This window comes from Sturnira hondurensis, unplaced genomic scaffold (genome assembly GCF_014824575.4).
Source record: "Sturnira hondurensis isolate 20B ecotype Veracruz unplaced genomic scaffold, ASM1482457v3 Scaffold0008640, whole genome shotgun sequence".
NCBI classification, from domain to species: Eukaryota; Metazoa; Chordata; class Mammalia; order Chiroptera; family Phyllostomidae; genus Sturnira; species Sturnira hondurensis.
In genome coordinates this window covers 6,315,966-6,388,054 of record NW_028081271.1, presented here as the reverse complement: position 1 = coordinate 6,388,054, position 72,089 = coordinate 6,315,966, and the positions used below count along the sequence as shown (strand labels likewise).

Here is a 72,089-nt window from a genome sequence, read left to right as displayed (position 1 = left end):
GTAAAGTGACGTGCAGTGAGCATCTCAGTGTCATACCTGGGCTAGATGCCTGGACCCACTGGCCTTGGCTACCAGCCAGTCACTTTACAACGAGGCCAGGCTTCCTGCTGAACCCCCAGCTTCTCAACACGCTCACAGTGTTCATCTACCCGGGCACCTACACAAGTGCACAGAGCAGAGGTGGTGGAACTGGACATGGAGCTCAGGGCTGTGTGACTCTAGAACTATTTATCTATCACATAGATGCTTGATTTTATAACTAATCTTCGAACACACTGACATTGCTCAGGAATGTAAGGTGTGGAGGGTTTTTTTAAGGTAACAGGCATATTTAGTTTGCCTTTCCAATTAGATGTTAAAATTATTTTGCCCCTATTTTGATAACTTGAGTTTTAATATAAATAAATAAAAGCAGAGTACGCCCAGTGCCAATTTAAATTCGTAGGCTTAGGTTCTGGGAATTTTCCATATACTTCAAGTTACAACTGATTTATCAGGAAAGCAATATTTTAGGTAAGTCTCCCAGGGCGGTAAGATTCCATGACCTCAGGGAATCCTGGGTAGAATTTGCCATTTCTTGTCTTAATGTATATTAAATAGTGGAAAGAAATAGGTATTAATAACTCTGAAGAAAGACATAATTCATGAGGAATGTTCTGTGGTCACCTTGGCAGAATCTACCTGGTTCCCTAAAATCCTGGTACAGAATGTTTAGTATCTCTTTAGGGAGGAAAATGCAAAGGAGGCCATTTTCTTTAGGTTGGCGGCTTGCTAATCTGAACAGTATGTACTTTTCGTGACGTATTGGTTTCTGGCAGTTCTTAGTTTACCTGTTAGGGTCATGGTGTCTGATGAGTGATGCTCCGTAAGAAACCAGATGCCTCATCACAAAAATTCTCATTGTCACAAGGCAAGTTGGGAAAATCACTCTCTGCAATGCCCATTTGGTCTAAACCCTGACTCTGCCTTCTGTCCAGCCTGGTCCTTTGTGCCATCAGGCCTTGCTTCCTGGGCAGCTGCCCAGGGCTTCCGATGCAGCGCCAGTCTGGGGTTTGACTCTGTGGTTTTGCTACTCTGAAGAGCCACTGAACAACAAACTTTCATGGCTTCCTTGAGTGCCCTCTGAGCTGCGACCTGACTTCAAAGGGCAGCAAGTTCAGCATCTTGAGGCTGGGGCGAGGGCTATGAGGAAAGAGGCTAAAAAGAGGAAGACAGCCGGCACGCAAGAGAACAGGCAAGGGATGTAGGACTCAGAGAGAAGCCATCCATTTGTACTCGAACAGATGGCCATTGGTAAATGCCCAGAAGCAGTGATCTAAGGAATGAATTGAGTCTGTTCTGTGGTCCAACTAGAGGTTTCTAACATACGTCCTCTCAAAGCAGGGGTACTTCCTAGGACACAGCTGCGAAGCTGCTGGGAAAGCAATGAGGAGGAAATGTATGAAGACAGGCCCTGTGTTCATTGGGTTCCCCAATGAAAAACCTGGTTTAAATGCAAGCGTTTTAGGTGATGAATCCCCGGGGGCAGCATAGAAGGTGGGCGAAGTGGGATTTGCAAGGCCAGAAGCCGAGAGTGCGTGTTGTCCGGCAGCTGCGATGATGGGTGACTGAAGGGCCATCGCAGCAGGGGGATTTTACTGCTCACCTCTTCTCACTTTGGGAAACAGTGCACGGGATAACATTGGCCTCACAGGTTCCAGTTGTTTGGATGTTGAAGAAAGTTAGACGATGCGTTTCAGGGTGGCATCTGGAAATGAGGGACCAAGCTCGGACTATGAAGTTCTAGAATGTGTGGAATCCACAGCAGATTCAAGTTTGAATGATAGTTAACAAGCGCCGAGCACTGTGCCACCTTGGACAGAACTTTTTTATGTTCCCATAAAGTAAATATGAAGGCACTGACGCCTTGTGGAGTACGATGCGGCTGGTAGAAAGGAGAGCTTGGATTGTGCTCAGGGTTCCTAACTCACGATAGAATGAGAGGCAGAAGAGAGATCAGGAAGAACGGGGCTTTGGAGCTCTCCATGCGTGAGTGTGAGTGCTCTATTGATGGTGTAAAGGTGACACCCACATCTCCGCAACCGTCAATGAGAGCAACCGAGCAGAGCCATGCCAGCCGGGTCACGGAACACATGTGTGTGCCCGCAGGTTACTCTGCCACGGGACTAGCTCCCTAGCTACTCTGGGCTTCAGTTTCTTGAAGAATCTGTAAAATGGATGTGTAATGTCTACTTTAAAACCCAAAATGCTCTGCCCAAAGTCCGAACACACACATTTGATGCCCCAACACTTTGGCTGATCTTCAAATCAGTTTGTTCCTCTTGCAAATGTCAGCAATGAAGAGCGAACTTCAAATACGTTTACTTCTATGTACCTAACGTTAGAGGCTAGCGTGGCGAGACATAACTTCCACCACAACTTTGTGAAGCATACACTTAAAAACTAACATTTTCCTGTTGGAGTTTTTCTTTCAGGTGCCATGATAATCATAAGATTATGGCTAGCTTATTGTATAGTTTTTTTCATTCATTGTTAGTCCATTATTAAAATAGTGCTTAAGCAGCTGTTATATGCCAGACACTAACTAGGCCAGCCCTGGGAGGGTGGGGTGAACAGGCTGGTCCTTACGCTCCCAGATCTTAAGAGCCTGGTTGTGGAGTCAGACGCTAACAAGAACTTCAGCAAGAAATATTACAGTACTTTATGTGTGGTCCTAACCAAAAATAATGGATCTGAAAGATAACTAATGTTGCATAATAAAAACATGAAATAAACCATCTCTGAGTGGGCTCATTTGTTCTAGACAGATGTTCTGAGTGCTTGGTGAATTGAAGGACAGGTTTCAAGGACTGTTTCAGAAAAACAACCATGTTTAGTCTGAAAATCCACAGCAAGAGCTGCCATTGATTCAGCCTGAACTCAATTCAATCGAACTCCGCTCAGTTCCGCTCGATGGAACGTAACAAACCTTCCTCGAGTATTGTATTGGTGTGGAAGGAAATGGTTCTTTCTCCTGGTGCCTAAACATGCCCTCCCCTCCCCCAGGACCTAGTAAGCTTTAGACCTGATTTCTAGGTTCCACCCCCAAAATGAGAGCTCAAAGGTAGCCCAGCAACATGCCTCCGGAGGCCAGCAGGAGTGACCTGTAGAGTTTTGTGGGATTCTTTTCTTCTTTTCTGGTTTTCATGCATCGAGGGGACAAGTGACCCATCCATCTGACAGTAATTAGTGTTTTACCTTCTCGGCTTTTCTAGAACACACAGCGACCATTGCTAACTCCATGCAGATCTTCTGCTTTAAATTGGAATTTCTAAAAATGATCGGAATTTTCTGCGTTTTTCACTTTTTAAAGAATGCCCATGTTTCCTTTCTTTTAACTTCAGCCCGGCTTCACTTTAAAAGCTAATGTGGGGGCGGGGCGCGGAATGACTTGCTCTCAGTTTGCGGATGAACACAGCGCCAGAAAAGCCGCAGACGAGGAGACTCGGGGTTCCGAGTCGAGTGGGACCCCAATTAGTCGGTGCTAATTGAAATTTCCACCCATTCGGGAATATTTTCTGCCTGCCAATCTCTGGTGACACGGAAGCTAAAGAAAACCCACCGCTGAAGATGTTGATGTCTTTCACAAGCAGGCTACCTGCAGGTTGACAAGCGTGGGTCAACAAGAGACAGGAGTTCCATTCTGCACCATTCAAAACAGCCTTCCCAGGCTGTCTGTTTTCACTGTCTGCAGGATTGAGAACCAGATTGCTTATATAAAAATGTTTCCAGCAGAACTTGACAGTAATTTATTGCTAATTCTTTAGTTTAGCTTTTGATCTTCTTCACAGAATAAAATTCCTGGTAATTTGGACAGAGGGGTTGCTGATTTAGTTTGGAATCCGCTGAATCATTTTTTTCACATTTCTATCCTGTTAATCCCCACATAACAAGCATCAACCTAGTGGGCAGCATCATAGGAAAACAAAAGACATTGGAAAGTTCATTTAGCGTTTTCCAGAGACCTGAGATTCCTGTGGCATTCGTTTAAAAAAAAAATCTTAGATTTGTGGCACAAGTCACATCAGCCAGACGGGAAGCCCTAGTTGGAAGTAACCTTACAAATATGTCAGCCCAACAGCTTCACTTGATGGATCGGGAACTTCCAGAAAGTTCTTCTGGAAGAGCTTCTCTTCTTTAAGGAAGAGAGCCATTTCCAGCCGCTTTGACTAACCTCCATCTAGAGCATCTCCCTGCAGCCTTGACCAAGGGGCCACTACTGCAGACAGAAGTTGTTTCCAGCACACGCCTGATTATCAATGCTGAACCAAGATCTTAATTTCTCATTTTTAAAGGATCTCAAGGGCATGCTAAAGTTATATTCATTTTTTGTTGTTGATTTGCCCCCCACTAACTCTGATGCTGAGAAGGAAAAGTGTTCTTTCCCATGAAAACAGACATGTTTTTCTAACCCCATTCTTTTATCAAGGAAGGCCTACTATCTTAAGAACTTGAGATTTAGGACAGAACCTCAGTCCAAACTCCCGACCATATATGCCAACCTAAAGCCTCATTTCTCGCCTGCCTGGTGAGAACCCAGAACACTACCTTCCTGGGGTCAGCAAACACCAGCTCCTTTGCCTCCACGCAGGACAGCTCCTTACTGCTCTCCAAGATGCAGAGACCTGGAGGGAGGAGCTGCGGCTCCACTCGCCCAAAGCCGTCTCTCCTGCTCACTCCTGCTCCCCTCGCTTCCCCAGAAGTCTCTCTGACAGCACTCTCGCCCTTTCTCGGGCTCTGCTGCTTGGGTGACACCCCTACCCAAGACCCCTTCCTCATTGTTTTCCGACCTTCTCCTAACGGTGGCTGATCTGCTGTACGGCTCACTGCTTTTTATTCAAATAATTGGATTTGTTTTGTTTTAGCTATTCTATGTAGTTCTTTTTCAAAACTCTTTTTTATTCCATTATGTACTTTCAATATGGTTTCTAATTTTTCATTTATGCCAGTGTCTTCCCAGAACTGGGCAGCCACGGAAATCTCTGCTCATCTCTACAATCATGTTCAGTATTTTAAATGTATAATGGATGCTGTCCTTCTCCCGCAAAATGCAGCAGAAGCTGATGCAAAATTCTAGCTTAAGCCTGGAAACATATCAATTAACCAAGGTACCTCTAGTTTTGCTGATTTAAGCTTTACTGGTGAGATCTATTCATACTTGATCGATTAAAGAAAAATGAATGTTTTTCTAACACAAGCAACTCATTTACTATTCAATATCTTTGAACCACGGAGCCCACCTGGGGAAAATCACAAGAGGGGTTCTCATGGGCACTAGGGAAGCGTTGCCCCTCAGTAACAGTTCCATTGAGTTTTAGACCCTACCACGGTATTTACACACAACAGAGTTTTCCTTATTTCTCTCCTGACTTCCGGTACCTGACTTGCGTCCTTTAAATTTCTCTTCCCACTTTATCCTTGGGCCAAGGTACAAGGGAGATGCTTTGAATAATGTACATTCAGCTCAGTTTTTACCTGTGTTTTCCCGTCTTCCTTTGCTTTAGTTGGAGCCAGGGACCAACATCAGGTAGCAATATTTAAATGTGTCTTGAGGAGGTGAAGGCAATAGGCAGCTTGGTTAGGGATGACTTATTTTTACCAGCCAGTGTTTTAAGTGGCATTTTCAAACACTTTTTGAAGTAGAAGTTTCTGTGTGTTCCACCGAATTCCTTACAGAGATATAATAGTTTCCTCTGTTTGTTGCTCAGGAGGGCTAAGGTGAATGAAGCAATTTATCAGAATAATAATTATTTTTATCTAAACACTGGTCTAATGAATGCCTTGCAGTGAGGCAGCATCAGAAGTCTCCGTTTTCATGAAAATAAGTGAATGAAGTAGGTCGAGGTGGTAAATCTAGACTAATAAGTTTCACTGTAAGGCAATTTGGAGACAAAGCATCTGAGCGCCACTCAGCAGACACCGGCCCTTTTGCATTGTGTTTGAGATCGGCAGCTGACTACGGCTTTGCAGTGAGCAGACAAAAGCCCCGACAGACTCAAAAGGACTGAACCACTTGCACAGTGAGAGTGTGCGCTGAGCAGGAAAGGAGTTGCCTTTGGCCCCACTGGTTCATCATCAAGGGTGTATTTTGTAGCCCTGTTTTTGGAACTGGAACTGGCCGTTACCTTTCTTATACTTTTTCTCATCAACTTTTTGACTTATTGCTCACCTTTCAAGAATATTTCCTCAACTTTATCTTCCAGTCCTTTTGTTGAGTTTTCCAAGAGCTTTCTTGTTCCATGTATTTCCTGCTTATAGCTGCTTATTCTTCTTTCCTAGCTACAATCTAGCCAGTGTTCACTCAGTGTGAAGCTGCAGGATTGTGAAAATGGTCCCAAGGGCAGAAACCGTGCAGAGCAATCTTAATGCTCAGTGGAAAAAAGGAAAATTAGTCTGTAAACGGTAAGAATGTCTTCAAAACATTCAAAATTTGTGGTATCAATTTTAAATGGATAGGGAAATAAAAAAATACTTAGTACACTATAATTTAAGACATTAAGACGTTGACCATTAAACTTTTTCTCTCTGGAAATAACACTTGCCCCCTTCAAATGGTACAACTTACAATGCCCAGTGGGCATCTTTCCCATGTCCTGGTGAACTGGCGTGCTCCTTTCCAAGTTGGGATCGACTCCAACCATTTACCCTCTGTGCTCTCAGGGGTCAGGAAATATCTCCAAGAGCCCTTAAATGTGACTTATTGTGCCAATATCACTTCCTGTTGGGCATCTTCATCCTTTTCACCCCAAGCACTTTCATCCACACAGTATTTTGCCAACTATGATATCCTCTTGCCGAACCACGGAGGATGCAAAGTAGGTGCAAAGTTCACAGCCGCATCCTTGCCCGATCTGTCAACTGCACAAGATAGCTTGCCCTTAACCAACTCAGCCAGCTTTAGAAACAGTGGAACTAGCTTTCACGGGCAATGAAAGTTCCTTCTTTTTCTATTCTCTTGTGATCACCATTTTCTCTTAATACGGCCACTCACATCAACACCAGATTTAGTTTTTAAATTACAGCCTTCACTCCAACCATAAACAGCTTCCTGTTCCTGGTGCAATTTAATGGAAAAGATGCCGAAGCCTCTTCACCTTGTTCTTTATATTCATTGGGCTTCTACAGGATGGTTCACATAGGCTAGGCCCTTTCCTATCTTTCTAGCTAGCACCAGTTCTAATGATGTCATATTTCCTTACTGTGTTACAGTTTTAACTTCATGGCTGCAGTTTCATCTTTGTTGGCCACTTCCCTCTTTTCATTAACCATTCTGCAGAATGTCCCATGGGGTTTCCAGTGGGAAACAAGGAGGCTGCACACCTACACACTTGACTGTGTTACTTGACAGTAGCTTGTGTTACTTGACAGTAACAGATCGTGGGCAGATTATGAACGAAGTGATGTGATTGGTCACTGGTCACCATGTGCATCTATTGCCACTTAGTGACTGTGGGCAGAAGCACTAACAGGAAAGTTTGTACTCTATGCGGTTCCCCGTACTTCATACAGGCATACCTCGGAGATGCGGTGGGTTTGGCTTCAGACCACAGCAATAAAGCGAGTATCTCAATAAAGCAAGTCACACGGACTTTAGGGTTTTCTGGAGTGTATAAAAGTTATGTTTACACTACATAGTAGTCTACTAAGTGTGCAATAGCATCATGTCTAAAAACTCTTACACACCTTCATTTAAAGATACTTTATTGCTATGAAATGCTGACCACGACCCGAACCTTTGGCAAGTCACGATCTTTTTGCTGGTGGAGGGGCTTCCCTGGATGTGGAGGAAAATGTGGTATCCAATACAGCAAAGACCGATAACATGAGGTATGCTTGTACCCCGTGCTAACTGAAACCTGAGCTGTATTACCAGGGACTGGTGTCACACGCTAAGCTGTGTAACTGATATTCGTGCGTATTGGCCCCAGGCAACATGAGAACTGCCCATACATCTCTTATTTCAATGAGGACATTGATGATAGTATTTGAACTATTTTCCCATTGTTTCCTCCAATTTACATTTTCCCATGTTGATCTGTCCTGTCTGTCTCGTTACCTGTTTCTTTTTTGTTTGTCTGGTCTCTGCTTCGATATTAGAGACCTGTCTGATATTTGCTCGTATGGAACAGTGGGCACTAAGAACTCACACGGAGAGTTTATTAGTGCATCCTTGCCTGCTGGGTGAGCCTGGCTGGGCCATTTTTTAGAGAGTAACCAATTTTAATGCCTTTAAGTTTTATCTTTTGGGATGGTCAGATTGCCTGAGAACATTTTTCAAATGTCTTTTTCTAGAGAATGTACACCTTCCTATATATACAGTGTGCATCTGTCTCCTAGGAGTTAAGTGTGGGAGAGAAGTTCTGCCATTAACTCCCACATTTTTATTTTGGTACCTTTATTCTTAACCACGGCAGTCCAGGGACTTTAGTCTCTCCCAAGAATCAGCCTCCAGTGTTCCACCAAGGTGAGGATGGGCAGTCAGCCCACCTCTGTCTTACGCCCTGACCCCAAACTCTGCTTCCCGAGTTCCATTGTACCCCAGTTCCAGGGCTTATCTGGCCTGGCATGTTGGGAATTTCATCATTCACTGACTCTCCCCATTGCCAGTTGAGGATTCAGTTGAGGATTCAGCGTTTGCTGCTCACTACCACTTGCCCACTGCTCTCTGGTGTTCTAACTTTTTTTTAACTTTATTTATTTATCTTTAGAGGGGAAGGGAAGGAGAGAAGGAGAGAGGTATCAATGTATGGTTGCCTCTCATGAGTCCCCCACTGGGAACTGGCCTGCAACCCAGGCATGTGCCCAGACTGGGAATCGAACCGCGATCGTGTGGTTTGCAGGCCCGCACTCAATCCACTGAGCTACACCAGCCAGGCCTGGTTTTCTAAATTTGATCGCCGTTTTCCCATGTCTTTGTCCTTGTGGGTTTAGTGTTTTTTTAAATAAGAATTTTGTCATTTTAGTGAGGCTTTAGGAGGAAGAGAAGGTTAAACGTACGCAATCAGTTCACCATCTTTAATTGAAAGCCTTTTATTTTAAAAAAGAATATGCCAAAGGCTGTTTTTAAATATTCTGTATAAATCCTTGACCAAAGACAAGTACCAAATTGAATCTAATATATGGGTAAGAGATAATAAAAATAGGTAGCTTTAAAAAATTCTTTTCTTATTTCACCTGCTTTCACAGAATAAAAGATTTGCTATTTCTTTCTGTTATGGTACTTTTCTTTGAGAGATGTTAACAAAGGCTTAACCATTTTTTCTGTCATCAGTCTTTATGTTTGCATTATCATAGCTTCATAAAAATAAACATGAATGCGGTAAGAGCATAATTCATAAGAGCTTTATTATAACACTTTCTTGAAATGGTTTCAGTAGCCTCACTCAACTGCACCTCCTGGCATTTTTAATAACCCTCTTAATACATTCTGTCATAACCATCTGTTTTGATTTAATGTTCATTATACAGACATGCCACCTGACCACTGTGTTATGCGTGCATTAGGCTCACAGTATTTTCAAAAAGGACACATAAAACTGCTATTGTTAAATTATATCCAGTTTATGAGGTTTCTACTGGGTAGATTATGCACACCTTTGGAAAATTAAATCTTAGACACAATCATAGAAAATCACGTCACTGCCTTTTAAAACCGCTTCAATTTAACCTGCCACGAATTTCCTCGCAGGCAATTCTCTCCCTGTATCCCTGGGGAAAATATATTGAACACAGTGCAAGGTTAAGGCAGAGGAGCGCAGTGAGACTTGGAAGCAGCCAATCAGAGGGCGAGGGTCTAAAGCCCTGATGCCTCCAGGCAAGCCGCACCAAGCTGAGCTGCTTAGTCTCCTTTCATTTCCGTCGAGAACCACATACATGTTGTGAATGCTCCCTGTGTGGGCAGCAGCCACCAAGCAGACCCCATAGCTAAGAAGAGAGGGATACATGCCCAGGCAACTCATTCTGCACGGCAGCCGGCAAGACAGCGATATTCCTGTGCTGGAATGTCCTCATTCGAAGGTATCGGTTCGTTTTCATTGAGTTGCTGTATTTCTTAGGGATTGCGGAGAGCGGAGATGCTGGGGCCGGAGGGAGGTCTCTCTGCTTTCTAGTGATGCTTTGTTCCTGTTCTCGGTCTAAACGCCAGCCCTCCGAGAGGGTTAACCTCTGGGGGAGTCAGCAAGAAGCAGGATCAAGGGACACTGGCAAGGCTGTCGCTGACCGTGCACGGACCCTTCACTGGGACAGATTCTTTGTTACTGTTGCTATTGTTCTGAAGGCACACTGGCTGAAAATGCGGCTTTAAAATCATCGCGTTCTGCTACATTTCTAGCTAAAGAGACCCAGGGAAAGAGCGGGGGGTAAGGGGAGCGGGTGGTTGGGGTGGGGGTCCTTATCTAAAAGGTTGCAGCAGTTTATCCGGCTAACTACCAGCTTCAGAGAGAAAAGGCACACGGCTGATCTAAAGTGGAGAAAGAATTTAGTCACTGTGAGGGCTCCTCTATGCTTCTGACACAAGTTTTATATATATATAAAAAAAGAGGACACTTTGCCTATTTTCATCGGGCTTAATAATTAAGATGCCTTAGTTACCATTTATTGCTGACATTTGGTGTCATCATCCAAAGGCCATCAGAATACTGGCAGCTCTTGTTTTAGTTGCCAAGGCGATTGGAAGGATAATCTAACACGTTAGAGAGTAACAAAAGACCCGTGAGAAGAAGCATATTGCATTAGGTGAGGCAGGAGATTGCTTCGTGGAACATTTAATTTTGGGAGCAAGTCCCTTCTTTTGTCTCTCCTCTGCATCAATTATCTGTGAGAAGGACTGGCTAAAACAGGGACTTCCGTTGTGTATTATATTAATATATTTAGAAGAACACAGTCATTTCTTCTGTACGTCAGGCAAGATTTCATCTATGTCTCAGGCGTTGCATTGTTAGCCACATGGGAAGGTTTCACTGGCAAGTTATTGGTTACCCTCCATGGGACACTGGAAGTCGCCCATCAGTGGGTGATCAATGGTGGCCTGGAGCGGAGATGAACTGTGTGGTCCCAGGCGGCAGGTAACTGCTGGGGAACACGGGGCTTTATTCTCCAGGTGTCTCTCAAGAGCTCAGCCCTTTTAGATCCTCAGAGCTCACTGTCTCCTCCAGCTTTCTTCAGTAATGCTGAGTCTCCGTGTAGCTATTTTTTCAAAGAGGGGAAGTATAAAGACATTGATTATAGTTTTGCAGTTGCCAGTTCAGCGGTACTTTTTATGCTTGTTTTTATTCGTTTATGGACTAATTATGGTCTGTGGAGCTAAATACACCGCCCCTGTGACATCATCAATGATGCTCCCATGGTACATGGTGTGCGTTTTAGTTTCTCTAAATGTTTCTCCGGTACATGGTTTTATTAACAAAATGTCACATGAGCAAGTAACACCAATATGCATAGCTAATATTTAAAATTTATTATTTAAACTTGAAAATTTACCACTGAGTTATATGTAACACCTAGGAATTCCATATAGTAAAATATTATAAAATTAAAATACTAATCTTTCAGATTTCAAAATCAGCTCCAAAATAAAAATGAGAATATTTTTTCATATATGCAAAAGTTTTACCATATTTATTTCTATGTCTAAAAAACGTTGCTTTGGAGAATGGACACTGAACTAACTAACTGAATGGCCATGGGGATTTCATTTGCAACTTTGATGAATGGTACTGGGAACACAGGAATTAGTATTATTTTACAGAAGAGAACATGGAAGGATGCTATCTTGTGTTTCAGCTATAAGAAGTGCTCTGACGCCTGAGAAGACGTAAAATTTATTTCTATTAAAGGGAGAATAGAAGGAAGAGTCAAAATGTAATCTTAGAAAATAGGGTAAGAGTCAACAAAGCCTTTCAGGACGTCAGGACATGGGTTAAAGGGAATGTTTGAATCAAGGCAAAAGGAGGGGCGTCTCGCTCCGAGGCAGTACGGCGGTAACAAATGGGCCCAGACTGGCCTTTGGCACCAGACAGACCCGGCCGCACCCCAGGGCTGCCTCCTTCCCCCTGCACAATCTGGGCAGGTAAGCCCCACCCTGCTGGCTGGTGAGAATTCGGAGTCCACATAATTATAAGTAGTTCACATAAATACGAGAAGGGCGTAATTAAAAAGATACGGTATCAAAGTCGATCGCGACCTTGTTAGGGCTGATTGGGTGAAGACGCGATTGCTGCATGCACTATGAAGAGGGGGTTGACTACAGTGCACACAGGAGAAAGGCAGCTGTTCATCTCTCTCCTCCGCCCCCTCCTTTCTCCTCCATCTCCCCCGTCAGTGTCTAAACTTCTACCTTTTGAGATCATTGCCTTCAGGGTGATGCTTTGAATCCTATTTAAATGCAAATGGCCTTGGCAAGACTACTTGAAGATACTATTACTCCTTGGTCTTCTGGCAGGACCTGGGAGCAGATGCTGATAGGCGACTGCTGAGTGGGAGAGAGACTTGTTTGAAAAAGTGAAGGGTGGGAAGGTCCAGGCAACAGGGATGCTATTGAGAGCGGAAAAGCTAATTGGAACGTCTAGAGGCTGGAAAACATATCCTAGCATGCCAAGATGACTTAATAAATGCCTACAGAGAGACCAGGTCAATGAAAAAGGTGAAGTTAGGCCGTGGGTCCAAAATAAAGGGGAAAGCCTAGGTGGGCAGCAATCTTGGCGAGACAGGATGTATACACTCTTTCTTTTTCTCCATCCGCCGTGAGGATACTTGCTGCAAAGAGTGACTTCTTGCTCTTAGTAGGAAGAAGTCATTTACTGACTTGAAGGGGAACAAACACAGGGAAAGAAAGTGAAATCTAAGACACAGCACATTTTACTGTTATCGCATAGTGATTTTTGCCAGAGCGCCTGTCAGGAGAAAATGTGAAGGATGGCTTTGTTGCAAACTAACTATGGCTGTATGCACGCTCAGTGGAGATCTAACCAGAGAATCTGGATGCAGCCTTTAGTGAGAATCATCTTCACCTCACTAGGGGTGTAGCCCTCCAAACTCATCCCATTCAAACTCAGTGGCTGCACTTCCTAGGTTCCCAACCTTGACGAAATAACTCCCACTGGCTGCTGTGCTCCCGTCTGTTTAGGAATGAGTAGGTTTGGAGGAGGCTGCATGTTACTTTGGGACCGAATATTCAGGGCACGACCTAGGCACGATGGTAAGTGGGAGGGTCCCAATGTTTCCCCCCTCTGAGCAGTGTCTTAAAAACCACTAAAATGCATGTACCTCTGGAGGAAGTGACATGAAAAGGCATTTTTCACTTTTCTGTTCTACCACTTTTAATATTCTTCCTCCTTTTCATTGTTTTGCGGATGGTGGTTTGTTTCCTTGACTGGTTTGGAGTCCTTCCAGGAAAAGGATAGAGTCTGACTTCAAATTTGCCATTGCCTAGCAAAAGGCCTGCCACCTAGAAAATATTACACAAATATTTGTTCTTCTTATTAACACGATCCATTTCCCAATAAGCTCATCAGTGTGCACACGTTGAACTGCCAGGCTACCTAAGTTACATGAGGACGAAGAGACCATATTAATGGCCTCCATTTGACTACTTGGTAGAATCTGTGAATCAGGGAAGAATTACCTCGGTTTGACATCCCTCCGTGGCCTCAGGTCAGTGTGTCCTGGCCCCCTCGTGGTACTGCTGATACCAGCATACAGTGTTTATGCCCAAGCACATCTGATAAGCCCATGATAATTAAGTAATAGGTCACTCTCATTAGTGTAGAAGCCAAGTCCAAGATGTGCAATGTCAGGGAGAGCTGGTGAGAACCGCTGCTGCAAAGGGACACCAGGAGTATCTGCTAGCTGTGGGAGGTGGCGGGTGGCTTCAAGAGGGACAAAGGACCTAGTCAGCAGCAAGCTGGGCTTCTGGAGTCAGGTGAAGGACTTCTCGAATGAGCTGGGGTGATGAACCTCGCTCAGATCCCCAGAGAACACAGGAAGCCCTTTTTCAGACACTTCGTGAGCAGCCCTGTTTCATCCCTCACAACTTTGTGGAGGTTTCTTAGGACTTTTCCAAACCCGTGCCCTGAACTGGGAGAGGAAGCCAGATGTAGGGTTTCCCGGAGGGTGAGGTGCGGTGGTGACGTGAGGGTGCCCCCCAGTTAGCCCCGAGGCTGTGCTATTGTGAAATCTGGCAGGCCATGGAAGATAATGGAGTTATTCAGCTGCAATGCTACAGGAAAAACATAAACAAAAACAAAAAATCCACAGTATGTTTTGTTTTAGTGTCATGTCATTAAGAGGTCACTGGGTTTATACCATGTGAATCAGTCAGTGTAAGACGCTACCCCTCCCTCCCCTTTTCACACCCCCTCCATTAGGATTTTTCCTATGAGTGGACACAGGGAAACTGTGTATGCTCATTTGGTAGACCCCTGGCTTCCTCTGGAACCATGTGGGGACTCTCGTCCATTCATATTTCTTTCTCAGAGATGTTTGAGTCCCCTGCCCCCAACACCGTTAGAACTGAGGGCCGCCATGGTGTAAGTCACTGTTTAATTTTTGAAGTGTCTCCCTGAGGCGCACTCAGCCTGCTCTTAGAGAGAAAAAAAAAAAACCAACACTAATAAAAAAAAAACAGATTCTCAACAAGTCAAACTGTGTATTAAAAATAAAAGTGTTGTTCCCAGCATGGTCCTGTATTACTTAAGGCTTCACTAAACATGCCTCGGCCTACTAAGTCCAATCCTTTCCGGAATGTGGACTAATAGGATCTTAACTTCCCCATTACTGGACGTTAGTTCCAGGACTGACTGTACCATTCTAGTGGCTGACCATGAGAGTTCCACATCAATCAAACGAGACTGGTATCTATCTAAATGGTATTTTCACTTGAAATTGAAATAGAATAATGAATGTCAAGTATGCACGATGCTATCTGTTGCAGTGTAGACACTTCATAATTTGGAAACAAGTCCTTCTGCTCTGGAGTCAAGTCCAAAGGCGATAGTTGGCACAGGGTAGAGGAGGCTTTTGTTCTCTGACATCTGGTCTCCCTTGGTGGCCCTGCCTCCTGCCCCAACTGATCCGTTGCCTATTTCTCCAACCTTACTCTCTGAAAATCCTCGGAGCTCGCCAACACAGCATGCTGTTTTAGTCTGCGTTCCACTGTGTTTGCCTTTGCATGCGTTGTTTTTTTTTTCTCGACATGGAAGGCAGCATTTCTCCCTCTTCCCACTCCCCAGACACCTCCTGTTCATACTGAACATGTAGCACAAAGGGGGTATATATACTTCTTGCTGGTGATATTCTTTGTACCCTAAATAAGATAGCTGATATTTGATGATTCTTACAATCTGTCAGGTGCTCTTTTAGGTAACTATTTTACACAAGTCATTTTATTTAATACTGGAACTTATTATTCTACTCATTATAATATATTGTCTGTCTTCTCCACTACATTTTGGTCTATCTGACTGTATAAAAAAGTAATTGTCAGAGATTGAGTGAATGAATGGATGAGTGAATAGCAAGTTGGATGGGAAGGAGAAGATGGAGAGGGTAAATAAGTATGAGGGGGTGTGAAACTCTTCTCTGAGATGGGCCAATATTTGGGGGAGAAAACTGTAATGAAGCCTGGGAATTTGAAAGAAGATACCGTATAAACGAATAAGCAAACACAGACTCAAACCAGAAAGGACTGGTGGAGACTGGAGAGGTTCGGGTAACTGTAGTTGGTCTGACAGTAAACATTAAAAATACGAACAGAAGAGAAACTGGAGGAGGACATCCTTGTAGAAAAAGTCTAAGACTGTGCCAATGGCCAGAGAAACTAGCCAGAGAGCTTTAGATAGAACAAGAACCAATACGTCTGGAATTAATAGTAGTGTATACTCAGATCAGCACTTCCGTGGGGCTAGGTCATATGCTAAGCACAGAATATGAACTGACTGATTTAAACTCACATTTAAAAACCCAAGAGAAATGGGATTTTGTCATCCCTGTTTTATAGTTGAGACAACAGAGCCAGCCAGATTTATCTAAGATCCCAGCGCTGGAAACTAGAAAGCTTGGATTTGGACCCAAGTTGGCCAACTCTGATGCTCATATCCTTTATGCACTGCCGTTCTGGCTCCACACGTCAACTGTGGGAGGTGGCTTGGTCTAAGGAAAAGGTGAATTACTTTGGAAGAAAAACATGACAATCAAGAGATTGACAGCTAAGGAAACCGAGACACGAGGGAAGACAAAGCCTTCCATTCCCTGCCAGACGAATTAGGGTTGTGAGGTTTCCCTGGAGCATATCGCCTCAGAGTCCCATGACTGCGGACACTGAAGATGTCCTATCCATGGCTGGCATTCCTCGGATGAGGGAGTGGGGAGAGGTTGGGGAGGGATTCAACACAACTGAGAGGGGGAAGCTATAAATGTCAGGGCCCTGGGCTTTGGAGGCAAACCCCTCCTTTCTCCATTGACCCCATTCTTACTGTGGGTCTGTGACTGTTGAAGGAAGGGGTGGAAACTGTAGGTTGCTGCCTGGGGAGATTTGTCTGGTTTTATCACCCTAACCCAGGTAGTCATCCATAAAAGATGATCTCTGGAGTCAGAGAGCAATCCCCTAAGCCATATTTTGCACTTCATGTAACTGAACTAAGTGTGTTTTATCTGCATGACAAGATAAAAAGCTAATGCATGTTGGGGGAAGGTTTTATTATCTTTTTCAGCACTTCACATTGCACATTCTGAAGATGTGTGCCGTAAACTATGCCTGTTTACACGATTAAGTTCAGATGTACATTAAGTGTTGACTTTCTTCCACTGACGTATTTTGAAAAGAATGAATCTATTATTTGGAAGAGAAAATGAGGTGGATGAGGAGATGGAGGTTTGTTTTTTATTTTGTTTCCTTTGCTCTATATTCCCTTGGCTGACATTTTGGTTAGAACACTATCTACCAAGGGACAATATTTTGAAACATAAACTGCTCAATAAATGTCACAGATGGATTTTTCTGGAATTCGTATCCATGTCTAACCCTTATCACCAGTTTTGCACCTCGTGCATTTTCAGATTCTTTCAGACAGCTGAACTTACAGATATATTTGTGGGGTTATTGCTTTCTTCCATGCACCTCTTTTCTTCCATTCCCTACACTGCCTTAATTCACATTCTTAATTTTTTTTTGTTCAGATTATGGCAAGAATCCTGTCACATCTCTCAGCCTACCCCCTCGACCTCCTCACACACTCCAGTGTTCTCCTTCTCAAACTCAAGTTTACTGATGTCAGTAACATCCTTAAACTTTGGGGAATAGCCCTTTGTTCTCAGAATAAAGTCCAGATTCACTCATGGTTTACCATCTTCCTTGATCATTTCTCAGCACATGAAATTTCCCCCTAATTGTCTCTGGGCCCCTCACTCATGTTCCCCACATTTTAATGACTTGTAGGTTGTTGAACATATCTTGTTATTTCACCACCCAGAGCCTTTCTGAACGCTGCTGCTTCTACCTGGAACTTGTCCTTCACCCCGCCTACCTGTCACTTCCCTAGCGCTGCTTCTAACACCTCTGTCTTGGAGTGTCACACCTTACAGCTCTCCCCCATTTCATTCTTTCCTCCGCTCACACAGGTACACAGCATGAATGAGGTGACCTTCCTCTGATCTCATTTAGCCCCCTATTCACATTTCTAACGAACGGAACATGCCTTGTTTATGTGTGCCTGGTTCTCAGTGAGTGTTGGTGGAATGAATGAATGAGTGCATGAATGATAAAAGCAAAATGCTCTATAATAAAAATAGCAGAGAAGAATATTCTTGGTAAAGATCTCATACATGGAATACTCATAGTGGATCTCCAGATAAGATCAAGGACACTTTCTAAAGGTTGGCCAAAGCTGGGCGATGATGAGGAAATTACTTGGGGTTTAAATCACCACTTTTTATTCATGTTGTAAAATGTTGCCCATTAAATATGCTTCCTGCTGACCTAACTGAAGCCAAAAGTTTGAAGGCATACTTTTAAATTTTGCTAATGAACATGGTGTACCTCTGACGTGTTGATAATACTGTCTACATATTTGATTGGGCTTCCTCAACCATTCAACATTATTGTACTAGGAGAGAGCTGATAGAGTTCACAAATTTCTCAAAATGGACAGCCTCTTACTGCAATAGTTTCTCTATTCACTAGGTACAGACTCAAATAGGTAGATTAAGCAATCACAAAGCTGTTGTAACATTTATCTAAATAATTGCTGACGGTCAGTGTTTTATTTCATGTTCAGGGCTCCTTCCCAAATCAACACTGGCTCTGAGTAAAACGTGGAGGGCATGGGCCCATATGACCACTTTGTTTAATATAATTCATTAGCTCCAAGGTCTCCAGAGCAGTTACAGGTCTTATCTTTGGAGCATCCTTGAAAGTCCTGAAGTCAGGGCCCTTTCCCCATGAATTGTTAGTTGCTGCATTTGAGGAATTCCGTAAGAGGGTGATGCGAAACAGACGTTTGACACCAAATGCTTCATCTCTTGGCGGTGGTGTCAGTTCTAAACTCACCTGTGCCAGAGGATTAAAGGGAAAACACACTGTTTCCTGGTCGCTGGAACCACCATAGTATTTCTTGGCCTACCCACGACTTCCACGAACTTCACAGAGCCGTACTCTTTGACCCTCCTCTTCATTTTCCAGGACGTGAAACCACTTGATCTGTCTGGCCAGTGACTGCTTTCAGCAAAGCTTCACACACGTGTGTTGCAGGACTCCTTTGTACGCCAACATGTTCTTGTTAAATATTTATGACTTTGTGCCACATTTTAATTTTATTTATAATGTAAAAACATATAAATTCCTCAAAAGTGCTGTGTGATGTCTGCACTACGTATTGCAGATCCAAATTTTAGACACGCTGTGTCTTCATAGTGTCTCACTGGACTAAACTATACAAATTCACAGCCTTGAATTGTTAGAAATGGAAGACATGCAGTACAGACCCTTTGATACGAAGTAAAGTTGAGACTCGATGTATATAGGTAATTAAGTAGCTTGACCAGCGTCATTGCGTACTAATGGAAGGGAGAGGGTGGGAATCCAGGGCCTGATAGTCCCAAGCCAGTATCTACACAGTGGCTCTAATTTTGTGCCTAATGGTTGCATCTCAGACCCTCAAATACATTCCTGCCAGTTACTTGTTAGAATTTGCGTGGGATTTGGAAAAGGAAAGTAGAAGGCTATTTAAGAACTATCTCAGACTAGGGAATTTTCATGAAATGGTTCCTAATAAAGAGTGCAGAGTGCCAAATCTTAAGTGAGACACAGTTTTGGAGTCTAACATTCTAGTACACCACCCTTAGCTTTGTTCCAACATTTTCACATTCAACATTCAAATGAACCTTCGACATTTCAAATAACCAGAAAGGCTGAAAGATTGGTACATCCAGTAGCCACCACATCGGCTTCATTGTTAACGTTTTTCTCTGTTGCTACAGCCCACACACGTGGGTGTCGAAGACACTTTTGCAGTTGAGCTGCAGGCGTCATGACACACTCACTCCTGTGTATTATTAGGTGACCAAGAGCAAAGATGTTACTCCTCCTAACCTCAATTCCATAACACAACGAGGAAAATGAAGAGGTTCCTGGTATCATCTAACGTCTCTTTCATTTTTGAACTTCTTTGTTTTTTAAGATTCTTTTATTCTTTTGTCCTCCGACCAGATGGTACTCAAAGCTCATGCATTTAGTGTCTATTCATCTGGTATTTTCTCCACCTACACACACTCTCCCACCACCACGACATCGACTTTTAGAAGAGAATGAACCACTTATGTTGTAAAATATCCCATCATCCGACTTTGTGTGTTTCCTGATGACACAGACCACGTTTCTCCTTCCCTTCGTCTCCTATAAATTGGAAATCAGTTCTCACAGCTTGAATCGACACTGTGTCTATGTTTTGGCAGGACTGTGTCCTAGTTGATATTACGTGCCCCATCACATCTGGAGGCACGTGCTTCCGGGATGTCAGACGTCAGCAATGCTGCATTGGGTTTTTTGGTTAAGGCGTCAGATCGCCCGGGATAAAGAAAAGTGTTTCTCTTTGCAATCATGTGGTGCTCAGAGGAGCAGTAGTTTGTCACTACCTGGAATTTCTTGTTCCCCAAGTAACTACCAGTTTGTCCACATTTAAATGGCCTTAAACCCATGGAGTTTTCCTAGATACATCTTTCCTGAATGTGTTCAAATAGCGATCTGTGAAAGAAGTGGTTCACCAGAAATACTGTTCACCATGTCCTGTTCTATCAGAAGAAATGCTAAAAGCATTCTGAAAGTTATTATTGAATTAAAACATCTATGCTATGGAAAATGTAGATGATTTTATACAGGTCAACTGGAATTTCTTTCTCTTGTCCTAACGATTAAATATATCACTGTCTCTTCACTGTGTAAACCAAAACCACGTTTCTCCTGTCGTACTCTCAGAAATAATTCGAACAAACTGGGGAGCTGTGACCAGCATGAATTATAATGGGAGACACACATTGTCTCTTTCTCCATGTATTACATACTCCCTAAGGCCAAGAACCGTAAGTCTGATTTCTGGAGTAAAATTACACTCACAGGTGGAAGTTAATCTATATAAGAACTGTCCTGAGAGTTAGGGGTAAAGAAAATATTAAACTGGGGAAATGTTACATAAAGGAAGACAGTGCTCAACTGGAGGGAGATGACAGGTGCTTTGCTAAAGCTACGGGAGACCTGCTGTCTCAGAAATTCCTACAGACTCTCTCCTCCCACCAGCATCTCAAAGTTATATACAAAGTCCAAAGTGAAAAGAGACTTTTTGTCAGTATCTTGTTTAGTGTCTCAGAGTTTTACTTATCTTATACCTAAAATAAATCGTTTAAAGTTAGGATCGCTAAAGTACTTTCTACCAGGACAACTACACGGAAGACTTGAGGCGAGGCTGGAGGAGTGGGTACAGTTGGTACAAGCAGTGGGGAGAAGAGCAAAGAGCACTAACTCTACCTGGGAAAGAGATGGGGCTCAGAGAGGAAGCAAGTGAACTGCCTCAGAGGTGGAGAGATTGTCACCACCAGGGAGGGGGCTGTGTCCGAGAAACCACGGGAAGTTGTGCCGGATGGGCAGGGAGGGCCATTCACTGTTTCAGACTTTTGAGTGCATGCTCTGTGTCCAGACAGAGCGGATTCAGCGATGAACAAGGCAGGCAAGGCCCCTGCTCTCATGGTGATAATACACTGGCGGTGGAAGGTAGAACATAGACATAGAGTCAAAAAATGTCACCTCACAGACCTACCATGCAATGGTTAAAGGGGTCGACTTTGGAGCCAGACAGTCTGGATCCAAATTCCACTTCCCCGAGATTCAAACACCTTGACCTTCAGCAAGACATTTAAGCTTTCTGTTTCTCAGCGTCTCGTCTATGTAAAAAAGGTAATAATAGTTCCAACCTTGCAGGGTTAGCATGAAGATTAATGAGAAAAATGCATGTAAAATTTTTAGTCTTTACTGTAGTTTCCGAGCAGCATCGGACACATAGTAAATCAGAAATAAATGTGAGCTATTACTATAGTGCTTTTTATTAAGCTATCATTATTAAGTGCTGTGGTAATAATAAAGTGGAGAAAGAGTTTTTCAACATGAGCACTGTTAACACTTAGTGCTTGATAATTCTTTGTTGTGGGGCTGTCCTGTGCGATGCAGGGTGTTTGGCGGCATTTCTGGACTCCACCCATTAGACACCAGTAGCACCTCCCAGTGGTGACAACCAAAAATGTCTCTAGACATTGTTAAATGACCAGTGGGAGGCAAAATCACCACTGGTTGAGAACCGCTGGGTTAGAGAATGAGCAGGTGCAGTATTTTTGGGTTAGGGCATGTAGAACAGCTCTTTAAAGAGAAACAAGGACAGAACCCTGAGTGGTGAAAAAGAAGGAGCATGCAAAATGTGGGGGAGAGTGTTTCTATGGTCCACTTGGCACGGACAAAGGCCCTGAGGTGGCAACGAGCTGGTGGGGCCAGCCTGGCTGGAGAGGAGTGAAGACAATGTCAGAGAAGTAGGTTGGGACAGAGCATAAAGGTCAATAAAGATCATGGTTGGTCATAAACTTGGATTTCACTTTTTATATGCTGAGAAGATATTAGAGGGTTTTAAGCAGGAGAATGATATGAGTTGAGTCCTCTTTTATAAGTTTATGTATACACTGCAGAGGGGCAGACATGGAAGCATGGAGACCAGCGAGGAGAGGAGGGCCTTAGACAGGGTTAGTTAGAGGTCATGGCTTTGGACATGGTGAGATGTAGTAAGATTCTGATGTATTATGGTGGAAGAACCTATAGGATATGTTAAGTATATGAGAAATAAAGGGTAAATAGCAGAGGGGCGTGTTTGTGGGAAGGGAGAAAGTTAACAAGTTCATGATTCTGTCTAAGCCTTGTAAAGTTGGAGCTTCCATTAGTCATGCAAGCAGTAACTGGGACTGACTGGACCAGAGATAAGCTGAGAGGCTGGGGCTGGAGATACATGCTTGGGAGTCATCAGCATTCAGATGACATTTAAGCCACGAGAGGCAAAGGAAGGAATACAGTGGAAAGCCAAGGACCGAGTTCTGAAGTGTCCATGCATTTAGAGGAACAGACTAAAGTAAAGGTCAGTGACATAGAAGTCAACCTCAAAGACTCTGTAGCATCCCAGAAGACAAGAAATGCTTCCAGGAGGAGAATGTCACCTGGGTTGAATGCTATAACAGGTCAAGTAAGAAGAGGACTTTGAACTTGGATTTGGATTAGACAAGATGGAGAGTGTTGGCTATGGCAACAAGTGGTGTGATGGACACGAAGGGATGGCATTCTCACTAGAGTGCATTGTCAAGAGTATGGGGGTAAGAAAGTTGAGACAAAGGCACTGGCTGGAAAGTGGATAGAAGACATGGAGGAGTGGTTCGAGGGTGACGTGGGCCAAGGAAAACACTACTTTTTGTTGAGATGGAGAATGTTACAACACATCTGAATGCTGATGGCCATATTCCAGTGGAGAGGAAGGAACTGGTGATTCTGAGGGACATTAAACAAAATCGTATGGGAGAATATGTTGAGTCGTGGGGGAGGTAAAACCTCCAGGGAACAGAGGACTTGTCTGTCTCACACAGAGAGAAGGACAGTTCAATCTTGTGGAAGAGACATTGAGGGAAAGTGGTGTATTGGGGCTAGAAAATGAAGCAGTTCTCATCCGAATACGTCTATGAAACACAGAGCAAGCTCATCTGCTGACAGTGTGGCCCCTAAAGGACAAAGGTGAAAAGGATGGAAAAGAAGATGGAAAGGTATGGAGTAGTCCTTCAGGAGAGCGGGCACGATGTGCTTGTCGGGGAGGGAGGACAGGCACTTTGGGACAGAAGAACATCTGTCCCAATTCTTTGGGACAGAATTCGAGATGTTCTTGTCAACACAGGAATCAGTGTGTTTGTTCTTCTGCTCTGGAGGCGTGGCGGCCCTCACCTCTGGAGGTTCTCCCTAAAGAGGGAGAACAAACCTCGACATTAAGGGGTTCTGGTATTGCTATGGCTCCAAAGGTCCTAATTCACCTAGCCCATCTCAGCCTCTGTTCAGAAAATGAATTGGCCCCACACGACTGAGTCAGCAGAAGCCAGGAGACGTGGACTCACCCACGATTACACGGCTAATACATTACAACAAATGATATACTTTACAAAAGGGCATTACGGGTATGGCACTCATCTCCCAAAGGTTTAAGAAGCACTTTCATCTGATTCGCTCATAGCAGTCACCCTCCCACGGCTCTAAGACTAATGAAGTTTCCTTAAAACTGGATGAAAGTAACAAGCAGACAGTAAAGTCTTTCAGAATGAAAATCAACCCAGGACCTTGTTAGGACAGAATAACTTATCATTCAAGAAGATCGTTGTGGGTGGGCTTGCAAGTAAGTTAAGAATAAAATTGATCATGTTGGGATTTTTTAGAAGGTAGTCTTATCGCTCTCTAAGAAATTGAATTTGCTGGTCCTGGCTGGGTAGCTCAGTTGGTTAGAGCATTGTCCCAGTACACCGAGGTTGCAGGTTTGATTCCTGGTCAGGGCACATCTGAGAATCAACCAATGGAGGCATGAATTAGTGGAATGACAAATCATTGTTTCTCTCCCTTCCTCTCTCTCTAAAAATCAATAACTAAAAAGAACAAATTGAATGTGCTTTGTAAAGCATTCTGATTGGACATTCCTGAGGGACGTCTACCTTTGGCGAAGTGGACAACCCGCCCTGTCCTGCGCTGTGGGCAGTGAGGGCGGAAGGCAGACGGCAAGAGAGGCAAAGAAAGGCTCGTGTGCACTCTGAGACCTGCAGGGCGAGGGAAGTGTGCTGTAAAATATGTCTCCGGCACCCACGATGGCATCGTTTCTGGCCCCCAAATTGGGACGCGTGGCCTGACAGAGAGCCAGAATACTCACAATGGGGATCAACACAGAGCTAATGGGCTCCCTGGCCATCCTCACCACTACCCGTGTTGGAAGGGGTCTGCTTGGAAAACTCGAGCTTACAATTTAGGGGAAGCTTGAGGAGGGTTACTTGAAAATTAACTTCTGAATATGTCACCCCTGTGGACACTTAATACTTGGCCTTGGAAGCCTATCACCAACTGCTCCCAAAGCTCCCCTTTCCGCGTCCCCCTGCCTGCTGGGTATGCGTTCCCTGGCTTTCTAGCATCCTCTGCCGCCTACGCTGGCCTCCATCCACCAGGTCTTTGCAGTCCCCGCACCTGATGACACGCCCCTTCCCAATCAGCCCTCCGTAAACGTCGGCTGAAGGCATGAGGGTGGGGAAGCTGGGGCGACCCGCAGCTGGAACGAACTGGGTCCCCTGCCACTTTTCCTGTGGAGGCTGCATGTGTACCCCTGCAGGGGCGTCTAAATCCGAGGCTCAGTTTGACTCGCAGAGGCTGCCTCACTGGGAACTGGTGTGTGCAGGGAGCACCCCCATTTTTGTTTCGCTGAGAACTTCCGTCTCTTCCCCGTGCTCTCCTTCCATGCTCCCACGTCATACCTCAACTCAACTGTCCGTGTCTCTATAAAGGGGAAATCACGTTTTCCACCTATACACACGCCTCAGTAATAGCCCCCTTCCCTCGTTTTTAATTGGAACATGTCAAACTGGTGATAATTAATTCTATCAGTACCCTCGCTAATGTTAGTATGTCACCAGAACTCTTGGGTACGGACCATGGCCCAAGGGCTTGACTTTTTGTGGTGTCTGTTCTCAACATCTTAACATTCTTAGCCCAGCACTCAGAGTTGTGCTGGTGCAGTGAGCTCCGTATACATGTTTGCTGTTACTTTGTTGCCTTTATGTTTCAACAAGTCTTTGAGGGCAAAGCAAACTGGTGCAGAAGTCAAGCACTCTCTTAAGCATGTAGTCTCCCATTGCCTTTATTTGAGTTGCCATTATAGACAAGTGGCGTTTGAGCATGAAGTTGTAAATGGGAAATTTTGTGCTGACGGGGGGACACTCAGTCCCTGCGTGCTGGGGCAGCAGCATGTGGACATAACATGTACTGGATGACCCCCCCTGAACCTTCAAGATCAGAAAAGCTTCCCAGTTCTTTGGCTTGGGTTTTGTTACATGGCCCGTTGAGCAGCTGGTATACTATCCATTGGTTTGTGGGTATGAACTGTGTTTCCTTGTATTTTCCTCAAGAATTGGAGAAAGAACAATCATAACCTTTGGTTGTTGGTTTATTTTAATATCTGCAACTATTTGAGCTGAGGTTTTTGAAATATATATAATATATTTGACACATAGAAGCTGCTACCAAAATATCTAAAATGCAAAAGATGCAAAAGCTGCTTGACTCCAGAACGAACTATCTGCAAGCATCACGATCAAGCACCGTGAGCGTCGAGGGGTCAAGGGATACACGCCGGGGACCATGAAATGAGTTCCAGGAAAAGGGACCCAGTGCTGGGGATTTGGTCAGGCTCCAAGGTCAACTGCCATATTTTCTCTCTGACATCCCTTCTTAGTCACTGTGTAAAATCTCACATTGCTTTGTGGAAGGGTAAAAGTTTTTTACATTTCAGAAGACTGGATGCCTCTGTTGGAAACGGGTGTCTTTGCTGGGCTTCACTGTGCGAGGACAAAGCCTTAGGCACGCTTTTCTACGTCAGGGCCTCCGGAGGTCATCCCAGCAGGAGCAGCCTTCAGATCCACGTGTGAAATATTCACAAAGAAGGAAAATCTTTTTGTCCTCTAGGCCCTCATTAAAATAGGTTTTGAGTTGCTGTATTACCGCAGAAGGATGTGAGGGAAGAGATGCGAAGGTGAAGAGAGGAATTGGCCAAGCTCACAGTGGGAGAAAGAGCCTACTGGGAATGAACTCTACGGGGGAAAGTTTGAGAAGGTGCCCCCGTTAAGGATTTTATTTTATTTTTCCTGTGGGGAAAAGAGCTTTGAAGAAGAAACTTTTGATTTAGAACAAAACTAGAATCCCTGGAAAGCATGCATCCCTGGAGAGCAGGCCAGATATACAGGGTAACAGCCAGCCAGAGGCCAACTTCTATACCTAGGCTTTATGATCTTTTCAAAAAGGATTCTAATTCAGGCAGCCTACTTTCACCATACATCACTGTTATCAGTTACATTGCGCCCTCCAACACTCATATTTTGAAGCCTTAACTCCTAGCACCTCGGAATGTGACCTTGTTTGCAAATAGGTTGTCAAATGAATTAGGATGAGATTAGATTGGGAGTAGGGGGGGGCACCTCACCTACCACAACTGGTGTCCTTATAAAAAGGGGGAATTTGGACACAGATGTGTACCCCGTAGGGAAATGTCACATGAAGAGGAAGGCAACAATCAGGGGATGAATCTCTAAACCAGGGAGTGCCAAAGATCGCCAGCAAACCCCTGGAAGCCAGGGAAGAGGCATGGAACACATTCCCTCTCACAGCCCTCGGAAGGAACCAACCACAGGTCACCCCATCGACACCTTGACGTTGGACTTCCAGCTGCAGAACTGTGCAATCACACGTTTCGGTTGCTTCAACTACAGAACATGTGATACTTACTTAGAGCAGTTCTAGGAAACCAATAGGCCCATCAAGGTTATTGAATCACTGCCCTAGTCCTCTAATGGCTACTGCTAAATACCACAGTTCATGGTGATTCTACAATAACCCTGGAGAAGGGCTGTCACTTTAAATTAGACATTAGATCAGTGGGCAGATGGTGTTTTCACCAACACATGACAATATAATTATCCATGGGCAACGTCCTGCCTTTGAAGATAGTGTTGGTCGGAGTGATTCAGACCTGCCCTGGGGAAACTGGCCATGAGTCACAGGGGTGTTCAATCAACTTTGTCTTTCTGGGTGGCTAAAAATATTCATGGCAGCATCGAGTCCATGGGATCTACATGATTTCTCCATGTCATAATGATAAAAATGCTTAATTGGGAGAGGAAAGCGTTTTTAGGAGAAGTATTTTAAAGCGGAAGGCTTAAGAAGAATTCTGCTTTTTCCACGAGTGACAAGGTGGTGACTGCAGAAGGCTGAGGACGTCATAGAAAGCAAACTGACAAGTGATCCCGAAACATCTGCATTCGTAACAGAGATAAAAGGCTCAAGGAAGTCGATGAGCTGCTAGGAAAAGGTGTGCTCCCATTGGGTGACTCACAGAAAGGGATCGTGGCCGGCCAAGGGGACTGAGCGCAGGGTGGCCATCCACCCCAGGAGTTGAACAGACACTGCTCTCGGACACTCTCGGGTGAATGCAGCCCTGCCATGTGGTGTCATTACCTCCTGGGGACACTGTTCTCTTCATATTTTCTGATGGAACTTGGCTTTGGGCGGAGAGAAAAAACCATGCTGTTGGTGTGGGTCCTTATTGGTGTTGACCTGGTAGAAGTTAATGGGTGTGTTTTCAGCCAACCTAATACTTAACACATGGGGAATTTTTTTTAAGGTAACAATAGTCACCGGCCAAAGTATACATCCTCATCCTCACCATCCAGAATTGTATTGTTTGGAAACAGTATGGGATGGTGAGTCAGGGACTAAGTCATATTTCTTAAGTCACATGATAGTGTAAGAGGAAATATTTTATTGAAACAGAAACCTCAAGAGATTTGAAATCTCCCAGTTGAAAACTATATCCTAATGTTACAGGAGAGATACACTTTTCCCCACTCATATAAAATAATAAAAACTACAACACACTGTGTTACTTGGTTATGTTTCGGGAGTGGGGAGGTGAATACGTAAGACGCCGCAGTAAACAAGTGCAGAATGATCTGTTTCACAAGTTTGCAGTGTAATGGGTTGATGCCTGCAGAAAATGAATGACAACCCCAACAACTGCACGCAGGAAGAGTTTGAAGAGCTTCACTTGTATCATCTCATTGTTCCTCACAACCACACCATGAGGCCGGAGCTCTTACCATCTCCATTTTACAGACGGCGAAATGAGGCCAAGAGACCGAGTAACCGCCCAAGTCCCTTCTCCTTGAAATGGCAGAATATGAGACTTAATCCCCATGTGCTCTAACGCCAAACATTGGGTCTTAAAACATCTCTTTGCTACCTTTAAAAAAAGCTGAGCTGTGATAGAATACGAAGGTCAGGCGTGGGGTTGGATGCTACTTCAAACTCAGTCCTAAAAGACTGAAAGCTGGGGCGACAGGGACCCAGAGCTTGGAGCCTTTCTCTGTCGTGTGAGACCGAGCCCTGGAAATCCCTCAGAGCCCAGCGTGAACGGGACCCCCGGAGGTCCACCAGCACTGCCCCGATCCCATCCTGCCCCAGAAGCCTTCGCCCCAGACCTGCGAATCAGAAGCCTGGCCGGGTGGCACCTGGGAACCAGGGCCTCTCATGGGATTGTTATGTAAACTCGGGTTTGGAAACCACTGTTCTCGGCAGCATTGCTTTCTTTTTATAGGCAGGAAAAGACTTCATTCCAGTGTTTAAGTTTGAAAGAAAATCACTGTAATTATGATAAACCTGGAGTTGCAAACTAGCGGCCTGAACCGAAGCCCTGTTACCCTTGGTTAGCTGTTTGTTTTTTCTTAAAGAGACTTTGAATGCCCGCACAGAGGGCTGCGCCCTCGTTTCTCTACACTGCTCCCTGAAGATGACTAGAAGAAAAGAATATTCTTTTAAATGGAATCCAACAGATACTGGGATAAATAATGCTATTTCTTGGGCCCTGTCTGTCTGGCTCTCCCACAGTGCTCTCGACTCATCTCCATAGTAGATTTTCTCTTCGTTTCTGGGACTAGATGAAGGACTGCTTATTTTTTTCTTCCTTCTTCTTTTCCCCGGTAAATGACTCCAAAGGGTATTCTCAAATGGGATTTGCAGGCTCAACCCTTTCTGATAACATAAAAGAAAAAAAAGGGAAAGAACGTACTAGAAATATACATATTTTTCAGACAGGAAAGGAAAAGCAATAAAATTTATATGAAACTAAGAAGACAGCATATTAAGTAAAATGGATCAGACTTCAGTGTCACTTGATGATAAGAATGGTAGGAATTACCTACCCCTTCAGTGTTCAAAGTGTAAGAGTCCATATAATTAATGGCTTTGGAAGGAAAAGCTTAGGTTAAAATTCATCAAGACACTTTTTGAGGAAAAGATTACCTATTTTGTGAAAGAAAGCAACCCAAACAAAAAAATGATAGAAGTGACATATAGCCTTAACTTTATTCAATCAATATGGGTAATCGGAAGTTATTAGGCTTTTAATTTCCTACTAAGTATATGTAGTTTTGAAATTAAGACATAATGGAATTTTGACTAATGTTTTAACTTAATTTGAAGTGTTTAGTCAAGGACTGAGTGCTAAAAATTATTTTAAATAATAATTTAAAATTTTATAAATAAATAATAACACCCAAATATATGTGAAAATAAATTAACATACTTTTAAAATCAATAAAATGCTTTTTAAAGAAGAAATTGTGTGGCCCTCTTTCTCCATTAGACTTTTTCTTGGTTTGGGGCCTGCATAGAACTACCTGGTTCTCCTCTGCTGGTGGAAGATAAGTTGTTTGTGATTCAGATTCATTCACAGAGTTGATGTCAGGGTCGGCAGTGAGTGATTGTAAAAGTCACTCAGAAATAAAGAAAACTGTCCTGGCTTGTGTGGCTCAGTGGAGTGAGCGCTGGCTGGCCTGTAAACCAGAGGGTCACCAGTTCAATTCCCAGTCAGGGCACATGCCTGGGTTGCAGGCCAGGTCCCCAGTAGGGGGCGTGTGAAAAGCACACTCGTTGATGTTTCTCTCTCTCTCTTCATCCCTCCCTTACCCTTCTTTAAAATAAATAAATAAAATCTTTAAAAAAATAAAGAAAGAAAATCCTAATGATACATCCAAATGTTTGTAAATGTGTCTTTTAACCCAGCATGTTTCTTTCTTTTTTTATATATATTTTATTTATTTATCTTTAGAGGGGAAGGGAAGGAGAGAGGGAGAGAAACATCAATGTATGGTTGCCTTTCGTGCGTCCCCTGCTGGGAGTTGGCCTGCAGGGAACTGGCCTGCAACCCAGGCATGTGCCCTGACTGGGAATCGAACCGCGATCGCCTGGTTCGCAGGTCCGCGCTCAATCCACTGAGCTACACCAGCCAGGGCCCCAGCATGTTTCTTAAGGAAACAATCAGAGATGCTGGCAAAGATAAATCCATAAAGATATTCATGAAAGCAATATGTAAATAAGACTAGCATAAAATTGAAACAATGTTCCAAAACTAGTGGATTTGTTTTAAAAATTTGAGTCATATAATAGAGTTGTGTGTGGCTATAAAACATTTGGTGTGGCCATTTCAAACAACATGTCTGAAACTAAATTCTTTTGAACTGAATCTCCCCCCAGCATCTACAGACGAGTAAATGTTTCCACCACCACCGAGAAGAACTGTCTTCTCTAACTCTGTGTCTGAGAGTGGAGCAAGGGAACTGGACTTAGAAGGTGTCTGAGACCAAACGAGGCAGGCAGCTCCATAGACTGTAAGGGGATTTACAGTGGAGGTAAGTCCCCTCCGGGGATGGGGTCAGAGTAAAAGATGACCCCAGAGTCTGCGCAGCTAACCTCCACTACCAGACAGTTGTTACAGTAAGTGTTTTAGAGTATGGCTAAGGTCTAATGATTGACATGACATAGGGACCCTACCCGCTGGGGGTCTCAGGATGGATGATTGCTTTGAGTTGCTGCTAGCATCTAGTTTGTTATTTATGTTGGTTTCATGCCATCCTGGCAATTACTGGCAAGAATTTCATTGGTTACATGGTATAAGTTCAAAGAACACAGATAATCTTTAACTATAAGGCATCAGTATGGTGCCTGAAACTAGTTAGATTAGTCAGAGTCAATAGCAATGAAAACTTGAACAGAAAAAATGTGCAGGATCTTCAAAGATGGAGCCAGTCTTGTTCACATCAACATCGATAAACTCTTCCCTACAGCGGCCAATCCTGCAGGCACCAAGGCACCGCTTCCAAGACATACCTGAACTTACTCACTTTCTCTCTCTCTCCCCACCATGACCCTGGTCCCCGACACTGTGCCTTCTTACCTGGAAGGTATGATGTAGCCTCTTACCCATGCCCTCTTGGCATCGCAGCCAGGATAGTCATTTTTAAAATGTAAGTCAGATCATGTTCACTCCAATGCTTGAAGCCACTGCGGATCCATTTGACTCACACCAAAGCCCAGACCTGGCATGAGACCTGGACAGTACAGTCCTTGTCTAGCTGTCCACCCCATTAAACACTGTCTCACTGTCTGCCCTCCGGGAAAGGCTGGGAGTCAGCCCTCAGAGTCTTTGCAAGTGCTGTTCCCTGTGTTTAACAGCCTTCCCTCCCATATACCCCTCCTCCTTTCTGTCAAGGAATTGCCTTCTCAACCTTGGCCTCTTAGCTTATATTCTGCTTTGTCAGAAGAAATGTCCATGCTCTGTGATGTGGATTGGGACTCCCATTTGTTCTTTCTTATTTGTTACAGAACAAATAAGCACAGAACACACAAAAAAACCTGCACTCAGACTCAATACTGCTTGTACATTTTGTAAATAAATATTCTTTCCACTTAAGACCTGCTTCACTCATTAGGCTTCTACGAAATGGAAGCATGCCTGCTTTCTGCCCCAATTTTGTCCCCACAGCTACAGACACAGTGCGGAGAAGAGACCGACTCAATCATTACTCGGTAACGCGTACAGAATGAATGGAAATGCCTGAGATTTTATAATTACCATGATGTATCTTGAAATGCATTTCCCAAATATACATTAATATATACACTTTAACACATTTTGACTATAACTTAAAGAATAAAGCAAAACTTATTTAATTTGGCTGTAGCTGGTGTAGCTCAGTAGATTGAGGGCCGGTCTATGAACCAAAAGGTTGCTGGTTTGATTCCCAGCCAGGGCACATGCCTGGGTTTCGGGCCAGGTCTCCGGTAAGGGGTGCATGGGAGGCAACCGCACGTTGATGTTTCTCTTCCTCTTTCTCCCCCCTTTCCCTTCTCTCTATAAATAAATAAGCAAACAAACAAACAAATAAAATATCTTTTTTTATAAAGATTTTATTTATTTATTTATCTTTAGAGGGGAAGGAGAGAGGGAGAGAAACATCAATGTATGGTTGCCTTTCGTGCGTCCCCTGCTGGGAGTTGGCCTGCAGGGAACTGGACTACAACCCAGGCATGTGCCCTGACTGGGAATCGAACCGCGATCCTCTGGTTCGCAGGCCCGCGCTCAATCCACTGAGCTACACCAGCCAGGGCCAAATAAACTATCTTTAAAAAACTTTTAAAAACTTTTTTCAAACTTTAAAAAATATCATGCAATGGTTTTCTCTGAGTGGAATTGCATATTTAAAGACATATTTCTGTTTTCCAAATATCCATTGAGAACTTTTACCTGTAAAATTAGAAATGATGCTCTCCCTTTTAAGGCACATCCCTTTCTTGTGCTAATTTGAGTTCTGTCCACCACGTTCTCTGCTATAAACTGGGCCATGGGGCCAAGGCATGGTGTTTAGCTATTTCCAACCCACTGTACACGTACATAATTTGGACTACATAATTTGGACTGCCTTTGGAAACAGTCCAAAGTGGCCTCGGAGAATCACACAGTACACCAGAAAACTAAATTAATAACAGACAACAAGAATGCCATAGACAGAAAGAGAACTGCATTCTTACATCATGGCAAGATTCTTTTTGTTTCAGCATTCATACAGACTTAAATGGTGGCATCTTTTGAGCATGAACGTGATCCCTGTTTTAATGCCCTATGTATCTCCCTAAAAGCCTTCTCCGAGTGCTGACTGTGGCAGGAACAAAGGGATTTTTCAACCCTACAGTCACCCCTGTTTTCCTGGACAACCAAGGCCCTTACCTTCTCTATCGACTCAGCAGCACCACTCCTGTGCTCACTGGTGGTATGTGCTCCTCTTGGCTCTGTGAGCCAAGTCTGCTGATGGAGACTTAAAGCTCCTTGAGGGTGGAAGAGAGTCTTCTATACCTCTGTGCACCTGTCGTCATATTACATCAAGCACTCAACCCGTTCACCTGTTCCTTTCACTCGCTCCTTCACTTCGCAGGAGCTCCTGAGACACGCTGGGCTCATAGGTCTGCTCTGGGACTTGGACACAAAGCCCCACAGAGCCTGGGCCACTGCTTTCACGCTGCCTCCATCCTAGCCAGGTGTTTATTACAACCACAAAGGAATGAGCTCCTACGTGGTGATTCATGATTGAGCCGCTGTTGGGAATTCTCATCCTAAACATCATCAGCTGCTTTAAAGATTTAAGAAAGTATCTAAGAAAATAAGAGACACTTTTTCTTTCTTGTTTTCTTAGCAATAAAATTTAGAATTTTTAAAAATTTAGAAGCCAACTTTAGATCCCTAATACCGTACCTAAAGAAGAAGGTAGTGGAGTCACCTTTGACTCCTTCCGTGCCTTTTTCGTTTATAGACGTACAGTAGTGCATTGTGAAGCCTGCATTTCAGAGTAATCATCACCTTGGAACTGAGTATTCATTGCCGATCAGATCTCAAATGGAGTTTCACAAATGTTTTGTAAGAAGTTTCGTATAAAAGGGTATTATGACGGATCCAAGGGAATGTATTACTCGGGAAAGGATGCAGGGCACGCTGGTCTAACTCAGGTCACAGAGATCCGAGGACGGCCAGCATACAGCCAAGGAAGACTCTGGAAGAACATAGGAAAGGACACATGCGACTCACTTCAGATCTATTCAACATCTGCAGCCCAACCTTAATGGTATTCCTTTAATCCCCACAACCTCACTGAGAGTCAGCAACTATCATTGCCAGTTTACAGAGGAGAAAACTGAAGCTTGGAAAGACTAAACAGTTCTCCCAAAGGGCCCTTGTCCTCAGTCAGAAAGCTTCGCCAGGGTGTGTATTTAGCTTCAAAGTCCTAACTCTTTGAGTGAGAGACAGATGGTGGGAGTTTTGAGTTCCGGTTTTCTCAATTTACAAGGAAAAGTTGCGTGAAGTCACTTTAGATTCCATAAAAGACACCAGGAACTATAACAATATTACATATTTAAAATATGAGAAGTCTATAAAATATTTGAAACAATATTTTCTGATCTGAAAGGGAGCAGAAATGATAATCAAATACATTTAATGGAGGAAAAGGGGGTCAACAGCGGTCATTAATTACACATGTTGTGACAGGTTCCAGAAAAGTGAGAAAATCACCAGAGTATGATGGACTCCTGCAACTGAATTCTATGACTCATGCCTACAAATTCAAGTGTAAGAATTAGGAGGAAGCTTGGAGAAAGGAACTAGGAACTAAGGCATTCAGTGACTTGCTCAGAGCCAGAGGCAGAATCAAGACCCCTGGCTGTTCCACCCCTGGGGTGGGCCCCCCAGCTATTAACATACTATAAACCCTTTCTTGTAATGGGATTTGATGGGAATGGGGTCATGAAAGGGGTTGGTGAAAATCACTGTTATTAACAACCTGCCTGAAGAAAATGAATGTCTTGGAAATTTTTATGATGAAGAATAATCACACAGTCGTGCTAACTATGATCTTTACAGCTAAGTGCATTTCACTCTTCTCCCCAAAAGCCAGCATTATGAGTAAACTTCACTGTGGAACCACCACGTGCCTGATTAGGGCTGTGGCAACTGGGAAGCGAACCATGGGCTCACTATCACGGCACTGCATGGGGAGCTGAATCTGTTCTTCAGGCGAAGATGCTTTTCACCTAGTGAATGACTCCCATTTTCCCAACGTTGACTAGAGCCATCATGGGGGTCCACCCAATGGGTATCACAAACAGCAGACCCACGGGTCTGAATAATCTCTGGGCATGAAGGCTCTGAAGAATGTTGACACTTGAAATGCTGAGGAATGCAAGGCTTTAAATCCTCGTGGGTTTGCAAACCAAACATCCTGCATGGAAGAAGTGGCTAAAAATAACAGTCAGCTTGGAGACAGGCTGATACCAGAGTAAATGTCAATGGCTTTGTGGTCGCTGTGGATCTTTATAATACCTATGACTATTCTCTCATGACTATTCTCTCTCCTCTTACTATGTAGTCAAAATCTATCCAGTTCCTCTTCCCGGTCCCTTGCTTTCCAAACTTTGTTCTGAGACATATTCTCCCAGGATAGTAGGGAGTCCTTTAATTAAATATTTTCCCAAAGCCGCCCTTCCAAATCCTTGGAGTTTCTCTTCTTCCCTTCCATAAGCAACTCATTATTAAGAGATAGTTCATTTGAACAGCTCCATGAGAGACGAGGTTCAGTTTTGAAGTGACATAAAAAAAAGACAATGCTACAGTGATTGCCCAGTACCTACAACTATGCTCAGCTAATCCCCGTGGTATGGGTGTTATCCCCGTTTTAGAAATGGCTAAGTGCAGAGAGATTAAAGCTGCCCAGGAAAAGATTAAAGGGTCGCTGTCTAATGTCTAGGATAATTAGAACCGTGGAAAATGAAACCCGCAGATAAGACGAAATACTACCGAAGCCAAGAGCTGCCTGCTTTTTCCCTCTTTCATTTTCTGCATCCTTGGTAGAGAGGAAGTCAGGCAGGTCATTGTCAAAGACGGTGTCAACATTCTCCCTCAAGTCCTCTGACACTGGAGGGCTGTGTCATCAGCCCTTTGTGTCCCTTTGTGTCATCAAAGGACATGTCCTACAGCTCTCCTTCATTTTTAATACGCAGACCTTCCAAACAGGAAGTCTCAATCGAATGAATCACTGATAAGCATTTCAGGCCCCACGTTTCGGACTGTCATTTTCAGTGAATTTGTGATGCCTGTTCTAACATTCCGATTGGTAAAAGAAAGAATAATAACATTCTCTCTCACTTTTTCTCTCTTTTCCTTCTTATCAAGATTCAAAATTCAAAATTTTGAATTGATTCAAACTCAGGAGGAATTTGACTAAATTCCAAGATGCAATGTATTGATTCTTTGAAACCTCCTATTTTTTTTGGAGGGAAACTAGTGACAATTCACGAATACACTATTTTCTCCTGAGTTCCTTTCATGTTGCCAATGTTTTAACAAATTAACAAGATTCCAGATTTAAGTTTCATCACACTTGGAATGTTGAGTGGCCAGACCCTCTCAGACCTGCAGGTCTATTCTGCTCTACTTCTTCATTGTCCATCCCTTGAGCACTTTTAGGAAGGATGGAATGGGGGTACTTTGTGTGGCCACGCTAGACGAAGCAGGTTCTGTTACACGTTCCCTGGCTGAAAAAGTACACTCCTTTCAGCACTATTGTACATCAGCTGTATCCAGTTACAGCCCGAGTAGGTGTGTAATATATGACTGGACCTGCTCCTAATGCAGGTACAGAAATCCTGGGACAGAGACACCTTGTGCCCCAGTAAGGTGATCTGCCCCAGGCTCCCATGAAGTCATCCGGCACACAAAACGGGAGCTCACATCGGAGATGGTGGGAACTGGTTTGCGTTCTGATTTTTATCTGGCCATTCAGGATCTTTTAAAAAAGAGTGAATTTAAAAGTCCTCTTTGGTAGAAACTATGAAGCCCATTTAAATATCCTGACTATACTGGATTTAGAAACCAGGAGTCTAAGATCATGCTACTCGAACATTTAAAACAGTTTGACATAAAAATCTGATGTGCTGGTCACTATTTCTAAACTGATTTTATATTTTCTGGTAGAGTTACTTTTTATCCAATGCAAGTGACACATTGTCTGCATTTACTCTTACTGTTGAGGAAGATTAACTTCATATCCTGAAGTTAAGTCATTCTTTGAATTCTAGCTTAGAACAGTAGGCAACCTTTCTTTTTGCATTTCAGTAGAACCTGAAGTATCTGGCCATATCATCAGAATCGCCCTATTTTCTGAGCTCAGAGAAGGCTGCCTGAGGAATTACATAAATGCGAAAGGTGTGCTATAGGGAGCAGGTGCTGTTGTGACTGTGTAAGGAAGGTAAAGCCTGGAAAAGCGAGGTCAGGGTTTCACTTCTGTGACTCACCTGACACTGCTGAGCGCTGCGTTGTCCTGGGCTGGGGGTCCCGGAAATGCACAGCAGGGAGGATGGCAGAAAGAGAATAAGGTGCCTCTGAACTAAAAACTGAAGGACAAGATGGGAGAAGACGACTAAGACTCCATGAAAAAACGCCCACTGGACGCACTATTTCTGGTCATCACAACCTCGTGATTTGCTTCTGTGACGTGGTTTAATTGTGATGTGGTCATATTGCTTCTTGTACGGTTTACGTTTTACTCTTCTCATTGGACTGCTTTTCCAGACCAGAAATTAGAATGAATTAAAAAAAAACAAAACAAACAAACCAAAAAACCCTTTACAGACAAGCATTTTATGGCTGGAGCATTTTATATTCTCCTTTAATTATTATCAAATGCTCAAATGCTTAGGAAGAGATAATATTGACTTCACTGCACAGATTATGAAGCCCACACTCGGAAGAGTTATGGCGTGTACTCAGAATCCCGGATCTATACATGGCTGAGAGGAAGTTTGAACCAGATGAACTGCATGCAGAGCCTGTACCCGCTCACTGCACAGAGCTGCCCGTGACTCCAAGGGCCATCTGCTTTCAGGAGGGCATCCTGTGGACGGGGAGGTAGTGAGGCTCGAGACAGATCTCTGGGCAGAATGCTTATGCAGTAACATATCTGAGAGGTATTTTTCCATCTCCAAGGAAGCTGGAGGGTGAACTAAATGACCGCAAACATATGCTTTATTAGGTAGATCAATTCTGCTGGGTTATAAATGAGGGGATTTTGTGCCAGAGGAGTTCATGAGAGAATTCCAGTCCTTCACGATTCCCCCAATACCCTGTTCTAGGAGAGATAGGCAAATGATATACTGACACCTGGAATCATCTGAGGAGTTACACATTTTTTTCTGACTTATGCTATGATGTTATTTTTAGAGCCTTGTGTACAAAAGGCAGCAATTGTGCATTCCTTTTAATTTGCCTGGATGTACCATGCATGACATTTGTGTCCCAATGGCCAGTGGAGGCTCCTATGGGTGCCTCAGATAGCTTCATGAACATTTAAACTGTCATAATGTAAGTTGTATTGCTCAGGCTCTCAGCAGAAAGTGACACAGGTATATATTAGGATGCCACAGTGAGAGTTCAACCATGAGACTGTGTGCAATGGGGTGGCCGTGGAATGGGGAACATATCAGGGGCCCTGTTCTTAGCTCTAAGCTGAAAAGAATGAGCGGAGACAGACAGCTGAGCAAAGGGCCATCTAAAATGAGCTGTGGGGGACACTGCCAGACTGTGGTGACCTCTCAGGGAAGGGCTGGGGGAATAAGACCCCCCACATTACTTCCCTCCCTCAGCCCCTCATTAACTAACCCAAGGCAAAGCTGGATCTACTGATAAAGTCTCTGAAGATCAGTCACCTGGGCACAGGTGAGGAAGGGTGGATAGTGTATCTAGAGAGGCAAAGAGAAGGTATTTAGCAGGCAGGTATTAAGCCTACATGCAGAATTTAAACCCAAATTATTAAATGTCAAGACCATAAACTCACTTCATTATACATTATGTGTTTCTTTAGCTCTGTACCCATGAATGTTATTACATGCTAATGGAATCAAATTGCACAACAACTCTGGGAAATGACAAACTGAATTTTTGCAAACAAAAGCCTTTTAAAATATTTACACTTAAAGAAATGTGAAAGATTAGTACGTCTGTGAAACATCTTGGGTATTATCTCCTTTTCTCAGAAGTGTTTTGAGTTTTCCCTGATGCTTTAGTAAAATACTGGTTAAGGAAATACCTGAAGGACAGCAAATAAGCTGTCCACCCTGCTCTACAGGGTGGAGCCAAAGTAGATTTACAGTCGCGAGTAAGCAAAACACAGGTCATTCTTATACTATTTTTATTAACTGTTATTTTCCATGTGAGCAACTGTAAACCTACTTTGGCCCACCCTGTACTGTTGGACCACACCTCCATTGCTTCCTTTAAACCTCACATTCCTCACGTCGTTTCCACGATGAAGCCAAGAGTTGGTTTTTGTCCGCCATATTCATGACACGTGGAAGTCCAGTTCTGCAAGGTCAGAGTTCCCCGACCTCGGTGCTCTCACTACACTCAGTCAGATCGCTCTGCTGTGGGGCACGCTGGGGCGTGTTGGGTGGCTGGTAGCATTCCTGTCCTCTGCACACCCGAGAGCAGTGGTGCTCGTCTCTCGGTCTGTTACAAACCAGAATGTCTCCGGGCATGGAAAACACCCCCTGGGAAGTAAAACAGCTCCCATCAGACAGCTCCCATCGGGAACCGCCATTCAAAGTGACACTCCGTGGGAGTGTCCTATCTTGGGCGTCCAGTGCTCACACACCTGGCCTCTCTGTGTACCAGGCCACTTCAAGAATCAGCCTAAAGAAAGCGCTCTCTTGAATCAGGTGGCTATGCTGATCAACTCTGATGATACTTATTAAAGGATTTGCCTCACTCTTCTTCCCTAAGCAGGTGGCTGGTGGCTTCCACTGGAACGTGACCTTGGGCATAACGGGCACCGAGACTGATGTGTTCAGACCAACTCTGCAAACCATTCTCCCAGCTATGATGTCTGGAGGGGAAGCCAGGTCTATACAAACACTTCCTCACTGGAAATAGACAAAAGAACATCGGGCGGCATTAGTTTTCCAAGTTAGTTCTAATGATTGGGGAAAGAAGTCCACCATCTTCTGCCTGGGCTATGAAATAACCCCCTACCTCAGTCTCTGCATCTATTCCTGTCTCCCGCTAGTCCATTATTCTTATCACAGCACTGCTGGCTCTTTGAAAATGAACATAGCGCTCGTCATTTTCTACTGTATAAAACGCTTTTGTAGTTTCCTGACTCATTAGACCTATGTGATCTGGTTGCTCTTGTATTTATGCAACCTCGTTTTATTTATTTATTTTAATTGAGGTATAATTGATATATAAAAACTGCACATACTTAGTGTACACATTTTGTTTAGTTTGGACATATAACCTGTGACATAGGCTTTGTTTTGTGGTTAAAAAAAACACTTAACTTGAGATCTGTCCTCTTAATATGTTTTAAAGTGCTCAATAGCATATTGTTAACTCTGGGTGCTGTGTTGTAGGGCGGGTCCCCAGAATGGATCCATCTTGTATGACAGAAGCATTTTACTTCTTAAGCAACACCTCCCCATTTCTCCCCCACACCCCCCGCCCCTGCTGATCGCCATTCTATTCTCTGCTTCTCTGAATTTGATTATTTTAGATCCCTTCTGTAAGTGAAATCATGCCGTTTCTGTCCTTCTGTGATGGGCTTATTTCACTCAGCATAATGTCCTCTAAGTTCCTCCATGTGGTTGCAGATGGTAGGATTTCTTTCTTTTTTAAGGCTGAATAATATTCTATTGTATATCATACCACCTATTCTTTATCCATTTGTCAGTGGACACTTCGGTTGTGTCCATCCCTTGGCTATTGTGAATACTGCGGCAGTGAACACGTGGGTACAGGCATGTCTTCGAGATCCTGATTCCAGGCCTTTTGGGTCCATGCTCGGAACAGCGTGTCTGCGCTGCTGCCCTTTGAGGGAGACGGACATGCGGAGTGGAGCTGAGCAGAGCGAGGGCTGCTCCGGAAATAAGTGCCGCACTCAGATCCTTGCCTGTCTCCCTCCTAAAGCCATCATTTGGTGGATTGCCTGCTAGTGTTGTTGAGAGCAGTAGAAAGGCCAAACAACATTTTAAAATACTATGAAAACCAAAAACTGGTCTTCGCGACCTTGTACCCCAGAACACCCTTTCCGGAGAAAGCCCTCTGTGTCTTTTCCTTGCTGTCCTTCATGTCAGTCTTGACTGTCACCATTCACGACTCAGCCCCTCTTCTTCACTTACAGTTGCTTTGCCACATGTCACTGGTGAAGGAGATGGAAAAAAATCCCCTGACATAACCCAGACTTTCTCCTACCAGCGGGGATCAAACCGCCACATCAAGTCATTTCCAATTAATTACAGATTGTGTGTAAACATCTCAACACTATTTGCAAATGATAATAAACAAGTTGTGATTGGGTAGAGAGGTTAGATAAAGATGGTGAGTGGGGAAGAGGGAAGGGAGGGGCAGAGAAATGACACAGAGCTGCCTACTAGTCAGGCTCTTGGTGTTTGTGAATGTCGATGGGCGCTGAGTGATGGATGAGAGTCAGAACCTCAAAACCTGAAGAATGTATAATCTTAACTTAATAGATTCTTTCAGGCCCCAGTTACCACAGTATTTACAGTAATAGCACATTCATGGTAATCACATAATAGCACCTTTCATTCCCAAAGCTCACATATTTGCACATTTATAAGCTATCAACTTCTGAACCAGTGGTGAATACTTTCTGGTATGTGCCTATATACCTTGCCATAAAACAAGTGATGTAAGGTGTGGCTTCTCCAAAGACCAGACTATAAAAGCATAGTTTGAAGAAAGGGCAAAATCATGAAAACATTCTGTATATACAAATTGCACTGGAATGGGGAAATGATACTGTAACAATTTTTTCAACTGAGTTTTAGTGAAACAACAGTCAATGCAATTACAGGATTTTTCTTCTTCAGAAGTTAAAAGAGGAGAAAATACACTGATTTCTAAGTTGCCTAGAGAAAAAATGGACACTCTACTTTGTCTTTTATCTTTGTGTTTGTGTATTTACTTGTTTATAGCTCATGTTGCAACTTTGGCAAAGTTAGGTAGAGCTTGTAATTGACCACAGTAAAAATAACCCAGTTGTTGGTCATGGAATTTCCAACTGGAAAAGGAATATGCTTTAAAAACCTCCCTATTTTGGTGCTCCAAATTCACTTTCTTTTTTTTTTCACCTTTGTATGTAAACAGTTGAATGGATTTGAAGGTGTGTGTGATAAAAACCTTAAGAAAGGTGTATGGTTTTATGAGGAACCACTGTAATTAAATTCAGAGTGACTTCAAGTTAACTATCTCCCACGGGAGAATATTGTAAAAATTAGGTTATGTTTTTACATGAACTTTTAAAAAAATTTAATCTTCAAGGCTCAAAAATTTTTATTTTTCTGGGAATACATTCAAAGTAAATCACTGCAATGAATGAGTCTTTGAAAAGTCATTCCTACATCCTTAAATTCAGAATGATGAAACACTACTTTTAAGATCCCAAAGAGAGACATTTTTGTCAAGAAATTATTTTATCTAACTGCTGCGTTTGCTGCTGTGACCAGCAAATCACCAGGCTCTTCACAGCCCCATCTAATTAAATCCCCGAGAAGTGAAATAAGGTTATTCATGGTTGGAGATGGCTTAAGGCTTTCAACACGGTAGCTGAGATCAGAGAAAAACAGCACAAATTATAAGTGTAAATATTATTCTGTCTTAAAATGGTACTGGTTTAGACTTGTCATAAGAGCATCATTTGGTGAATCTTTCGGTACAATTTTAGCATATGTAGGAGTTGGCTCCCTAGGTCAATATAAATCCAGGTAAATAAACACTCAAGAGCGTTCTAGACGGAATGAACCTGCATTGCAATGGGTTATTGGATGCCATTCACATCTCTTAAACACTGCCCTTATTCATTCCATAAATAGATGTGACAATCGTGACCCTGTTTTGTATGACGGTTGTTTATGTAATAGGATATCACTGTGCACCGGCTCCCAGGAACGTCGTTATCTTTGTTTGCTTCTGTTTTCCCAAACAGAACCACGAAGCAAAACGCATATGTACATTTTTAAAGTTTATTGTAGCTTTTGGATTGTCATTCAAATTGAAGCAATTTCACCACAGCAAGACATTGCTAAATTCAACACTACAGTACTTTAGAAAATGAAAACTAGGTTTTCCATGAGTCATTCTTTGAATTACAAAATGTTCATCATCCAGGAGCGTTTATTGTACCCATAAAAAATCAGGCAGCACAATAATAGGTGTTAATGACAGCAGCATCCGGCTGTTTATTTGGTAACATCCAATCCTAAAAGGTTAGTGCTTTGTGCTTTTATTTGATGTCTAACATTTCAAATTGCTCAAGCTATCAAGTGCCTAGTCAGTGGATCACATTTTTTTTTTATATTCTCCAGAGCAAAAAAGAAGAAAAAAGTAAGTTTATTTTTCTTTATAATAGCAAGGGTGAAATGTAGGACTTTAAAAAAAAGCAGCTGCCAGAATCTCAGAGGTAATCATGGTTTTTTTTCGTTTGGGTTGTTTCTCATTTTTGATATGCTCCTTTCTCTCCTACTTTGACCAAGTAGAAACTCTTATAGATGGAAATTATCCATCTCTGACACCTATAAAATATATCAATTACACTGCATTGTAGAACACGTAAATTCTATAACAGTGTATAATGTTCTTCCTATTAAGACATTTGGGTGAGACATATTTTAACATTCTATGTTAGTATAACTAGAGGCTTTGTCCTACTTGAGGCAATTTCTTTCTTACTTCAATTGAGAAAAAAGAAAGAATACAAAATATTTTGGTATGCATGTTACTGACTAATAACTTTCTTAAATTAGCACACTTCATCTCCAGGCCAAACAAAACCAGTTCCTCTTAACAATATAAGATTTTTTTGAGAATTAAGCTAATGATATATCACTAAAAATATCAAATTTTGCTTCTTAATGAATTTGTTGTCTCACAAAGAAATTAAGGGAATGGGACTAGGAATCAAGCCAAAATTTCTATATTCTTTATTAGAATTTAATTCTTTGAGTAAAGCCTGTGCTCATCATTTTCCTCATGTTTTTTTTTAAACCAGGATAAAATACCTGCCCAGTAAATATGCTATAAGAATGATCATCTGAATATAGGTGGAAGGCTTTTAAGAATAAAGATATTTTGCTCTGTTGGCTTTTTCATAAACTTTATGCAGAGCTCACCAACCATTAGCCACAGTAAATGATCCTTTGATCTAAGACTGAAGGGTAAAAACTCTAGGCTCTTATTTTGAACTAGTCTTACAGTCAGGTTCACAAATTACGTAGTTCGGTATAGACTTAGCATTGTATGGGCTTCTGAGTTCTGGATGCAATTTAGAAGGTTAAGTTTTTGCCCTGGCTGGTGTGGCTTAGTGGATTGAGCACTGGCCTGGGAACCAAAGGGTCACTGGTTTGATTCCCAGTCAGGGCACATGCCTGGGTTGTGGGCCAGGTCCCCAGCAGGGGGTGCTCTAGAGGCAACCACACATTGATGTTTCTCTCCTTTGCTTTCTCCCTCCCTTCCCCTCTCTAAAAATAAATAAATAAAATATATTTTTTAAAAGTTTAAGTTTTTGGAAAAAGCCCTGGAGAGAGTTCTTCAATAAGTAAAATAGGGATCATTGAATGACTGAGAAAGCATACTAATACCCTGACCAATTAAGTACCAACTCTCATCAGGGACACTCCTTGAAGTTTGACGAAATAAATATAAAACACTTTGGGAGAAAATGCATGAGGATTTACTAGTTGATACACTCAGTGTAAACCATTTAAAGCAAGAAGGGGCCTCCATGAGTCTGCAAGATCAAAAAGGGGTGGGGGTAGAGCAGGAATGGAAAGAGTGGAACGGGAGGCAATGGCCAGAGTGCCGGAAGGATAACCCGGGAGGAATTTTGTTGACTAGGCTTCTCTACTCGGGAACCCAAACTTTCTTTTCAGTTAGAAACAGGTAACCCAGGAAATGCAGTGCAAATGGAGCAAGGTGTGGCTAGGCCCTTCTTCCCAGTCACTACCACATATTTTATAAACACATCAGTGAGAGCCCCAGCTGATTCTATGGCTACTGTCTGTGGTATCGTTCATATAACAGAAAACAGAGTCAGTGATGGTGAATAGTCAGTTGCATGGCCAGATGGATCTGCTGGGAATTGGGGCTGAATCACGCGCTGGGTGTGTCTTAAAATTTCCTGTCATTCTATCACAACCAGTCATGATGTGGAATCCATGAATGTTGACTAATAGAAACCGTAATGCAGCAGAAAAACCAACAGGGCAAAGTATGGTTGGGAGTCAATATTTCTTTGCATGTTTCTCTACTGTAGAGTTCATATTAGTTTTCACGGCTTTATTTATTGAACTGAGTGGCAGTGAAATAGCATCCAACATAAGCCTCATAATTCTTCAAAGTCTTTGGCTGTAGTTATGAGGGGATGCACTGCTTGAAAAACATTTTTAATGTGTTACTTTGATTTGGAGAATGGAGGAGGAGTGGGAAGAGGGAACTTTTACGCAGGTAGTTATTCGGGGATTAAACTTGAGAGCTTCATGCATCTGTGTTTCACTGTCCGTCCATTGCCTCTAACTTGTATCTGGGTAGCGTGGAGGCCCCATCAATGTCCCAGAGTGAGGCTGTGTATCTCACTCTCTTGGGCTCAGACCACTTTGCTAAAAGTTTTTTCTAGATTTTAGAAATATTTGCCAAAATCCATTTGGTTAAGGAGTTCTTGCTTTTCGTAGGTCTGAAAAGTTATCTCCTGAGAGAAGCATGATACAACTTGAAAACCATCGCCATACCATCCTTTTGAGAGTTTCTCCGGGTTTACACAGCAGACAGATTCCTTTTCCGACACATTCTTTCAAAGGCTTACAGTTTAGCAGCGCATCGAAAGGAAAAAAGCAAAGCCCGTGTCCTGAGGATGTGTCTGTTTCAGGAGAATGAGCAGGGCAAAGTGTAAAGAGCTGACCAGTTCTCTGACGACTCCAAAGCTAGATTTTCCATGATTACCTTGCAAAGTTCCTTAAGTGTTTAATTATACTCTGCAATTAGCTGAACTGAGAACACAGAACCATCTAAGATGGTTTCAATCCCCAAAGGACAAGCAATTGTTTATATAGTTTTGTTTACCAAGATGGAGTAAGTGTGGCCTAATGAATCTGTTAAAACTAAAGGCACCTTTATATAAGGAGAAGATGTGAAAGAAGCTAAATTAAATTGTGCAATTTAATACATGGGCGGTGGAGAGAGGGAGGGAGAGAGAGCTTGGTTACAGGTTTATAGCTGTATCTGTGCTTATTGTCTTTATCTACATCTCCTGCATTTGTCCCTAAAAAACCCCTGAAGCTTAAGAAACCAACAAAAGCACTAGTAACAGGAAATATGTAATTTTAAATAAAATATCAGCCATCAATAAATAAAGTAAGAACAGGTAAAAAAATCAGAAAACAACAGTAAAAATCAAAACCTGGCAATTATATTATAAAGACTGTAAATACTCCTGGAGAGAACATGAACTTTTTCGACTTCATAGCACTAAAATATGTTTCTTATATGAAATTTTATGTTATAGAGCTCCAAGTGAGATCATGGGTAGGTACTAGTATTCTTTCATACTGGTGGGTATATATAAAAATAGAAATCAGCCCTGGCTGGTGTAGCTCAGTGGATTGAGGCGGGCCTGCGAACCACACGGTCATGGTTTGATTCCCAGTCAGGGCACATGCCTGGGTTGCAGGCCAGTTCCCGGTTCCCGGTTCCCGGCAGCGGACGCATGAGAGGCAACCATACATTTATGTTTCTCTCCCTCTCTCCTTCCCTTCCTCTCTAAAGATAAATAAATAAAATCTTTAAAATAAATAAATAAATAAAAATAAAAATAGAAATCAAATAAATAAATAGGTAAGTACTCTTCAAGTATGTATGTTAGATTTGAGAAAGGGGCTTCTTAGTTTCTCACCATTAAAACTAACGTTATAACACCAAAAGGCAACTTGGGAAGAACATTTAAGGTGGGGAGACAGACCACCAAGGGAATTTGGTCTGAACCTCCACAGTCCCGTGGTCCGGCTTCAGCCAACACTGACCAGTGCGTGTCTGAAGGAACAGATGGACAGCAAGTCTTCGCAACAAGTCCACGGGCACACCCCTTCTTTCAAGTGGGGATCTGGGGCATAATGAGCAGAAACCACTCATTAGAAGATCTTTGTCATTCTTATAGCTGTGATAACACATTCCTATGAATTAGAGTCACGCATCTATGTAGTTCAAGATGTGTATAGAGTCATATGTACATGGTTATGTACTATATGTATGATGTGTACCATACATATGTACATGAGAGGGAAAGGACCTTAAAGAAGGGTATGTACTAACTGCAGGCTTTGCCTTCTCCAGAATGCTGTCCCAGACCCCAGTGGGAACTCCCACCTATTGGCCTCAAGCATCCATAAGTCATAACTTGATGGAATCGTGGTGCTGATGATGGTAACAATGGTCTTCCCCACTACTCACTGAGTATCTGGCACTATGTCACATCCTTATATTTATTATCTCAAACATCACAGTAATCGTGAAGGGCGCAAGGGTCCAGAGACCCAAATCTTCTCTTAAAGCGCACCCCAAGAAAGATCACCATGAACAAATCAAGCTATGTCCCAGTCCTTTAGTTCTTAATCATGAGTAATGATGATGATGGTGTCTGAGACTTACTGCATGTGTACTGTGCACCAGGCAGTCACCATATTGAGAACCTTCTAGAATGTATTACTCGCAACACTCCCACGGAATCGGTGCTGTTGCAATTCCTCGTTCACAGATGAGGAGCCCTGTGCTCAATGAGGTCCAGGGACCTCTCTAAAGCCATGCAGGTAGTTAGTGGCAAAGCCAGGTTCGCACTCAGCAATTCCGACTTCAGAGAAGGAGCTTTCATTACTTTGCCTGACAATTAATATCTCAGTTGGGAGTCATGCCTAAAGTCCAGAGGAGCAAACCAATTGCTCTCAGCGGAGGTGAATCAAAGATTTTGTACAAAATCAATAACTTAGCAAAAGTTAAAGCAGCTTTAGCAAGGCAGAGAAAACACTCAGGATCGAGCACACCTATTGATACACAGAGATCTCATACCATTCCCATCCCTGACCTCTTCCTCACACAGAGAAGCCTCAGAATCTCCTACGTGAGCTCTTCCCCCTGTCCTGTCTCCAGCGTAATCACTGACGTCAGCCTTCCCTAGAAGATAACCGATCAAAAGATCCATACAATGAATTACCTTATAATAAGGATTTTTTTAATTTGAAAATTCCCTGGCATTAAAATGTCAGATAACTTGGTTCACTTATTTCACAGGCCATTTACTTGGCTACTATCAAGCTGTCATTTTTTTCCAAAGATGTCCTGTTTATAATGATCGTCTTTAGTAACTGTTGTAGGCACTATACCCATTAATATTATAATTAACTAGTGTTGACTCTAATATACTAGAAGATCTCTAAATAAAGGATTTAAAAATAATTTTCTCTTTTTGTCTGCAAGTATTCAAAGTGACACTCGGAAGTTGAATATTGAAAAAGCAATGTTACTTCAAAGTAGTATTTTCTTTAGCAGTATAGCTAAAAAAAAATTTTTAACCCAGATGTTGAAGAACTGATAGAAGTATATCTAAGATGCTTTAAAAATACTATTTCCTGATGTAATTTACAGAGAAGAGGGAAAAGTATCCTTAACAATTGGGATGGACAGATAATCAATGTAACAGCCTTTTTTACAATAGGTCTTTGGTATAATACCTACACGTTTACTAAGGGGCTATTTCACATTTTTAAACTGAGTTAAAATGAGCAGAAAGTACGCACTGAAGACTCTTAAGCACAAAACTGAGATTTCAAATGATTTGGTTACATGAAATTTCTGTCCAATGAAACTTGAACCTGGAAATTGTGTTTGTTTTGATACTTGCCTCATAAGAGCTGCCCAATAAATATACATTTATTTTCTAAGCTAGAGAGTTTATATCTCATTGTTTGAAACCCTACTAGTTATTTTGACATTTACCTTAATAAGAATAATTTAGTAAATATAAATTTATGTTTGTACACTAACTAAAGACCTGTAATCTTTAGAAACCCTAATTTTTAAAAAGACATAGAATTTGAGTGGTTAGTATGGATATATTATAATCTCAAACTAAGCCCTTGACATTTTTAAAACATTTCTGCCATAAGTCTTTTTATTGCAAATTTACCTTTTCAAATTTTTGGATAAAGCAAAGGGGAAAACCTAGTTTTAGAAATGTATGTTGTACACTATATATATTCTGAAAGGATGGATATGAATGAAATTTTATAACTGGCATCATATTTTAGACTAAACTAATTCTTTAAAAAGTAAATAAACACAAGCTAATTTAGCTATCTTGTTTCATTCAATTCAGATTGTAAATGTTGGATTTGTACCAAGTGACATCAGCTTGGACCTGGAAAAAAGAGACCCCCCCAAAGGGTGTGCTTCCACTCGACTGTCCTCGGGGTCTCAGTTGAATTTGGCCCTTGCTTTCTGATACTGAATTAGATGTGTCTTCTGATTCTTTCATTCTCAACACACACACATACACACACACACAAACTCATGTTTACATACAGACTATTACAGCAAATGGCAGGCACTTTCTGTCTTCCAGTGTAATTGATAATACATGTTGCAAGTAGAAAAATATTATGTATATAATAAATATTTATTCTGGTATCACTGCCATTAATGTATGCTATATATACACACACATATATGTATATTTTACTATTATTATATATGTATGTATTACATATTTTTTAACTATTATTTTTACCATTCGTCTTCATCTGCTCCTGGTTTTGTCTTAAATTCTTTCAAAATTATTCACAAGTAAGGTTTCTGTCATTTTGCAGACACTCATCTCCATAGCCCAGTCATAGGAGTAAGTTTATGCTAGGGTAGCTTGTGGGTGGGACTCACAGAGCTGACTCCTTTGCCCTCCGCCTAAGTCCAGGTTGAATTCTCTTTGATGAGAGAACAGGGTTGGTAATTGGCCAGAGAGATTTCCATCGTTGGCCTGCAGGCTGGGTGGTTCTCTGGGTCCCACTATGTAATAGGCAAGTCTGTTATTTATCGTAAGTTGGGATCTATCCAATTTAGCTTCTTGCTCTTGTGTATAGTATTGGACTGGTCTTATGTACTACACTGATTAATCAATTAATTTATTAATGCATTTATTTTTTACCTATGGACTATTGACTGTGTCTAAATTTCCCAGTATCTGTCTCTTTCCTACTGATGCCACTGCCTCTACCTTAGACCTCATCTGTTTTCATCTGGATTATGGCAACAGCCTAACCAGCTTCATTATTTTCAGCTTCACTGCTTCCTAATGAATCTCCCACAGTGTCCAGCATTGTAAACGTTCGATGAATGCTTATGGAATGAATAAGTGAATTCGTAGAGTTGTAACTACTGTCAAACCTTCAAGGTGAAGTGTATAGTATTCTAATACAGTATTTAACTCACCCAAGCACAAGTCTACTTATTCAGAAATAATTCGCTAAAGAGAATTTTTTGCCTCATTTTTCCAACTCTAAATGTCAAATCCTTGACTCTACTACACATTCGTACCTCTGGGAGTTCCTGTAAGTGTTGGTTAGTTGGTTTCCAGGTGGATTCTACATTCACTGCCTCACAGAATGAAAGAGCATAATCAACAATGAGTGAGCTGCACCGAAATGAAAAATATGTCCGAATCACTGTGCACACTTAAAATACAGGGAATGGGCTAGAAGACAGAGTGGGTTCTGCAGACAGCAACCAATTCTTGCCCAAGAACCCCTGATAACCCTTAACCGTGTGGCTGAGGAGTATTTCCTGCCCTAGTCCAACTTGGATCATCTTTAGTGTGTCCCAGATGACTTTGTCGAGACCCGATCATCTGCTTCCTACCTCTGAGCCATCACTTGTGAATGCTGGGTTGCTTGTGCAGTGCTGTCTCTTTCTAATGCGAGCACTCCGTAGCTGACCAATCAGGTGATGGCTGGCCCCCATGGTCCAATGCAGCCTGCTGTGGAGAGCAGCCTCCTCTCCGTGCATTCCTCATTGAACCAAACCATACTTTTCATGAGGCTCCATTGAACATCCCCAGCTAGGAGACGTGATTGGATCGCACCAAGCACAACCTCGTGTGGAGTGTGTAGGCATGGTCATTATTTAGATTTATGCTCAATGCACCTTTATCAAATCACAGTGTTTTGGCCTCTGTGGTGAAGCTCACAGCATCCAAATCATATTCTCTTTGCTTTTCCTGAAGATGTGGGTACCACCCCAGGTCAAACTGACATTTTATCCACATCCCTCCCATTTTAGTCCAACTAAATCTTTGATTCCCACCCCCTCGCTGATAAAGACCAAACACTAGGGCTAACATGCACTTGATGAAGTCACAGGGTAGTTTAATTTTTGTTTTTATACTTTTTGTTTTATAGTTATTTTGCCCTGCCTATCTACGAACCCCAAGCAGTGTTTCTGAAACACCCAGGAATTTTTGTTTTCATTGTTCTCACCCAGTTCCCTATCATCCCCTGAATCACTGAGGGTGATGGATTTAACTCCTGGATTTGGAAAAAAAAATCCCTATCTCTCCTTCCTTACAGACATGGAATTAGTTCAGGCCTTTCTTATCTTTAACAGAAACTACTGAAATATTTTTCTTTAAAATCTCTCTTCTTTTATTACTCCCCCCCTCATTTCATTTGCCCTCTGTTCAGTTGCTATAATGATCTATTTAGAATACAAATCTTAAAACTTCCAGTGGTTTAGGCTATGACTGAGTTTCTTTGGCTATCACACAAAGAGAAGCATTATCAGAACTGTGCTCCCTTCTCCTTATCTTCATGCAGGAATAGGATGTTAGTAAGAAAATACCCATTAAACAGACAACATTTATAAGCCAAACAGTCGTAGGGTTATAGCCCCTCTGCCTAGGTGGATGGAATTGTCCAACCCTTTAGCTCTATAATTCTCTCATATCTTGACCCATATTCATAGATGTCCCATGACTTTATTCATGGCCACACGTAGTAGGTTATGAGGCCCATCCATTTCAACTTGGACATTTGTGGTTGCTCTAGATGACTATAGTTTTTCCAATGGCTCAGTAATCCATCCCAGTTGCTGCCATGGGGTAACTTTCCCCCACATGGAAGCAGGATTTGTAATGGAGGCCGGTAGCTTTGGAGTAGCAGGGACTGTCCAGCGAAATTCATCGCCGGGCTGGTATGACTACCCAGTGAAGTCATCTTTCATGTAAGAACCCTCTGCCTGCAGCCTTCAGCGAAGATCCGGCTCTTTGTTTGTGGGTACCCACTCCAGACACAGGTGCCTAACTAAGAAAGGGCACAGAGAACACCCTCTGGGGGGTCACCCCACAACCCTCATTATTTCTGTACACCACACAATAGTTCTGCGTTTATAAAAAGAGCAGTAAATTGAAATTAGTAGGAAGGAATTCCTATATGTCAAAACCAGTTATTAGCTGTTGAAAGAAAAGTGTTCTATAATGTATAACCTTGGTCCATATGGTGTAAAATATCATTTCCCAAGTTACGTTGTACTTGCATTTCTGAAAGAAGCTCAGGGAAATTCCACTGTTTGAAGTTTTGCTTTATCAGCAGATTAAGGTTCTAGTTAAGCTCAGAATAAACAAGCTCTCAAATATTTCTATTTCCCTGGTGTTCTTCCCTTTTTGGAGTTCTCCTCATTCTTGTAATTGTTTGAGAAATGCAAAGTCCTCCTCTTCCACAGTTCTTAGAACTTTCCCTGTGCTTTCAAAATGAACTTCTGATGCCTGTGTCTATGATTAAATGAAAACAAATATCGTTGGCATTTCCTGTTCCCTGATCTGAGTTTCCAGTCCCACAGAGGTCAGGTCCCAGGGCAGCCCATTCTGGCTGTGAAAGTTCCTTCCAAATACAACCTGGTGTCAGCAGTGGGGGTGGGGGTTAACGCAACCATCATTAACTGCTGTTGTTCTCTTTAATCCAAAGCCCGTTTACTTTCGACACCTGCTGAGTGTACTAGCAGCAGCTAACAGGTCTGAATCTTGCCTCAGATTCTGTATCAAACTCAGAACTCATCAATGAATGGAATTCCCCATTTTTTAAACATCATTCCTTATGCATGGATCCAGTGGAATCTATCTCTTGCCCCTGTTTTCCACAACAAATTCCTTAATAAATATGCCAGGAAACCCATTGCAGTATGTATCTTACCCAACTTTATTAAAGAAGATCGTTTTGCCTAATCCTAAACTTTTTTTGTTAATAATCATTTTATCCTTCTTTTCTGATGAATAATTATGGCCCGTCATTCACTGGGACTTCAAACCCCATCACTCTAATGTACTCTTTTAATCAGTCCTACTGTCTATTTCCTCTGGCTAATTATGATCCAAATGAAGATTTCTGCCACAAATTTCTGATCAAACTTTTTCAATAATAATATTTTTTCAAGGAAAAGGAAAACTATAATTTTACTTCTATGAAAAAAAGTATAATGTGGCAATGTGACAAAGTCACTATTGTTCAAGTTTCTTATTATGAAGGTCATGTTTTTAGAGAAAAACCCAATCCTTCTGCCTTGTCTGAGCCAACCACACTCACAGCCCTGTCTCGGGCCACGGACCCTGAAACCTGGACACGGAGCCAAGGAAGCAGCCAGGCGCTGGGAGCAGATCGCTGGGGCTCCTGACTGGTGTGGTGCTGCTACCACAGACTCCCGGTGCCGTACCTGGCCCCACGGCCACCGCAGCCTGGAGGAGGGATGTTCACCCACTGCGGCACTTGCCACAGGCTCAGCTCTTTGGGTTGTTTTCTGTTGAAAGTCTGAGACTGGAGCATAGGCTGAGCTAGATCACAGGGTCGGAGAAAGTGTGTACATGGCCATTTCAGTTCTGTAGGTGTTTCCACAGGAGGGAATGGCTCAAACATGGGCACTGAGTTTGGAAGGTGCTGTGCCGCCAGAGCCAGGTGCACAGTGCCTTGACTTTGGTATAGTTGGCTGCCTTGGCCTCAGGGATATCCCCTTGTAGCCTAACTGCTCATAAGAGCTTGGGCTAGGGCCGCAGCCTGGGTTCCCAGTGAGCCTATTACCCTAATGCATCCTTTCTCTTCCACGTCTTGCGCTCCTAGAAGCACTCAACTGGTAACTCGCATTTTATCAAGTCTGAGGCTAAGGGCAAGTGTGCAGTGTGCCTAGATGGAGGGGTTGCTGAACACTGACACTGTCACCGTACTTGGTAGTGCACAAATGGAACGGGCCTGGGAATCAGACGGTGGGGGTGGGGGTGGGGTGGGGTGGTGCCCAGGCTCTGCCACCAGCCCCCTGTGTGACTGCTCCCCTCCAGTCTCTTCCGCAGAGCAGTGCTGGGCTGGGGTGCGCGGGTCTCCAGGCCCCCTTCCCTCTCCGACAGTCTGCGATTTTCAAGTCACAGTAATGTTTGCCTTAGCAATGGGGTGCGATGTCTGGGATGATTGTCTGCTTTGTTCCCTTAATGGGGGCTGAGGCAGCGGTTCCATTTGGCACAAGCTGAGCTCCGTCAGCACAATGGAGCTGATTGGCTGGGCCCCAAAAGCAGACCCCAGAGAGATATTGATTCTGACAGGCAAACAATTAAAGGGGGAAATAGGTGCTTTGTGGACGGAGACAGCTGTGTGCCTGTGATACCCTCGGTCAAGCCTTCAGCATAACACATGGTTTAATTGCTACAGACAGAAATGCTCTTAAGGCCGTTCTTCAGGGGAGCCAGAGCCTGTCTGTGGAACTGGAAAAACACACACAGAAATGTTCAAATCCATTTCCATTTTTCAAGACTTCCAAGAGCAGAAATGTCTCTCTCTTTCCATTTCTTACTTCCGAAGCCAAGAAATATGTTGGAAAATTAGTCAAAATCTAATTTTAATGCTCCACGAGCACACCGGAGGCTGGGAAGCATTTGACAAGGTCCCCTCCCACTTCTCCCCAGCGCCTCCTGCCAGCGTTTTCTTCTGCCTTCCATCCTTTCGCTCTGCTCTTTCTCTTACTTTCTCCTTTAATGTGCTCCTGCCCTCTTCTTACTCTAAAAATATGCATATGTCTATGATTCTGTCTATCACAGACCATGATAAGGACCGTGAAGGAGGTGCTAAGGGGCCCCAGCCCCTCACTGTCATAGGGAATGATGAAGTCTTCCCACCCAAAGCCCTTCTGGTGGGCGCGTCCAGCACCAGGACCCCGGCCACAGAGTTCACCCCTGCTGTGCTGCTGGGTGCCCTCTCTGGTGTATTTCATCTGGTCCCACCCACTTCAACCAGGGTCAAGGGTGCAGATGTCAGGGCCCAGTATCAGGCCCTGTTACCACACTCGCCTCTCTAGTATACTCATGTATTGGTCTGCTCGGGCCACCATAACAAAATACCACTAACTGGGTGGCTTGAACAGTAGAAATTATTGCTCACAGTTGTGGAAGCTGGAAGTCCAAGATCAGGTGCTGGCTGATTTGGCTCCAGGTGAGAACTATCTTCCTGACGTGTGGAAGGCCGCCTGTTCAGTGTTTCATCACACGGCCTTTCCTTCCCTCATTAGCGCTCGGGGATGAGAGCGCTGCTCCTCCTCTTATATTCAGTGGTTGGGGATCTTATCACAAGGGTTTCACCCTCATCACCTAACCTGGCCTTAGTTACCTTCCAAAGGAGTTAGGACTTCAGTGTATGGATTTGGGGTGGTGGGGAGACACAATTCAGCCTGTACAGGGCAGCAAAGACAGTCATTTTCTAAGCATAACAGGGCCTACCTCTTTATGCCCCTTCCTCGTGACACAACAGAGAAACCCCAGACCTGCCCCTCCTCCAGGCCTGAGTGTGTCTAGTCCTGCTCCCCCACCTCCAGCATCCTTAGCAAACCCAAGGCCAGTCACTTCCTTAGCTCTAGACCATACAGTATGTCAGAGCATTTGAACCAGAGAAGAATATATATTCTTCATTTCCCTTATTCTCACATTTTTGACATATTGTCCAAAAGTGTCCTTTAGCTTGAATGCTGTTCTTTTTTCGCTGTGGGAAAGCATAAATAGCATACCATTTACCATTCTCGCCGCCTCTAAGGGCACAGTCACATGGCATTAAGCACATGCAGGGACTTGTCCAACCACCAACCACCACCAGCCGTGTCCCGTTGTTCTTCACCTTCCCAGACCGAACCTCTGTGCCCGTTAAACACGAGCGCCTCGCTCATCTCTCACCCCTGCACCCTGGCAACCACCTTCCGTCTGTCTGACTCTGTGCGTCTGACTGCTGCCGGTGCTTCACGTCGCTGGAATCACATCACATCTGCCCTTTGGGGGCAGAGGCAGCTCACCTCACAATGCCTTCAAAGGTCACCTGTGTTGCAGCACGTGTCAGCACTCCCTTCCTTCCTAAAGCCCAGTAATGATCTCGTGCACGGAAGCACCACATCCTGTTCACTGTTCCGGGACCCTCGGGCTGCTTCTTAGGCGATGGTGTATCATGCTTCCAGGGACATGGGTGCCCGACCGAAATTCTTAATAAAACAAATTCTTCGGAGTGACTGACATCAATTACTTGGTGACTGCACATAGGAAAGTCGTAGAGCTCTCTGAATGGACGCTTGAGATCACGTATGACCTTTGACCTTTGGGCTATAAGACGCAATTCCAGAACATTAACTTCATCGTTCTTTCATCGCTGACTACCTTCTTTAAAATCTTTATTCTCTGTATATACAGGTTCATTTCTTAAAGCATTCAAGACATGCCAGTTTACTTCGATGCTTAAAAAGAATTTCTAGTATAAACCAAAGTAAAATAAAATGCCTGGCATCAAGCTTAGCACAAAATGAAGTATAAGCCCTCACTGGTGTAGCTCAGTGGATTGAGCACAGACCTGGGAAGCAAAGGGTCACAGGTTCGATTCCCAGTCAAGGCACATGCCTGGATTGCAGGCCAGGTCCCAAGTAGGGGGACACATGAGAGGCAGCCATACATTAATGTTTCTCTCCCACTCTTTCTCCCTCCCTTCCTCTTTTTCTCTCTCTAAAAATAAATAAATAAAAATATTTTTTTAAAAATGAAGTATAAAAAACAGTCGTGATGTTTCCTTAGATTAAATTTGGGGAGATAAAAAGTTTGCTTTTATTTTGGTTACTGGTGCAAAAGATAAATATTAGAATATACAGAATATTAAATTCATAACATTTAGATCTGGACGGAATCCCTTTATTTTACAGTGGAACAAACCCAGAGAGCTTAGTGAGTTCTTTCTCTTATTCTGTTCATTCATTTCATATTTGAGTGCCTACTGTGTGTGATGCTCTGTGTGTAATACTATAAAACATACACGAATTGATTATAATGTTGTTCCTACCCTCAAAAGAGCCTGTCTGTTAGCAAGGCAGAAACTCCGAGCACTGAAATTCAGCGAATACTGAGTCACTGCTGTTTTCAGACCAGTGTGATAAATACTGAAGAAGACACTAAGATGAGAAGGAAGGTGTGCGCATCCATACTTGGTGACCTCACAAGCCCACAGTGGGACAAGACGTCTGTCCACATGCCCTGCTGTTAGAAAGGACCTGCGGGAGACAGTGGGCACAGTGGGGGCTTGAAGGAGGTGGAAATCCCACCCATCAGGGGAAAACTGGTGACTTCTTAAGAGAGCTGGTATTTGCAGCAGGCCTCCAAGCAGGCGGATGAGCAGAAGAGGCAGCAGTAAGAGAACTGAGCAGGAACACGATCAAGAGAGGGAGGCAGAGAAGAATGAGGCTTTGGGAGGACTCAGGGAGGGAATGGAGGAGGATTTGAGGGACAGCCTCTCTCATTAGTCTGTAAAGACAGAGAGACCAGCTCCGGTCCTGGCTAAACCTCAGGATGCTCATTTATAAAATGAAAATAGGAACAGTCGCCGCCACCTGGGGTTATTGTGGAGATCAAAGGAAATAGTGTGTGTGAAGGCTTCGCAGTGCCTGGAATTCTGAAAAGCTTCAAAAATGTCAGCCCTGGTCATGACTTTTCCATTGTGAAGGGCATTTTGATGTCAGGTGAAGTAATGGAATTGAATATAATTAATTCAATAGAAAATGGATGGCCATTAGAGGATTTTGTACAAAGGGAGCCTACGTTAATAAATAAAGTACATTGTTAAAAATTCATCTGTCCCAGGTCTGTAGGAATGGGCTGGATGAAGGAAGGCAGAAGACAGAATATGTACTAGCAGGTAACTGTAATAGCCCAGGGGACAAGTAAGTAACCAGAGTCTCTTTACATCTGACAGAGAGGCAGTAATAATTAATCAATCACACAGATGTTAAGTCAGTAAAATCAGCAGGATGAGGGGAGGAGGATAATGCAACAGATTGGGTACAGTGGAAGAGAATAGGGAAAAAAAGAATATTTAGCACCTAGGTTCCAAACTGAGAGGGATGTTGAAAGATAAATTGGAGGTCAAGGTGATGATATTTTTGGTTATAAACATGTTGAATCTACAAGACCAGTTGGATGTCCGAGACACAGCCCACAGTGGAACTAAGTGCTAGATTTGGGGTAAACAAGGCGATGTCCAAGGAAGAGGAACCCGGCTTTACGTAATCACCACTGAAGCTGAAACACCAGCAGATGGTAAACACGGAGACTGGGTTTGAAATGACTTGGAATGAGTGAATGGTGAGGCACTGGAAGTGATCTTTAAAAAAAAGTTACGTAGGGTGGTAGATAGCAGGGCACTGTTGCATTTTTTAACATTGATGAACCTGGTCGTGTTTTTTCAGCATAGGGCAGGTACAGACAGAGGGGCATAGATTAAAAATGATTTCCAGAAAGGAAAATGGCCAGAGCAAGGTTTCAGGGGAGGTGATTAACGTGAAAAGCTTAGGCTCAAGGGGTTAGAGACTTTTGGGGGGCTGGGAGTTCAGTGGTGGAGCTGAGCGACACCCTGTGTGCTGGTGGGTGTGGAGACCTGAGGCTGCTCAGTCCAGGCTGTGAGATGATGAGCCCTGAAGCATCGGCAGGATCCTAGGACACAGTGCCCGATGGGGGAGGGGATTCCACAACACTGTGTGAGCAATTTTAAGGACTCGGGGGGGGGGGGGGGAGCACGCAAANAGGGGGAAAAGGCAGCAACACACACTCCAGAAGTGAGAACACTGTATTTGTTTCCTGTAAATGCTGTAACAAATTAGCCCAAAGTGGGTGACTAAAAGCAACAGCCATGTATTGCCCCAGTTTTGGAGGCCAGGAGTCAGAGAAATCAAGTTGTCAGCAGGGCCACACTCCCTCTGGAAGCTGTAGGGGAGAATCTCTCGCCCCCTGCAGCTTCTGGAGGCTGCGAGCACTCCTTGGCTCGCAGCTGCATCACTCCAATCTCTGCCTCCGTGTCCATGTCACCTTCTCCCCTGTGTCTATTTCAAATCTCCCTCCTCCTCTTTCTTCTAAGGATACATTTAATTGCATTGAAGACCCACCCAGAAAACACAGGATAATCACATCTGCAAAGAGCCTTTTGCCAAAGGAGGCCATACTCACAGGTTAATTAATTCTGGGAATTGGTACACAGCCAAATCTCTGGGAGCCATGACCCGCCCAGCACAGATACTGCACAGGATGTGATAAATGCAGTGAAAATTGGAAATAAATAAATAAAGACATGCAAATATGATAGATGCAGAGGACAAATATCTAGAATGGCAGGTTTCTTTCAGTACGTGTCTATCAGAATGTCTACATGAAAATGTATAACAATGTAGTGTGTACCTGTCTATATACTGTGTGACTCAGCCATGATAACTTAGTAAAACAAACAGCAACTACAGCAATCAATCTCTTTCTACCTAACAACAACTTGAGGATAAAATTCCTGAGGAACAAAATTATGAGTCTGTAATTGGATATTTTCTTATGAAAAAGGCCAGCAACCACACTTTCTTAGCAACCCTCCAGAAAATATGAAATGAAATGATGCCAAAGTCTTGCTAGGTTGTGGTGCTCTGTGTTAGAACAACTTGTTTTACTTAGGTTACAGTAGCTCATTTGGCTAAACTATCAAAAACAACATATTTCAAATCACTTGCAAGAAAAATATCTGTAAGAACCACAAAGTCTCTAGTCCATAAACCTATGCGCCCACATATGAATTTACAGGGACCAATTCCTAATTAATAAAGACTGCAGTCTGGGGCAGCCCATACATTGTGACTTGCCCTTCCTGAAGCCAGGCTGCAGTCCTTAATTAAACAGTAGTTTTTCAACCTTTTAACAACCAAAGCTTTATAAGAGTCTCAGAACTGTGGAAAGGGGGAAGTGTGATTCTCAGCTACTGTAACTTTTTTCGCTCAGCGACTTCCTCGGCACACAGAGCCCCTTTTCATCCCCCCGCCCACAGAGCGCCAGCAGAGGGAAATGGATTTTCTCCTTCACTCCCTGAACTGCGGGTGTATATGTTGGTGAGCACATCCATGTTCCCACTCAACAAGCGAGCTCTGTGGCAAGCACCCTGTCCCTTGCTCCTGGAATGCTTTCTCTCTCTTTTAAGTTTTATTTATTTATAGACAGAGGGGAAAAGAAGGAGAAAGAGAGGGAGGGAAGCGTCGATTCCTGCACCCACCCCAACTGGGGACCAGGCCCACAGCCCAGGCTTGTGCCCTGACGGGGAGTCGAACCAGCGACCTTTGGCTTTGTGGTGCACAACCGAGCCCCACCTATCAGCACAAGGATGTCTTATCTTGCTTCCCACTCTATGGATGGCTGCCCAGTATTTGCAAATGCGACTCACATGCACCTGGGAAGCCAGCTTTCACCCCTCGAGCAGCCCATTCTAGCTCCAGACTAGCTGGAAGGTTCTTTCTCTTCCTGAGTTGAAATCTGTTTTTCTGTCGTTTCCAATCACTTGGCCTAACTTGGACCATCTGGGGCACACTGAACAATACGCAACTCTCTTCAAAGCACAGCTCATCAAATACCTGAAGGCGGTGACAATGCCCCTTCTTGCCACACAGTTCGCTGCAGGCGAAGCGACCCAGATCTTTTCAGTCATCCCTTCCGCCTCCTAAGCCCCCGTCCCCTCATCATGCTGTTTGCCTTTTGTTGCGGGCGAGGCTCTCAATCCCTGTTAGTGCGTCCTCCTCCACGCTGAGCCCCACGACCCAGATTCGGCCTGGGCAAAACCCGGGCAGACCGCATGACAACGGCGGCCTACGTCTCTCGGTGCAGCCTACAACATCCACGGCTTTTTGACGCCGCCTCACATTTTCTTTACAAAACGGTTTCTAGCAGGGGCTTTTCAGCTCTTTGGACATGGTCCTGGAACAAGTCATTAATCAACTTCAATGTTTTCTCGGTCCGTTGGTAATGTCCCATCTTTGCCCATGGACTCGTCGCGCCGACTCGTTACACCTTGTCTTTACTTGTAAATACTTGTGTTTATCAGCTCAACACATGGGTTACCAAGGAGCACAGTCACTTCTAAGAGAAGTCATGTTTAATGTTATAGATTTTTCTCAGAAGTTAAATAGGAACAAGTGGAGGATGTTGCCTGTTGGTATTTGCATGTGACAATAGTTTTATTACCATCACCGACTCTATAGAAACGTCTATGAATAAGACCAAATTCTTTCTCTCTAAAAAGACATCCCCAAAGAGTGTTATGGAAAGCAGAGTGGGTGGGTGTGAAGCACGATTTGGCATTTATCAGAGTAGCTGTTTTTTCTTCGCAGAGAAGCCAGTGATTTCTACAGCAATCTTAAGTACAGAGTCAAGAAGTCAAGTTTATTCCTACATTAGCATATATTTTATCCTTTTGAAAACATGTTCAGGAGTGTGAAGAAATTATAAAAATAACTGGCTAGTTCCTTTTCACTTAAGTTTCTTTTGTGGTGGCATCGTGGGTGAGCCTTGGAATAAACTATGAAATGTTGCTTCGGAGCTGGAGTTGGCCGTGGGCTAAGCCGAATGGGGCCTGGGAGCAGGGCAGTGGCCTGGGTTACGATTTAGCCCCTGAGCGATACAGTGAGTGGCCTTAGTGTGTGGCCCTGAACATGACTGTACCTCCATTCTGGTCTTGCCCTCCCAGAAATGTTTGTTTATTCAGCAGGCAGGTGCCCTGAAGGTGACGGCTTCGGTTTCTGAGGCAGGAATACGAAAGGGCAGGGGAGAACTCCTACCTTACTCTCAATTATACGGGTAACACGGTGGGTGGCCTTCTTGCCCAGCCCCAGCATCGCCGCAGAGGGCTGCACACTGAAACGACGTACTTCCAAAGCTCAAACCTCGCCAGCTTTCTAGAGAAGCCTGATGGCTAATTCTGATTATTTCTCAGTTTTGCTAAGCTGTACCTTCTTCTCTTCTAGCAATGTCGCTTCAGCATGTTCGAGTTTTTGCTTTTGCTCTCACTCCCGAGCTAGTTCCAGGACAGGTGTGGAAAGGCTGGTGCCCACACTGGGAACAGACGGTGGTGGGTGTGACGCCGCAGTGTGGTCCGTACTGGCAGCGGAGCTGCCTGACTTCTCCGGTAGGGAATTACTAAATATGTAATTCCCTGTGTGACTAAAATTACTGACTAAATATGTAACCATTTCTCCCAAGGACTGAGAAAGAAGTATGTCGATAAAATGAGGAGATTCTCTAATATATGAGCATTCCAGGAATACATTGACTTCATAAAAGACTAGATGTCAGAAGGATCTCATGACTCCAGAGTGTGTTTGGAACTAAAGAAGGTTCAGAGATCACGTAGGAAGTGGGTCCTCTTCTGAGGAAACCATGGTGTGGGGGTGTCACCTACCATCTACCTTCTCGGCTCAGGGACAGACAAGAGGACCAACTCAATTCCCCAGTGAAATCAAATTCTCTCATCTCCACTGCACTCTCAGGCCCATTCTGTATTCCTTTTTTAAATCTTATTAATAATTTCTCTCTTTTTTGAGTCTTTAGTTTTGAGCTTTTAATAAAAATGCAGTGACTTTTTTTATTAAAAAATAACACATACTCATTTTAAACATCCAGCAATACAGAAGTATTAAAGAATGCAAAATGTCACCCAAAGTCCCTTCACCCTGGTGTATGATTATCATTAACGTTAACTGATAAATATTAATATTTTTCTGTCTATAAGAAATTCAGCCCTGGCTGTTGTGACTCAGTGGATTGAGTGTTGACCTGTGAACTAAAGAATCGCTGGTTTGATTCCCAGTCAGGGCACATGCCTGGGTTGCGGGCCAGGTCCCCAGTAAGGGGCATGAGAGGCAACCACACATTGATGTTTTTCTCCCTCTCATTCTCGCTCCCTTCCCCTTGCTCTAAAAAAATTGAAAAAAATCTTTAAAAAATAAAAAGACATCCAGATGGAAAAGATAAGTGGGAATGATTTTCATATATATAAGAAATAAGCATGCTCATTTAGCATTTAGAGTCACGTTTACTGAGTGATAATTTACACTCAGTAAAATTCACTCTTTTTAAACACTGGCTGGGTAGCTCTTGGGTGGTTAGAGCATCATCCTGATATGCAAAGGTGGTGGGTTCAATCCCTAGTCAGGGCACATACAAAAGAATCAACCAGCAAATGCATAAATAAGAGGAACAACAAATTGATGTTCTTTCTCTCTAAAACTCAATACATAAAAAAATGTTAAATATTCATCCACATTAAGTATACAGTCCTATGGGTTTTGGCAAATACAGTTATTCAAACTCTCTCGCAAACAAGATGTAGAATACCTGGAAGTTCCCTCACGCTCCTTTCTGGTCAATTCCTTTCTCCCTCCCCCAGCTCCTGGCAAAAACTAACCCAATTTCTGTCCCTAGCTTGCCTTCCCCCAGAAAATCTTATGAATGGAATCATACAGTATGTAGTTTTGTGTGTCTGATTTCTTTCACTTAGCATAATGCTTCTGAGATTCTCCCATGACACTGTATGTAGTTCATTCATTGTTATTGCTGAATGATATTACATTGTACCAATGAAACTTTTGGAGATTTTCCAATTATGTTAGTAAGTTTTTTCACATTCCCACTTGTACTTAATTGCTAAAGTGGAGAAAACTTATTTTGAAAAAAATGTACCTGATATATGTGCAATTCTTGCATTTTTTTTTCATTACAAGAATCACTTGGCTTTTTTGCATAAAAATACTATCCCCAGCAGTAAGAGGTACTTTGATCTTTTCTTTTTCAATGCTTATGCAATCACTTTATTCCTCAGTTATATATCCTAAAACACACAAGGGTGAAAATCATGGAAAGAAATGTTATTGTCTGGTTCTTGATTTTAATTGAAAATATTTTAATGCCATACCTTTTTGGATAACATTCATTTTTGGATTTGGGGTATAGAGTTGCTATATTTATTTATTCTACTTTTAATGAACAATGACTTATTTATATTTTTAATGAACAATGATTGCTAAACTCTGCCTTGTCACTATATAATTGATTATTTGTCATTTTATGATTTTAGGAGAGATAGTTGTATTTTGAAAATTATCACATCAAATATATGTGATGCTAATTCTTGGTTTATACTGAGAGCAATAAAGTTAACATGGTTTGTCAGTGCATCTGAACTGTTCTGTAACCAGTAATTTCTTGAGAAAAGCAACTTATCAAACAAATCTTTTGATGTTTTTTTTTTTTTTGCTTATCTTGGCTCTTTTATAAAGAGAAAACTTTTAAGGGTTTTTTTAAAATCAGCCTTTAATTTTATAGCTAATGTGTTTAAGAGATTGCAAATTGTAGTAATAGGTTTTATCTTTCTGGTTGTTTCATGAATGGTTATATATATGGCATTATTGTGGCTGCTGTTTATTTGTGTCCCCAGGAAGCTATTTTTAAAGGAAATATCATCATGTTTCTATCCTTCATGATCCAGAGGGTACTACAGATAATTTTATTCTATTATTGAAGCAGATCTCTGGCTTAGGGCCTCATTATCCAAAAGAAATTGCATTTCGAAATTGAAAAAGCTCCTAAGCTACAACCATGACTAAAAAGAATTAACCAGTTAAAAAGATGCCTTCTCCTTTAACCTCATCAGCACCTTTTGTGATTCTTAAAGCTTGGTGAGGGGGGGAGAGGAACTGGTGTTGGGTACCACGCCAACTTGTCCACTGCCAATCTGTCTATTGGCCCAGCATGTATTGGCTTAGCATTTCTCCCAGAAGTTTCATTTTAACGGAATCATTCTTATTGTTAGCGACATAAAAATGTATTAACACTTACACGGCAGTAACATTTGTTATTAACACATTTAAGTAACCCACTAGTACCCACACCTCTATTTGAGTCTTCCAGGCTCCGCTGCAGTTGTCTGGTCTGTGAGTGTGTAAGATTCATGAGCAGAGAAATGAGTCTCATTTAGAATGGGCTAAATCTGAAGGCTGATCAGCGAGAGCTCTTTTCTCTTTCAGATATTTTTGGACATAGGAAGGCCAACCCTTCCTTCTCAAATAAAGAATGAAGGGCGCTCGGTGATCAGAGTGTACAGGAGACATGGACATTTGGGGACAATTACTCCTCCCAGCCTTGATAGAAATATGAATTAATAAATCCCCTTTCAAGTGAGAGAGCATTTTACCAGTAAAGGTGGACGTTTAAAATGTATAATATCTTTAAGCCTTAACATAAAAGTTATTACAATTTTCCCAGGATTCTGCCCTATATGAGTATGTTACTCCCATACCAAAACTGCACAGAGTACAAAATGCAGAGAATTTTGCTCGTCGTGGATAAAACCTGCGAAGAGCAGAAGTGACCACTGCTTCTGCTGGTCACTTTAATTAAAGTGCAGCAATTCCATATGAGGACCTATCACGCAACTTGGAAAAGCAAGATAGATTTGTATATACTGAGGTTAAAAATGTCTTGCAAGTCATGTTTTTAAATGAAAAAAAAAACAAAAAACAGGCAAGGCAAAAGATAATCTAGACTCCAGGATGCCATTTATGGTAAATAAGGCGGCCGGGGCATCCAGGCGTCGGAGTGGTCGCAGAGGCAGGGGAGCATGAGCAGCGCAACCCCTGGAAGGCGGGAGGTGGAGCGCGCGCTGCCCGCAGGGCTCACCTCCAAGGATGGGCACCCGGGGGCTGGGGTTAGGAGAGTGACTTTCGTGTTTATTCTCTTTGCACCTGTGTTGTTGAGTCATTAACAAAGCCAATAGAATCATATGCCTTGTGTATAAACTTTTAAAACTAAACCCAGAAGAAAGAAAAGCCAATCTCTAGTAACTGCGCATCAACTCACGCCCTTCCCAGGAGGACTCTCTCAGTGACAGGGTGGCGTGGGTGAACCACGAGGGGACTTTAAATGCCTCCGAAACCTCCAAGACAAGTTTTTGTGCTGTTGTTTTTTATGTGTTTGATTTTGCTGTACCGAGGAGAGTTTTAACTTCAGACATGGGCAGATTATAAAACAAATGACTCGGCGCATGCCTCCTGGTATGAGAATTTTTAGATGGTCCCCAAATGACTGCCCCCTACCCTTGAATTTGCCCTGAATACCCCCTACACCTTCATGGTGAAATCTGATTCCATTCAACTAGGTGGTCAGTATAAAACTTTTTTAAAATCCAGGATTTAAAAAAACATGAATTTTTGCAGATAACATGCAAAAAAAAACAAGGTAGGGGAAATGTGATAATAAGATTTAACTGTGGAATGAAGTAAATGGCCTTGTCCCTATACTGGTATCAAGGTCAGTCACACAATTAGAGCCAAGGGCAACGGGTGGAAGACCAATGTCAACAGCAGAAAACAATTGTTGAAAGACTTCAAGTTAGAGCAGAATTTATCTATAATTAGCTCTTTCATGAAAGCTAACTAAAATATCCGTAGAGAGGTAGCACTAGAGAATGCCTTGGCCCTGCGGCTGTTGCTCAATAACTTCAGGCTCTTAAAAATGCTTTCGTTAATCCCAACAAGCAACAGAACATTTGAAATTATAAGTATGTAAAAACAAGACTAGAAAGTCTGATTTGTCCTGTGTATACTGAACCCTGACTCTGTATCTGGCCCTGTTCTGGGTGCTGAGCATAACAGTGGGCCAACCCCCCAATCCCTGCCTTGGGGTGGGGGGCTTCCATTCTCATGAACAGATTCTCTGTAATTCCGCTGCTTACCCAGAACTAAAGTTTATCATTTGGGAAACATTTTCAGATCTTTTCTCTTTGTACTTATTTTTTTCCACAAAATTGGAATTGCGATGTGTTTTATACTTAAACTAATGTAGCCACATTTTCCACATTATTAACTATTTCTCAACAGTGTTGTGTTCTTTGCTCCACTGGGTGTTAATGTCTAAGCAAACAGCAGTTTATTCAATCAGTTCCTTATTGCTTCAGATCATTCCATTTTTTTCTTCCATCATTATAGACAACAAGATGATGAGCATCATTGTAGATAAATCTCTGCACAAGGCAAAGATTACTCTTTTAGGATAAAATAGAAGAAGGAAAATTGCAGGATGAGGGCTTTCAGATGGTCTTCCATTACTGGTGAAGCTAACAGGCTATTAAATATCAAAATTAATGTTTGATGTAAATTAGCAAAGCTGTACATAAAGGTAGACATTTCTATATATTTATTTAATTTAAATGAATGAAAACCTATGTGACTCAACTTATATGAGTTGAATTGTTTAGAATAATAAAATATTTAGATTGTGTCTCTATATGAATAGTTCTTAAGAGAAGAGTTCATGTAATTTGGTTTTTTAAAATATTTCTTATACATTATTTCATGGAACAAATGATTTTAAAATCATAGTTCCAAACAATATTCTGCATAAATTATGATCATAGAAGTGCATGAAACCCCTATCTTTTGCTAAAGTAGTTATTTTTACACAAAAGCAGACACTATAGTCAGTACTAGGCAACTGCCCCACCCTGGTGAGCAACACTTAGGAGAGAAAAACAGATGCTCCTCTCTCTAGATTTCCGAATTAGGACCATAACGCCCTTTCCTGCATCAGGCTTTTCAAAATTTCAAGTTTACTTGAAAACACAACTAAAACCATCAAAAATGTAGGTCGTTTGCCCTATAGTACTAATACTTTCATATCTGGCTAAACTTATGTTGGAAATTCAGGGGGCAAGGCCAAGTTTGTTGACAGCTGCCCCTCAGGAGAAGGAAAACAGAAGCAGGTATTGTAAGAACAGACTTGTCTATCTCCATCTCCGTAAGCTCACATCGTGTGAAAGACAGACATAGGTACCAGAATTCAAGCAGCTTATCAGAGAAGATTCAAGAACAGTTTAAAAATAAAATCATTGCAACATTCTATAAATGAGAGATTCTGCAACAGGGGGAGAGAAGCTGGACCACTCTATAAGTCCTTCTCTGGGTGAATTGTTTGGGGAAAAACACTTTTTTGCATAGAGTTAATTTTATAATAGCATTATGTATCTGTGCACTCTTTCGGCCAATATTTATTGAGTCCTCTCTATGCCAGACACTATGCTAAGCACTAAGCATGCATTGTTGAATAAAGGGGTATGTTAAGCTTAGCCACCATTAATATATCATCAAACCCACCAGTAATTCTTACCAGAGTGACTCCCCCCAACTAGGAAAACCATGGATATGAAGGTGTGATTAGTTGATCAGACACTGTCCCTCTGAAAAGAAGCAATTGCAAGGTGGAGGGAGCTCTCAGCTTCCCTGCATTTTCCAGCAGGAGAGGCCTGTGGTACCCACTTCCTTGGAACAAAATGTGGTGCAAGGAAAAAGCACAGAAGTCCTTTGCCCCTTCTTCCTCCCCTTCCCTCTCACCTCTCTCTGCTCCTCCCACCCTCTTCTCTCCTGCTCTTCCTGAAATTAGTCCATAAATAATCTTGAACGTAGGCTCTGTCTCCACAAACTTAAGTAAAAGATGAATACTTGTTGCATTTTTTGGAGCATCTAAATAATTTAAAACAGGTGAAACAATTTCTCTTGAAAACCCATGACGTGTTTTTATTTACCATCCTCAATCTTCATTGCCATCATTGTCGGTCACGTACTCACATTTAGTGCACTCCAAGCACACACGTGTTTATTTGTACATCTTGTAAAATTCTCACAGCTCTACAAAGGACGCATTATCATCCTGCCAGCACTGATGAAGGAAAGTGGAGGTCAAGGCTATTTATATGATTTGTCTGCAGTCATGCCTCTGATAACATACAGAGCCCAGATTAGCTCCCAGCGCGAAAAACCATGCCCCAGCTTCCCAAACTAACTGGATTTCCTGCCACTTACATTTCTGTGACAAGAGCTGGCTGCCTATAGAAGGAGTCATTGGCTTTCTCTTCTTTCCCTTGTATTCATCCCCAGTATTAGTCAAAGAAGAACTTCTATTAAAGAATACCATCAGAATGTGAAAATGAGGGAAGATACCAACGCGACAGAATTTTAAAGTCTATACACTTTTTAGGCAAAAGGGTTCAAAGTGAATCTGTGCTACTTTTAATGTTTCCCAAAAGCAAATCTATAGGGCCACCTTGGGAGAGACAGGTCACATCTGTATGTGAACCAGGTTCTGTCATTAGCCATAGACACCTGGGACTGGTCGAGGTATTTTGCACACGGAGCTATAAAAGCTGATCCAGACAACTGGCACAATATTGGGACATCAGAGGACAGGTGAACTGCCAACCCAGAGCGACTCAGGTGGAAAGATCTCTGAGTCCCCAGAACCTGCCACACGGATGCAGCCATGAGCCCCCAGAGAGCCTGCAGGTGGGAAGAGCAGAGGCCCATGAGGTCCAAGGGCACCCGCCTGCCCAGCGGCCGCGGTCATAACCACCAATTCTCAGCAGGTCAGGCGATGAAAGAAAGAAGATGCAGAACCTCTTTCAGGAGGAAGCCCCTGCCTGCAGGCCTTAAGAATGGGAACAGTTCAAGTGTCCACAGTTATGTTCTATTGTCCTTCTGAGTATTGGTGTTGGTCTCTGGTATTTACAGCATTCTGAGGGCTCAATCGCTTTGTTGGGCCTTTTAAGAGAGGCAACAGGAAGCTGTGTTTCTGCAGGAACTACACATCCCTTGTAGTACTGGAATCGTTACCGAAATTCTCTTACCGGTCTCATTTGTAAAATCTATGTTATTCCGACGTGTGCCATAGGATCCTTGTGTTGTTGTAGGACTGTCTCACGGAGTCGGTGTTCCTGGAGGTCACAAGGACTACTTATTCTCAGGAGAGTCTGAGTGTGTTGGAAAAGAGTGCGATATGGCCCACAGTGTGTTAGGGGAGAAGAAAACCAAATTCACTTTTTCAATCTGATTGTGTTTGTCAAGTGCCTGGCACTACCACATTGAAAGACTACACGGAAACTAGGCATGCTCTGTGTAGCTAGTTTCATTGATTCAGAAGCTATATCCTAGTTGCTTTTTGACAGTTGCTCTTCCTTTTTCTCAACTTGACTGAGACATAATTGACATGTAAGCTTGTGTAGGTTTAATGTGCACAGCGTATTGACCTGATATACTTGGATGCTGTAAAATAATTACTAGCAGAGAGTTAACTAGCACCTCCATCGCATCGTCTACCTACCATTTCTTTTTTTGTGGTGAAAACATTTAAGATCTTCTATTTGAGCAACTTGCAATAATATAATGTGATATCATCAGCCGTAATCACCATAGGTCCCCAGAACTTGTTCATCTTGTAACCGGAAGTTTGTACTGTTTGACTGACATCTTCTCCTTTCCTCCAACTCCCAGCCCCTGGTAACCCCCATTCTACTCTGTTCTTAAGAGTTTGGCTTTTTCACATTCGCCACGTATATGAAATCATACAGTATTTTTCTTTGCCTTATCTTACTTAGTGTCATGCCCTCACGGTCCATCCATGTTGATGCAGAAAGCAGGATCTCCTGCTTCCTCGTGACTGAATAGTGTTAACAGATGTGTATATACAAAACATCTTTTTAAATCCATCCATCCATTGATGGATATTCAGGTTGCTGCCATATCCTGTCTGTGTGAATAATGCTGCAACGGACACGAAGTGCGGGCATCTCTTCTGTCTTCATTTCCTTTGGCTGTTTGCCCCAAAGTGGGGCTGCTGGACCAAACGGTAGTCTATTTTTAATTTTCTGGGGAACCTCCATACTGCTTTCCACAGCGGCTGCACCAAATTACACCCCATCAGCTGTGCATGGGGTCCCTTTTCTCCACATCCTCATCAGCGCTTGCTGTCTGTTGACTTTTCTATGACAGCTATTCTGACTGGTGGGAGGTGGTATCTCACTGTGGGTTTGGTTCGCTGCATTAACTTTCCATCTGGGAAATGATTTCCTTTGAGTCCCTGAAATGGACTTGCAGGTCCAGTAATCAGCCACGTGCATATGGAAAGAAGCCAAAGAAGGAGAATGACCAACGTCCCCCGACCTCATTTTCTCAAACCCTAACCCAGTGATGGGCGCATAACAGGTGCTTGAAAGATTACATGAATGAATGAGGCTTCTTTCTTTAAGGGTCATGGAATTATTTAGGAAAAAAATCCTTCTGTAACACTGGTTCTACAAAAAGGAGAACAGTGTACTCCTTCCAGCCAATAGCATCCCCTCACCAGCGTGGATTTTTAAAGCTTTCCGAAAAGACCTGGTCCCAGGATTCGCCTGGCAGCACTCACGATCCAAAAGCCTTTGAAAGGTGGTGATAATTCCCAGCAGAAGCACCTGAGAAAGTGGAGCGGGGCCCCGTGTGGCTCCCCCTGAGTGGTCGGTACAGCACCTGTCTACCTCCGCTGACCTTGGACACTCGATGCGCCGGGTTTTCTGGTGTTGCCAG

General features: G+C 42.9%; 1 long non-coding RNA gene across 1 annotated transcript; it reads left to right on the top strand.

Annotated features, from left to right (window-relative positions):
* The first annotated feature begins 44,391 nt into the window (after nucleotides 1–44,391).
* Nucleotides 44,392–49,733, top strand: LOC118993091 (uncharacterized). The gene is made up of 2 exons (XR_005067772.1): nucleotides 44,392–44,464; nucleotides 49,696–49,733. It is a non-coding gene; the product is annotated as an uncharacterized LOC118993091 (long non-coding RNA).
* Nucleotides 49,734–72,089: the final 22,356 nt, after the last annotated feature.